The sequence below is a fragment of the Ambystoma mexicanum genome, chromosome 6q, assembly GCF_040938575.1.
Source record: "Ambystoma mexicanum isolate Mex_15411 chromosome 6q, UKY_AmexF1_1, whole genome shotgun sequence".
Classification (NCBI taxonomy): domain Eukaryota; kingdom Metazoa; phylum Chordata; class Amphibia; order Caudata; family Ambystomatidae; genus Ambystoma; species Ambystoma mexicanum.
The window spans coordinates 967097013-967169101 of record NC_090937.1 but is presented as its reverse complement, the minus strand read 5'-3'; positions in this window follow the sequence as shown (position 1 = coordinate 967169101).

Below are 72089 nucleotides of genomic sequence, written 5' to 3'. Positions count from 1 at the left end.
CAAAACAAGCATCCATCTCTAGCAGAATTTGTAAAAAAAAAGTTCAAACAAAACAGCTAATACAGTCATTTAGCGAAACAAAACATGCTTCAAGTACAGAAACTTTGCCTCCTCTATCAAAATGTAAAACAAACCACAAAACAATTAACAAAAAATCAGCTACCACTACAGTTAAAACTGCTCCTATAAATCTTGATATAGTGCAAACTAAACATACCAAAAAAAGTATTTGAGCAAAAATGTTCCATCACAGAGTCCTTCAAAATCTTATAAAAACAGGAGAGAAATCAAACTCAACCCTTAAAACCTATCGTAGGAAATTAATCTTAGAAGCGTTGATAGACAATGCAATCCTTCTCAAATGAAAATTATTTATTTTAGTGTTAAACAAAATGAAACCACTAACAAAACGAATGACTAAATTACAAAAAAGACTTCTCAATAAACGAAATGTCAACAGAAATAACTTCTTAAGTATCTTTGGAGGTGAATGGAGTCACACTACGAGCACAGAACCATACTTTAATGAAGAAGCATACAAACAAAAGCAAACAAATACAATTGCCATACATAGCAATGGACGAGGTTATGAAAAAGTTAATAATACCATAATGCAACAATTAATACTGCTTACAAAAATATCCCCAGAAAACTTAGAATTACCTCTCCATTTAACTGAATCAGAACGTCTAGTATACAAACGGCCATGCACGTCAATGTGTAACATTCCCAAAGAATCTTCAAGTCTTTACGCCAATTCCTTAATCAATAGGTGAAAGGCAAAGACAAAATCAAAATTAAACTACTGCAAAATATGGTGCGCAAGTACACAGGACTACAAGGACATTCATTGGTCTGCATTTCAGGACCTACTTGCAAAACCACCTTCCATTATATCAAAATGATATCAACACATCATTCAACTATAAGAAATCTAGTCTATAAACTGTACTATGCTAAAAGTCCTGCTTTAGCACTAGCCAATTTAAAGAACATTCTTCTACATGGTACAGCAAAAGACCTATTTGAAGAAATCGACTATATCCAGAAAAGATATTTTGGAAGTGAAAGCCACTTACAGAATGAAATAGCTTTACAACAAATTAGCAACAATTCTATGCATGGCAACCTTCTACTACACACATACAAAAAAGAAATACTGAAATTTAAAAGTACATCTGCTGAAATACCAAACTATAGTCCTCACTACGACCCTGGCGTTAAGGGATTACCAGTACCGGTAAGGCTACCGGTACCGGTAATCCCTTAACGCCTGATTATGAGGTCCCTTTGTGGGTCCCGACCTTAACGGCTGGTCTGTACCAGCCGTTAAGGTAAGGACCCGCAAAGGGACCTTGAAGGAGATTACGGTACCGCATTTTGCGGTACCGTAATTACCGCCTTCCCCATTCCCATTGAGCCCTATGGGGCAAAAATGGGAATGGGGAAGGGCCAATGGTAAATGGGGAATTACCGCCCCGCCAACCTTGGAATGGTGCGGTAATTCCCCACGTCACCATGGTGGATCCAGTAACTTACCGGCATTAACCATGGCGCTAATAGCGCCTTGGTTAATGCCAGGGTCGTAATGAGGGCCCATATATGTGTATGTTGTCGTAGAACTTTTTATAAAAGTAACACAAAAACTGTAGACCTAACATACAAAATAGAAGACAATGAAGATTCTAAATGGTTTGAATTAGCTCTCTATTTTATAGCAGAAAACAAATACGAAATGACTGACCCCTTAATACTTTGCAGTTACTGCACTACAAAACTTGACAACAACCAAACGCCTTCACGTGTTATCACAAATAATTTGGAATTATTTCCACTACCAAAACCCCTACAACAACTGAATTTATATGAAAGCATCATAATTCAAACAGTGCACCCATTTCAAGCAATACTACGCCTTCAACCAAAAACATCAAAATTACCCCCCTCAGAATTAGTGAAAGGTATTCAGGGAAAAGTAGTGTATTTGCCATTAGATCTAAAAGAAAATGTGCACCCTCTAGGAGTGCAACGTCCAATGGAGCAATCTTTAATTATCTTAGTAAATGGTGTACCTACAAAAGACAAAAAATGTTGGCAACAACTGGTAGATTTCCATAAAGTTAGACAAGCCTTGCAATATCTAAAAGACAATAATGAATACTACAAAGAAATTTATATTGAAGAAAACTTGAAGGATACCACTGAAATAATTCAAGAGACACAAGAAGCTGATCAATTTGAGCTCCTAGATCCTGCTACAATATCCAATACTTTAGACCATTATACAATTCACCCATTACACTCTAATGACACCGTAGAAGATGCATTAGAAACGTACCAAATGCGTCAAACAAAAGGATCACCAATCAGCATATGGGAAAAAAGTATAGAAGCACGTGCTTTTCCTCTACTCTTTCCTACTGGCAAAGGAGGAAGGTACGATGATAGACCTATTCAAATAACAGCATCAGAATATCGCTCATTACAGATGTATTCTGAAGATCCCAGATTTAGACAAAATGTGGAATACATATTCCACCTACTCTTTGAAAGTGAACTAGCAACTTTATGTTACGGAGTTGCACACACATTAAAATCAGGATCCCACTTTCAAAATATGTCAGCTAGACAATTATTACAAAAAGTGCAACAAAAAGATGAGGTTTTACAATCAAATATTACAAATCTATTAGCAAATATGCGTGGTACTTAAGAATACTGGTTTCAACGTCATGGAGATGTACGTTGTATGATAAGAAACCTTGGCCCACCCACTTGGTTTGTTACATTAAGTTGTGCAGAATATGCATGGGAAGATTTACATGATTTCCTACGCATATCAAACAAAAACAAAACAAACATAGATATACTAACACCTGGAGAACTTTGTTCTCTAGATCCTGTTAATGTTTCAAGATATTTTCACCATCGCTTCATCGCTATGCTACACTTTATTAGTAATAAAACTGCTCCTCCCCTCGGAGAAGTGCAACACTTCTTTTGGAGAAAAGAATACCAAGCCAGAGTAGCACCACATATCTATATGCTTTTATGGATTAAAGATGCTCCTAAATTTGGTCAAGACAGTGATGCCACTGTTTTAAAGTTTATTGAAATATATGTCACTTGTCAAATTCCATCCGAAGCAACAAATAGTGATCTTCATGCACACATTTTACAATTTCAAAGACACAAATGTGGCAGATAGTGTCGTCACAAATACAAAAACAAAGGGAAATACTACACCAAATGCCGCTTTGGTTTCCCTAGACCGGTTACAAAAACAGGTCAAGTGAACAACTTCATGTCTTCAGTTAGACATAGTGTTAAAGATAAATCACCTAAAAATACATATTACATAAAAAGAACAGAAGAAGAAAAATATATCAATGATTACAATGCAATCATTGCCCACTTATGGAACGCAAACATAGATGTGCAGTACATTGCAGACAATTCCAATGCAGTTGCACGATATGTTACAGCATACTTAACCAAAGCAGAAAAAACAGAGCTCCAAGACCTCTGGAATGACCTGTCATCAGACAAAACACTGTCTCAGAAATTATACAGCTTGGGCATACAAATTCTCTCCCATAGAGAATGTGGCTCCTATGAAGCAGCAGATCATTTAACTGGTACTGCTTTGTATGGAAAATCTGAAAATATAGTATGGCTAAGGCTTGGTCCTGCTAAATCTAGAAAAAGAGTTCTAAAATCATACGAAGATATAGAAACAATAGCTAAACATGATCCCAACAGCCAAGACATTTTAAAAAACAATTTGCTGGACACATACTACCCAAAAGGAAGTACCACTTTGGAAACCATGTGTCTATACCACATAGCCCAAAACTTCACATACAAAAATAATATAAAACCCAATGAAAGAAAGGTAGATGCAGAATGACAAATTGTGAAGGCAGCTTAGTAAAACTCACCAAACCAAGTTTAATTAATCATTTCAAATTGTCATTAAAGACTTCTCAACATAAAGAACTATATTACATGTCCCTGCTACAACTCTTTAAACCATGGAGAAAAGAAGAAGAAATACTAGATAACTATGACTCCTTTCAAAGCAAATGAAAGCACTATAACTAATGTAAACTTTACACAGTACAAAACAATGTTGTACAATGAACAGCAACACAAAGAAGAACTGCAGGCCCAACTAGATAAGGACACTCCTGACAGTAGTCAACCTTCTGTAACAGGAAGCCAATAAACACTGGGAGAGCCACTAATAACAAATGAGGCAGAATTAGCAAGGACAGAAGTAGAAAACACGTCAGTATGAAGATAAAGAAGACTTAACTATACTACAATCAAAACTAAACAATGAGCAACATAGCATTTTTGAAGAAGTAACAAAAGAAATTGCACATGGTGTACAACATAAAAACAATGAATGCACCTGCCAAAATTACAAACCTATACTACTGTACGTCAGTGGTGAAGCGGGTTCTGGCAAAACATTCTTAATCAAAATCATCAGTAAATTCCTTCAACAATTGAAAAACAACAAACTGTCAGCTGTTATCACTGCCCCCACAGGTTTAGCTGCCTACAACATAGGCAGTGTCACTTTACACCGATTACTACTCCTGCCAGTAGAACACCAAAACAAATAAGACTATTACAAACTTTCTACAGAAGCTGCAATGGAACTACACAGAGTATTAAAACAAATGAAAATGCTACTAATAGATGAAGTGAGCATGGTCTCCAACCTAATGTTGGCCTTGATTCACCTCAGATTACAAGAAGTACTCAAAACAAACTACGAAGAGCTCTTTGGAGGAAAACACATTATTGTTTTCGGAGATCTTCTTTAATTGACACCAGTGAAAGGTGAGCCTATTTTTAAAACCTTAGGACACAAACTCTGCCGTAAAACTGTTGGCAGCATTGGAAATGTCAACCTTTGGCCACATTTCCAATACAGAGAATTACCAGAAAACATGCGGCAATCTGCAGATCTCACTTATGCCAACATCCTAAAAAGTATTATAGTTGGTATATTATCTCAAGAAGCACAAGCAATATTGAAAACCCGGCACATTCATGCACTTTATGGTGATAATGCATGTGCTACGGATGTTATGGAACAATTAGCCCCCAAAAATGTCAATTGTATGGCCTTAATGCCAACTCTTGCAAACTGTTTCAAATTCAATGAAACAATGTTAAAAAAAGAAATGCAACCAATAATTGAAATTAGCGCGACAGACAAACTAGACTTACATGGTATGACACTACCCATGTGTGGACAAGCCACAACAAGACTAAATAGTTTAGAAAATTCGATCTCCAACACAGCTGGATTGGAAAAAATATTAAAATTATCCTTAAATTGCAGAGTAATGCTTAAATGTAACCTTGACGTGGATCAAGGACTAGTTAATGGAGCACTGGGTACAGTTGTTGGCTTTCAAACATACCCATGTGACAACAATATTCAGTTTGTCAATATTCTCTTTGACAAACTTTCAGAAGTGAAAAGGATAGGACACGCAACAGCTCGGTTCCTTCTCTTCAAAGACATGTATGTACGAAGAGAAACATTTTCTCTAACTCTTGCATACGCAGTCACCATTCAGTAATCACAAGGTCCTACACTAGACAAAATTGATAGACATTGGTAACACAGTCTTTAAAGAAGGCATGAGCTACGTAGCTCTATCATGCTTCCGTACACTTGACGGTCTATTTCTAATCAACTTTGATGCAAGTAAAGTAAACACTGATATTCCTTGCATTTCAGAATACAATAGAATTCGTTCACTATACACCCCCATCTAAAAAAAATCCTATTCCACAAAAAGTAAAATGTTCTAAAAGAAAACTAAATCAAACAGAAATGCAACAGGATGTCACTGCAAATCCTCCAAAGAGATTAAAAGAAACTAATACTTCATCAAGTACCACAATCAAAAAAGAACCTATTAGGGAAAGTAAACCAGGTACTTCTTCAAAGAAGGAAGACAAACTCCAAAAAATGCACTCAGATACAGAACTACCTGGTCCATTTAAACTTTCAAATGTAATTGATGTAAGTTGCTACGCAAATGTAGCAATGAATATTCTATTTCAATTACCACCAATAGTTGACAACATTTACTTACACAGTACAGACCAATTGTGTTTGCAAATGTTAGTACTTCATAGAAACACAACAAATAATCCTGACAACACGTATAGTGTTTATGGAATAAGACAACAATTGGAATACTGTGTATTGGAATGGTGAAATTCACTATAAACTCATATGAAGATCCACAAGAATTTCTAATGTACTTACTACAAGTACTGGAAAACAAAAACATACCTATAAATGAAATCTTCCAGATTTCATACATGTGGAAACATACATGCACTCTGTGCAACAATGTGACACAAGAACAAATCCCCAATGAGCGCTTTGTGTATGTATCAATACCTAATTGTGAATCCGTTCCATTTCAGCAACTTGTACAAAATGCAAACCATGGTAGATTTTGTACTACCTGCAATTCGGATAATCGCTCCACCTTACTAATACAAACACATAGTAAATATGTAATACTAATGCTTCTACGTTACAATGCAGATGGTACCAAAAACAACTGCAAGCTGACTGGATTCGCACATGGTCAAGTATCACTTGGTAAAAAAACCTTCACAACAATAGGTATAATCTACCACACAAGAGCCACAAACAATGCAGGTCACTATACTGCATATAAAAAAAAAATGTGGATGGTTTGAATGTAATGATAATACCACTACTCTAAAGCAGAGATTACCTGAAAATCTTACAAACGCTTATTTAATGTTCTTAAAACCAAAATGTATTAACTAAACTGTACTTAAACATTAACTAAACTTCTATTAGAAAACTATAAACTGTTACAATATGCCAACAGCTATATAACTGCCCCAAGATTCTACAACAACTAAACAGATAAATGAATACCACTAAATTATATAAAAAATAAACAGTTAGAATACGCCAACTGGTATCTAACTACCCCAAGATTTTCAATAACCAAACAGATAAATGGTGTCTAGTCAAAGGATCGAATCAAAAGGGTCGACAGGACAAAGGATCGACACCAACAGGTCGACAGGACAAAGGATCGAATTTTTTTTTTAATTATATTTTTTTTTTAGGTTTTCGTTTTGGGAAAAAAGTGGTTTTTAGCAAAAAAAAGGGGGTTGGGGGACCCCCCAAAAATAAAAACAAAATTTGTGAAAAAAAAATAATTCGATCCTTTGTCCTGTCGACCCTTTGGTGTCGATCCTTTGACCTGTCGACTCTTTCACTGTCGATCCTTTGACTGGCAACCCAGATAAATCAATACCACTACATTATAACAAAAAATAGACAGTTAGAATACGCCAACTGGTATTTAACTGCTCCAAAAATCTGCAACAAGCCAATATATAGAACATTAGACAGAAACAACAAGTGAACACTGAAAACAAACAAACAAATAGACTGTAGCATAACAAAAAAAGGTTTTTTTTTAATCCAACATGGATTTTTTTTCTCCCACAGACCCAATGATTTTAGCAACAAACACAGAAACTGAGCAAATTGCACAGTACACTGTTTTGTAATCTACTAAATATGAGGGTAAAAAAAAAATGTTGATTATTCAATGTTATAAGTTGTTACAAAATACCAATACTAACATGATCTTTTCTTTTATCACAGAAATAAACAAGAAATACATGTACTCCAGTTACTAAACCAAACAGTAAGTAAATTACATTAAGTACAACCATCACAGCAAATCACACCCATAGGGATTTATAACTTTGCTGCCTATAAATTTGATCTTGTCCATGCACCCAAGACTATAGGCCCTGCCCACAACCACCACAGCATATCACACCCATAGTGGCTTATAACTTCGTTGCTTATTAATTTGTTCTTGGATCCCAAAGTTATAAGCCACTATGGGTGTGATATGCTGCAGTGGTTGTGGCCAGGGCATAGAGTCTTGGGTGCATGGCCTGGCCACAACCACCGCAGCATCTCACACCCATAGAGTCAAACATTTTAACTATGCCATATTGACACTTTTAATGTCCGCAGACATCATGAGTGTTCTTAGAACAGTTTCAACTTGCCGACGAACAGTACGGACAGACATAGCGTCCTCAGGACACCCCCATTTTATTTATTGACAAACATCCCAGGACACATGATGTGTTCTTAGAACAGATTCAACTTGCCTGCGAACAAAACAAACAGGCTTACCGTCCTCAGAACACACCCATTATGTTTATTTTCGAACATTTCAGTACACCGCCAGTGTTCTTAGAACACTTTCAGCTTGCGAACAATACGTACAGGCGTAGTCTCCTCAGAAGCCCCCATTTCGTTTATTTAGAACATTTCAGAACATCCACGTTGTCCGCGGACAAAGCAAACACAACAGGTGGGTCTACCACCTAAATAAATACAACATTTAACCCATCTCTTACTCCCCCACCCTCCCCAAACACTTTTACACACCAACACACGCTACTAAATAGTATTTTTCCACCAAGTTTCACTGCACTCTCCGCGGACGTCTGCGAATCCAAGATTGCAGGCGTTCCCGAAAATCTGATGCGCTTCACGCTCTTCATCGTCCAATCAACGAACACGTTGCATGTCCGCGGACATGACACAAGCCGGTTGGCCAATCAGGACACTGTCCGCGGAGCGAACAGGGAAATGTGTCCGCGGACCGAACATAGATATCACTAATTTTTTGTGACCTACTTTTTGGTCATTTTACAAAAAACTACTGAACGGATTTTCACCAAATTTGAAAAGGCACGCTTTCGGGACCAAGCCGCTGCTCCTGGTCCAAATGTGGTGAAAATCCGTCCAGCGGTTTGGCCTGTAGGCGTGAGCAACGTTTTTCCCCATTCAGTCTATGGGAAAAAAGAAGTTTTGGGATCCTCCCCCCTATAACTTTGCGCCCCCTGGACCAAACCTCACCAAACTGCAGACAAATTCAGAGTGACCCATATACTTTATTTGCAAAGTTTGGTGAGGATTCGTCCAGGGAGAGCGAAGTTATAAGCCGCCCAAAATGGGCTCTTCCTACGGAAACAGCAACTTAACCATAACTACACAGCCACTAGTGTGGCTGTGTAATACATATATTAGAGGGCGGCGGCCGCCGCCCTATAGTTAAGGTGAGATGGAGACACATAGGAACCCCTCAAAATTCTATTGTTAATTACCTTTGATTCAAGTAAAGGATTGGGCCGAAATTTTGTAAGTGATTAGAAGTCCTCAGGCCCCCCCAGCCTGCAAAGTTTCATAAAGATTTGTTAAAAAATAAAAAAACTATTTAGCATCGACATGATTTCTTTTTCCAAAGGTGCAGCCTACTTCCCATTCATTTTCCCATAGACAGAAAGGGACAATTTTTGCCAGAGCGCACAGCCCAAACCACTGGACAAATTTGGACCAGGTCTGAAACAACTTGGGCACGAAACATTGACTCGCTATCCATGCATGGTTTGGTGCCCTCTTCTCCAAAAATTATAGTTATATCTCCCATTGTGCATTGCATGATCAAGGTTTTCAGAAAGGAAACAACCACCATCATGTTTTTCTCTCGATGCAAGGGATATTTGCATCTACAGCCAAGGTTATGGGAAAATGAAATGCAGTAAAAAGCTATTTGCAGGTCAAAAAACATACAAATGCCATCAGGGTAGAGGTGGGGGATGGCTTGAGGGCACTGAGTGAAATTTGGGAGTTGGAGGGGGTACAGGGACCGAGATTACAACACAAAGATTTCCGTAGCCTTGGCTATAGCCGCGAATAGCCGACATCTCATAGCAAACTGCATCATAGAGCAGCATGTGTTGTGGGGAGAAAGAGAGAGGGCAGGGGAGGTGTGGAGGCCATCTGGGGAGTGGTGGGAGCAGGCACAGATTAGGGTGGCACTTCGTGAGGTATAAGGGACAGGAAAGCATTTGTTTTCCTGGCCGTTTTGTCGAAATTCGCAGCTATATCTGAGGCTACCAAGGACTATGGATAGCCGAGGGTATTTGTAGTTTGGGATCTGCGGCAATATAGTTTGGGGTGTCAGTGTTTTATATTTTCTGGAAAGTTCTTTGTTTGGGTATAGTGACGTTGGGGGTGAAAAAATTACTGCCCATGGCCAAAGGCCATGGTCAGTGACCTGGTAGGTATTAGAGAGTCTTTTTTATTTTGGATGTGTGTTTTCAGACTTTTGAGCAAAGATAGAAGACGATAGTTTAGCAAAATTAATATAAAAAGGAGCAATTGTAGTCTAGTTTTAGATGCGCCATACAATGTATTTTAGGTTGTGTATTCTCACTTATGGTATTATGTTGTGTGGGTGTGCAATGTTTGCTTATCTAGTTTACTGTTATGTATTTTTCTATGGTTTCTTATTTTCCAGTTACTTTACATAAGTACATGAATAGTGTTGTTCTGTATTGATCATTTAAGTTGGATTGTAGTATAAAACTTGAAGTCAGTCCCTTGTCAACTGACTTTTCATAACCGCGGTTATGATAAATGTCAATGAACTGTAGTTGCGGTTATAATAAAAACATTTTTTGTTGTTATTTATTATATTTGTGTATTTTTATATGAGAAGTATTCCTTAAAAGAACTGTTTTGCGGGGTTTAGGTCGATTTGACCGAAAACAAATGGTCGAAACGACCAAATGTTCTAAAAATGCTACCACCAAAGGATCGAACACCAAAAGTTCGATCCTTTGGTGGTAGCATTGGAAAAAAAACAGGGGCTGCGGGGGTGTCCCCCGCATTCCCCCGCTCACTATACTTTATGGTATAGTGAGCGGGGGATGCGGGGGACACCCCTGCAGCCGTCCGTGGTAAAAAAAAAATTAAAAAATGAAACGGGTGCTGCGGGGGTGTCCCCCGCTTTGCCCCGCTCACTATACTTTATGGTATAGTGAGCGGGGGCTGTGGGGGACACCCCCGCAGCCTTCCGTGTTAAAAAAAAAAAAGAAAAGGATCCTGCTGCGCTGGTTCCCTTTCACAGAAGTGAAAGGGAACTGGCGCTGCATGAACCCAGCATGAAGACAAGGTAAGTGGGGTTTGTGTATGTTGGGTGTGTGGGTGGGGGTGTGCTGAGGGTGTGGGTGGGGGGTTGTTATGGGTGTGTGTTGTGTGTGTGTGTGTGAATGTGTGTTTTTTCAAATTATCGGGCCTGAAATGACCGAAAACAAAGTGTTCGAACTTTTGGTCATTCGAACACTTTGTTTTCGGTCATTTCATTTTTGATAATTTGACATTCGGTCAAATCACTTGGATTCGTTTTGCGGTACACTGAGTGTAGAACTTTAGCATATTAGGAGTACTGTTTTGATGTTATGAAGGAACACTGCATTTCCTTCATCCGTTAGGTGTACTCCATCATGTCTATAGAAATTGGCCATTTAGAACTGTATTTTGTTGTTCACAATCCATAATTGGTTGTGGTCAGCCATGAATGCTGAAACTGATTCATGAAAATCTTTCCGGGATTTCTCAATTTTATCATTAAATCTTGTGGTCCATCTCCATTATTGCCTCTGAGTGACATTGGAAAAGATAAAGATGGTGTGAGGAAAGAGTTTCATTAATTTTCCCATGTCTTGTTTCATAATTAAAGTAAGGGATACCCCTCGTGCATTCCCCAAATCATTGCCGTCACAATGAATTAGTATGACGCCTAGGTGCCCCGTACTTCTCAGCCCTAACAATTTTGGAAATACTTGGAACCAGCGCATTCCCAGCAATCCAAACCATTTAATTGTAAAATCTCTCAAACATAGGTCCATGTTAATATTTAGTTTCTCAGAAAAAGCAGGTAACCAAAACAGCCATCTGTCTCCAATCAGCCACACAGTTTTCAAACCAGCCATGATATCTGCAGTATTACTTTGTTTCCAGGAAAATTATTTGTAGTTTGAATTTGTAGTATTTTGTATGAGCAGGGTATTTATCATGTGTGTTGTACTTTCTAATTGGTCGATGGTGCTGTTGTTAGCATTGGCAGATACACAACAGCGGTCCAGCGTGCAGCATTGTTAGATCCTCACCCCACCCCGCCCCTCGCATTGCAGCCGCGGCTATATTCGAGCAAGTGACACATTGTGTGTTTGTGGATGTGTGGAAGCCACGGCTATCTGGAATTTTGGGTGGGGTGGCATCTTATATGCATTGAGTGTTTTGGGGTATTGGAAGAGACTACAGGAGTGGAGGAGCACTATGAGGAGTGGAGCGGGGCTGGTAGGCATGTTGGGGACAGCTTTTGGAGTTTGGTGGAGTGGAAATGCAATGTTTAATTCATAGTGTTTGCGACTAGACACAGGTATCAAAAGTCTACGAGAGGCTCTCATATAGCCACATCTATAAAAAGCATGTGCATAGGCGTGTCAATACTATTCTGCGTTTCATTCATTATGGCTGGAACCGTAGGTATATTTTAAAGTCACATCTACAAATATGCATTTTCTGTGCAATAATCATTTGTTCATGTGGATGATACAGTACAGAATTGTATGTGTGTGTGTTATTTTATGTACTTGGTTGTTCACTTATTAGATTTGAAGGTTTGAAGGCCAATTTAGATTGATTTGGGCATTGCAGAAAAATGTGTATGTAGCCGCGAATACAAATCAATATCTGTAGCCGCATTGAATAGCCGCAGCTATGAAAGCTGCTAGATGGGGTAAAAATGGGTTTGTGTCAGTTTCATTATTTGTTATTGGTTGTTGTTACTTTTGCATTTGTGTAGGGCTTAGTGATAGGTTGTGATGAAAATGTGTCAGCCATCTTAGTAGTTTTATTGGTATATAGTCCTCTTTTTTTGGTGTTTATTTTGGAAAGTATAAAAGCCAACATTTTCTGCAGTTTTATCCGTTTGATTCCTGAACTCTGTCTGTGCACATGGCAGGAGTGTGGCTGATGTGAAAGTAAGTGTTTGTCTTTATTTACGCATATGAAAGTGTATTTGCAGTGGTGTGTGTGTTAGTTGTAGTGACCATTGCTATCAGATGGTGTTCATTATTATTTTCTTCATTTGCTGTTCTTGTACTTTTAATGTATCTTTAGGTATGCAGTACTTGTAGGTGTTTGGAGTGTTCTGTGAGGTAGTTCAATTGGAGGTGTTGTGCAAGTTCATTTTTGTGATGTGCTTATTTTTGTATTTTCTTGTAGCTGCATTGTTATCATCATCCCAGTGGATTTGCACTAGATTTAGTGCTGTTATTACCCGTGAAAGGTCTGCCTATATTCAAAAGATAGTGATACTGCAGTTGGAGTTGTTTATGCAGTGGTGGATGGAGGTTATGTAGCTGGTGCTGATTGCCTTCTATGCAAGGATGAGCCCCATGCATTTTCTTTTGTGATTTTCATGTGCTTTATGATAGTCATCATTGACATCCTGCCAATGGATTCGCTCCAGATGGTTAATCATAACTAAGCCTTCCAGTTTTTAATGATTTACAGACGGAAATCAATCTGCCTTCTGTCTGTATTTATTAATAAAAATTGAAAAAATGGAAAAACATGTCTTTCTGTCTGGTTCTCTATGATGTCACTCGTATATTGCAGGCCAATCACATTGCAGATTGGCAGCATGAAGAGTGTAAAAGTTGTATAAAAATAGCATTGAAGTTCTTCAAGTTGCTGACAGTGTGTAACGCTCACCTGATTCCCGTAGAGGCGCCGGTCTTGACTGGGCGTATACCGTATCTTCAAAGGTGATGTGTAACACACGGCTGGCTCTTTGGGCTGGACCTCTGTGCACTGTATGTCTGACTCGAAGGGTAAGATGTCTGCAGATAGAAAATATGGGATTAATGAACTGGGTTATTGAATGTCTCTCTCTTCTTCCCTTTCTCTTCTCCTGTAGAGCCCCAAAGGTTAACGCTCTCACCTTAGGTAAGTGAACGCCGTGCTCTCCATCTGCCTCGGGTCAGGGTGCTGTAACCAGTTTCTTCACTGGATAAGGGGAGCAGGCCTCCTGACTTCAGAGGACTGCTGTCCGTCGTTTACTGCACGAACGGTAAGTTTCGAGTAATTCTAATGTCTTTAAAGTCTTTAGTAATGATGTCTCTTGTTTTGCAGGGTTCCGGCGATGGCGGATGACGGGCTGAAGTGAGTTGAAGATGGAGCCAGTGTGATGAATAGAAGCGCCTGGAAGCACGTAAGTAAGCGCTTGTTGCCTGCTTCACGATGCGCTCTAACTGTCTTTTTATTTTGCAGGTACAAGTTCGGAGCGGCTGCAGGGTGCCGGAATACCCACTGGGTTAGATGTGGAAAGGAGTAATGGCACGTGAGTATTAGAGTTCCCCAATGTCTTTAAACGCACCTTGTTTTGTCTTTCAGATGCGGGATGCAGCGCCGAAGGCCTCCGGAGCGTGCAAAGAGTTGGTAAGCTTTTGTCTTTCAGATGCCGGAATGCAGTGCGAAGACCTCCGGAGCGCACGAAGAGTAGGTAAGCCTTTGTCTTTCAGATGCCGGAATGCAGCGCGAGGCGTTGGTGACAGCCGATGAACCTGGTAAGTGAAGCGCTGTCACTGAAGACCGTAATGCTAACCTGTTCTTTCTTGTCTTTATAGGTGTTGCTGAAGACTGGATTCAGGATGGTAAGCCTTTTTCCTTAGGCCCAGGATCAGATGCAGAAGACACAATGAGCGTTCTGATGCAGAGGATGCAGAATAACGCAAAGCAAGATTCATCCATCGGGTGTGGTTTAAATAGCCTCCTGTAGTGCTTAGGTGTCTCCTTCCACAGCCACGCCTAGGTAAGAAAAGAGTTCCTGCTTTCCAGAAGAGTTCCAGTGTTCTGAACCTAGGGAGTGGCTCCTGCCCCACCCAACAGGAAAAGTAGTTCCAAACAGAAGAGGATCAGAGGCTCAACTGGCAGGCAAGTAAGCAGCATGGTCTGCTGCAGGTAAGTCCACCCAAGCATTATGAGCCCGGCGCTTCCAGCGCTGGGACTGGGCATATTTATGAGCCTGGTGCCACTGGCGCCAGGACTGGGTCCAAAAGGTCCCAATTGGGACTGGTTGGCACTCGGAACCTGGGTTATGGATCTGCTTCCAAGGGAGTTGGGAAAACCCTGACCTTTTGGAAGCAGAGATCATGACAGTACCCCCCCTCAAGGCCCCTCCCAAACCGGGCTTCTCCGGGGGTTTTGGCTTGTCAGGAAATGTTCGGTGAAATCTTTTGATTAGGCGAGGAGCGTGGACATATTCAGCAGGTTCCCAGGATCTCTCTTGGGGGCCGTAGCCTTTCCAGTCAATTAGGTAAAATAGTTTAGATTTGGAGATCTTGGAGTCCAGAATGCTTTTGACTTCAAACTCGAGTTCTCCATCAACTAGGATGGGTTTTGGAGATTTAGTTAGTCGGGTTTGAGGTTGCACGGGTTTTAATAGAGAGACGTGGAAGACCGGATGTATCTTCATGTGCGGGGGCAAGTCCAACTTGACCGCTACTGGGTTTACTATGGTAGTGATGGAATAGGGACCAAGGTATCTTGTGTTGAATGTGCGTGGCCCTTTTAGAGGTAGATATTTGGTGGATAACCAGACTTGATCCCCTACTTGATATTGAGGGGCTTCCTTCCGATGTTGATCTGCTCCTTTCTTGTATTGTTCTTTAGCCCTTTGAAGGTGAGAAACAGCTTCCTTAAAGGCTTGGGTGATTGTAGAATGCAGGTAGTCTACTGCTGGTGTTTCAAGATCTTGGAGGGGATCCAACTCTGAGGTTCGAGGGTGACTGCCGTATAAAAGAAAAAACGGGGTTTTCCCAGTTCCCGAATGGACAGAGTTATTGTAGGCATATTCGGCTATCCAAAGGATGTCTTTCCAAGTTTTTTCAGTTTGTTGCAGCATGCAGCCTAAATACTGTTCCAGAGTTTGATTGGTCCTCTCGGTTTGTCTGTCGGTCTGAGGGTGGTGACTGGTCGATAGTCTCACATCAATTTGAGCCGACCGACAGCAACTTCGCCAAAAATGAGAAATAAATTGACTACCTCGATCCGAAATTAGAACCGAAGGAAAACCGTGCAGTCGGACGATGTTTTCGAGAAATTCTCGGGCCAGAGTTGCTGCTGTTGGCAAGCCTTTGAGCGGAATGAAATGCGCCATCTTGGAGAATACGTCCACGATTACTAGAATCGTATTGTATCCGGAGCATGGAGGTAGATCGGTGATGAAGTCCATAGAAAGCGTATGCCAAGGGCGAGGTGGGATGTCAATAGGGCGTAAGAGGCCTGCTGGTCTTTCCTTTTGACTCTTGTTTTGGGCGCATACTCCACAGGACATTATAAAGTCTCTGATATCTTTTTTCCAAGACGGCCACCAGAAGTAGCGCTTGATCTTTTCTGAGGTCTTGGCCATACCGGGATGTCGTTCCATTAAAGAATCGTGATAACAAGAGATTACTTTTTTCTGTAAATCTGTGCTGGGCAGGTATAATCGTTCTTGGAAATACAATAAGTTGTCCTTTACTGCAAAGTCCTTTCCCTGCAGATGCCAATTCTGTATGTCTGCTGGAGTTACAAGTTGCCTGGCTTTATCCTTAATTTCCTCTATGGGTTGTGTGGCGATTACACCCAGAATTCTTTGTTCGGGAATGATTGGTACAGGTTTAGGGTTGATCAAGTGTTCTTCCACTCCCATCCGAGAAAGGGCATCAGCTTTACCGTTTTTTGTACCAGGTCGATAGGTAATTATGAAGTCAAACTCGGCAAAGAATAATGCCCAACGGATTTGTCTAGAGGATTGGGCTTTTGCGGTTTTCAAATATTGCAGGTTTCGGTGATCCGTAATCACAGTAACGGTGTGTCGGGCCCCCAGCAGATAATGCCGCCAAGCCTTAAAGGCAGACTTGATAGCCAGAAGTTCCTTGTCAGTAATCGTGTAATTGATTTCAGGAGGCGAGAATTTGCGGGACCAAAATGCCACGGGATGCAACTGATTGGGTACCGGGTCCTTTTGTGATAGAACTGCCCCCATGGCAAGGCTTGAAGCATCAGTTTCCACGATGTAGGGGAGTTCGGGGCGAGGGTGTTTTAAGATTGGTGCAGAGATAAATTTAGTCTTCAAATCCTGGAAAGCTTGTTCCGCCTCGGTAGACCATTCAAAACGTTTGTTTTTCTTTAACAAGGCAGTGATGGGCTGGACTATTCGAGAAAATTCGGGGATGAACCTCCGGTAAAAGTTAGCGAAGCCTAACATGCTTTGCACACCTTTTACGGAGGATGGTGATGGCCATTTGAGAACTGCATCGACCTTCTTTGAATCCATACGCACTCCGCTAGGTGATAATACGAATCCCAAGAATTCAACTTCAGTCACGTTGAAAAAACATTTTTCCAACTTAGCGAAAAGTTTGTGTTGACGCAATCTTTCGAGGACCATTTTCACATGTTTCCGATGTTCAGATTCCGATGAAGAATAAACGAGGATGTCGTCAATGTAAACAACAACACACACGTCTATGAGCTCTCTGAGGACATCGTTCATAAAATATTGAAAGGCGGCCGGGGCATTGCAAAGTCCGAAGGGCATGACCTGATATTCAAATAGCCCATATTTGGTGCGGAAGGCCGTCTTCCATTCATCGCCCTCTTTTACTCGTACCAAGTGGTAGGCTCCTCTAAGATCCAGCTTTGTATATATGCATGTTTTTCTGACCTGGTCCAGGAGTTCAGGGATCAAAGGTAACGGATATCTATTCTTGACGGTGATCTGGTTCAGGGAGCGATAATCTATACAAGTTCTAAGGTCTCCTTCCTTTTTTGGAACGAAGAACAAAGCTGAAGAAGCAGGGGACTTGGAAGGACGAATAAACCCATTTGCCAGGTATTGATCCAGGTATTGTCGAAGGTGAAGGTTCTCAGGCTCGGTGAGGGCATAAATTCTACTACAAGGAGGAGTAGATCCAGGTATCAGGTCTATCTGGCAGTCATAAGACCTATGAGGAGGTAGAGAGTTAGCCTGATCCTTCCGGAAAACATCTTGGTATTCTAGGTATTCGGGAGGTAACTGGGGAGTCTCTGAAGAAATTGCTGCCAGTGCAACACCAGGTGGAGGGTGACAAGTAGAGACACATTCTGGAAACTGGACCGTTCTTGCTCGCCAATCGATCAGAGGATTGTGTTTCTCTAACCAAGGTATTCCTAGAATAATCTGAAACTGAGGAGCCTTGATCACATCGAACACGATCTTCTCATGGTGTCCATCTTGACTTACTAGCGTCACTTCTTGAGTGGTATGCGTTACTGGTCCGGAGGCTATCTCCGTTCCATCCACCGTAGTAATGACGTCCTTTACAGCCTTGGGACAAAGAGTTAGATTCATCCTCAAAACCATTTCATGATCCACATAATTGCCGATGGCACCGCTGTCGACGTAAGCTTCAATTGCATGTAATCGATCCGGATTATCAGGGCTAATGAGGACCATAGGTATCACGAAATGTGAGGTCACGGAACTGGTTTTCACGCTCGGCAAGAGGACCTCTATTCTTGTCGGGCGAGGTCGTTTCCCTGCTCAGAGTTCGTAACTTTGGTAACTGCAGCTCCTACTGCCTTCTTGGCAGGTTTCACCGGACAGTCTCGAAGAAAGTGCCCTGAGTTTCCGCAATAGAGGCATAATTGCAACTGTTTTCTCCTTTCCCGCTCCTTTTGTGTTAGAGGACCTTTCAGGCCCCCTATTTGCATGGGTTCCCCGGAGTCTACTCCTTTGGAAGGAGTTGGCGGTTTGGAAAATACTCGAGCATCAAACTTGGAACGATCGGCCTTCCTGTTCTGCAGTCTGTGATCTATTTGAACGACTAAGTCTATATAGTCCGAACAATCTTGTGGGGGATTCACTACTTGGGCTAACACATCTTTGAGCTCTCCACGTAGACCTCTATAAAACAGCGTAATCCTTTTATCCTCAGGCCATTGAGTTTCCACTATCAGTCTGTTGAAAGACGCAATATAAGCCAAAAGGTCTTGATTACCTTGTCTCAACGAAAGAAGCTCATTGTCCAAGGCCTGCCCCTGTGAATGTCTTGCGAACAGTTTTTCCATACTGAGCTGAAAAGCTTGAAAATCATGGAGGACCGGATCATCTTGATTTACTAGAGGGATCGACCAGTCTGCCGCATTGCCACTAAGGCACGAAAGCACGAAAGCTACTTTAGCTTGATCAGTTGGAAAGGCTGCTGGCCGGCATAAGAAATGCAACCGGCACTGATTGATAAATACTGCAAACCTCTTTGGGTCACCAGAAAATCGTTCGGGCGGAGCCAGAGGTACATTCCCAGGTAGGTTGATCTGCAATGGATTCATAGAGGATGTAGAAGGAAGATTTCCCCCAGATGCGGGTAACGGGGTCTGTCCGGCTTGTGACTGTAGCAATTGTCTAGCGAGATCATCTGTTCGCTCCTTGGAAATAATCAGTTCCCTTCTTAGAGCGTTCGTTTCCTGACGGGCTGCATGCACTTCTGCCCTTAGTTCCCCAAGTAACTGGGCTAGCTGGTCGGTATCCGAGGTTTCCATAGCGCCTGGACGGGAGTTTTGCGGTAGGCTTTGCGTTCTGTAACGCTCACCTGATTCCCGTAGAGGCGCCGGTCTTGACTGGGCGTATACCGTATGTTCAAAGGTGATGTGTAACACACGGCTGGCTCTTTGGGCTGGACCTCTGTGCACTGTATGTCTGACTCGAAGGGTAAGATGTCTGCAGATAGAAAATATGGGATTATTGAACTGGGTTATTGAATGTCTCTCTCTTCTTCCCTTTCTCTTCTCCTGTAGAGCCCCAAAGGTTAACGCTCTCACCTTAGGTAAGTGAACGCCGTGCTCTCCATCTGCCTCGGGGCAGGGTGCTGTAACCAGTTTCTTCACTGGATAAGGGGAGCAGGCCTCTTGACTTCAGAGGACTGCTGTCCGTCGTTTACTGCACGAACGGTAAGTTTCGAGTAATTCTAATGTCTTTAAAAGTCTTTAGTAATGATGTCTCTTGTTTTGCAGGGTTCCGGCGATGGCGGATGACGGGCTGAAGTGAGTTGAAGATGGAGCCCGTGTGATGAATAGAAGCGCCTGGAAGCACGTAAGTAAGCGCTTGTTGCCTGCTTCACGATGCGCTCTAACTGTCTTTTTATTTTGCAGGTACAAGTTCGGAGCGGCTGCAGGGTGCCGGAATACCCACTGGGTTAGATGTGGAAAGGAGTAATGGCACGTGAGTATTAGAGTTCCCCAATGTCTTTAAACGCACCTTGTTTTGTCTTTCAGATGCGGGATGCAGCGCCGAAGGCCTCCGGAGCGTGCGAAGAGTTGGAAAGCTTTTGTCTTTCAGATGCCGGAATGCAGTGCGAAGACCTCCGGAGCGCACGAAGAGTAGGTAAGCCTTTGTCTTTCAGATGCCGGAATGCAGCGCGAGGCGTTGGTGACAGCCGATGAACCTGGTAAGTGAAGCGCTGTCACTGAAGACCGTAATGCTAACCTGTTCTTTCTTGTCTTTATAGGTGTTGCTGAAGACTGGATTCAGGATGGTAAGGCTTTTTCCTTAGGCCCAGGATCAGATGCAGAAGACACGATGAGCGTTCTGCTGCAGAGGATGCAGAATAACGCAAAGCAAGATTCATCCATCGGGTGTGGTTTAAATAGCCTCCTGTAGTGCTTAGGTGTCTCCTTCCACAGCCACGCCTACGTAAGAAAAGAGTTCCTGCTTTCCAGAAGAGTTCCAGTGTTCTGAACCTAGGGAGTGGCTCCTGCCGCACCCAACAGGAAAAGTAGTTCCAAACAGAAGAGGATCAGAGGCTCAACTGGCAGGCAAGTAAGCAGCATGGTCTGCTGCAGGTAAGTCCACCCAAGCATTATGAGCCCGGCGCTTCCAGCGCTGGGACTGGGCATATTTATGAGCCTGGTGCCACTGGCGCCAGGACTGGGTCCAAAAGGTCCCAATTGGGACTGGTTGGCACTCGGAACCTGGGTTATGGATCTGCTTCCAAGGGAGTTGGGAAAACCCTGACCTTTTGGAAGCAGAGATCATGACACAGTGTATAACTTAAGGCAGCAGCAGTCACAGGAACAACTATTTGGTGTTACGGAAAAAATTGAGCTAGCATTTCCTTCCTATATGGCTGCATGTGTGCTATAATAAATGCATTTTCTTATTAGAAAAGATGTAGAAAAAGTCTGGTTTTGAATTATCTTTTTATATGACAAAAAAGGCAAAGAATTAAATATGGATAAATACAGATGAAAATGGCATGAAAATAAATACCATAAAACTGGAAGCCTTAATCATAACTCTTTCTCATCCAAGTGGTACTGGTGGAGATAGAGCAGCACTTCTGTAGACACTCCATGAAAAACCTCCTTTCCAAATGAAGAAAAAAGCTGCAAACAATGGAAAGGTGGAAAAGTTTAAAAAAAAAAAAGAAAACATACTTTGATAAACTATATCTGCTTGTTGACTTGTTAATCAAGTTTACTTATCCTACCCTATTTTCTCTTGTTCTCCAATTTTCCCTAACCTTCCCATCCTTTGTCCTGCATGCAACTAGTATAATGTTTGTTGTTTATTTTCACCCAGTTTATATATCCTTGTTTGTTTTTTGTAGTGGTATTTTCTTATCATTTTGTTATATTGTTGTATGGGTTTTTTAATCCAGTTTTTTTTTTCTCCCAATGACCCAATTAATAGTTTGTACAAAGAGAACAGCAGTGTACTATGCACTAATGTTGTATCTTTTATATCGTGCATGTGATGCACTGCATATAAAATATGAGGGTCATAAAATGTGTATATTAAATTGTTTATTAAAATGTATGTATCATTGAACTGATTCTGTTTTCTTTTTTTCAGACAGAAGGATATTATTCTTTTTTTAAACATAGATGTATAAGCACGGCTATGGTTTAGCCCAATGTGCCATGTCATTTGGAGACACAGGTAACCGCAGCAACGACTGGGGGTGTCCTATAATCGATTTCGATGACACATACACGCGGCTATAGCCTTAATGTGTGAAAAGTGCATTCTATACATACTCCTTTTTTACTGTGGCTTTTGTTATTAATATTTTGCATTAAATTTATGAAAAGAAAGACACACAATCACATAGCCGTGGATATAAAATTTGGGGCGTAATTGAATTTTTGGTAACCGTGGCTATTCATCATTTCTGAAAAAAATGAATTAAATGTGGAACATTTTTTTTATATGTATTGACTGTAGTGTTTGTAAACAGTTATTGTAACACATATCAAATACTTTGTAATCATCAATAATGCATATAAATGTACATACTTGAAAAGGATAAATAAATATTTAAACACAGTTTGTTGAAAACAGGTTTATTTGGAGGGGATGTGGTTGTGGGTTTTCTTTTTCTTTTTGTTAGAACAGATGATATATCGTCTTCTTTAGTCCAATTATCTGGATGTTTAATGTCCATGATGAGTCTTAACTTTTCAATGTCCTTTTTCATTGATTGTATGTCCTTTTGAATATTCATTCATATTTATTTTAATTCTGTCAAGGAATACATAATTAGATTTGTGGGTCCTTATTGTGGCACTTCTTTTTTTAAATCTTCTTGAGACTTGAATCTGATTGAAAATATTTGAAATATTTTTAAATAATTAAAGATATAATACACTTTCAAAATGTGCTGTAACATAACAAGCAACAGCTGTGGAATTATCAGCAATAAACTGTACATCAGTATTTGCATTCCATAGCTGAGCAATGACAGGATTGTAATCATTAATTAATTGGCATTCCTTATTTCATTTTAAATGATAGATATTTCTTGGTGACTTACCAGTAATATGGTGTTGAACAGATGATATTAAACTATTCACTTGATCAACTGATGTCACAGGCCTTGGAAAGCTAAATCTGCACTGGGTGTAGTACTTGAATTTACTTTTGCATTTCTTTTGACAGTACTTTACACATGAATGCTTTTGAAACCTTTCCACCTTGGTCCGTAGATCAGCATTCACGTGCTGAGCTGGAATAAAACAAGTAGCATATTTTTCATTGAACTCCATCACACAGCCATCACTTTCCTTACCAAACTGAGGAGCATCTTTAATCCACAACAGCATATGTATATGTGGAGCCCCACGCGCCTGGTACTCTTTCCTCCAAAACAAATGTTCCACAGGGCCTAGTGGACCATTTTCTTTATCACATATAAAGTGTAACATGGCTAAAGATATGTGATTAATAAACCGTAATACACTTACAGGGTCCATAGAACACAATTCTCCTGGTGTCATGTGTTCTATGTTGTCTTTCTCTGGATTAGTTTCCCGAAATCCACTATGCAAGATCACCCTAACCATACTCTGTGCAACTTAAAGTCTCAAACCAGTTTGGAGATCCCAAGTTTCTGATCATGCATCTAACCTCGGAGTGTCTCCTATACCAATATTATTTAGTTCCTCTCATTGTAGAAAGAATATATGTAAGTTTGCCCTCTAAAACTTCATTTTTTTTCTTTCATCTGTTGCAGCATTGAAACATTTTGAAATCTAGTTCAGGTCTGAAGTGTATGAGCAACAGCATAACATAATGTTGAAAATTCACTTTCATACAATAAGTGAAAAATATATTCAACATTGGTGCTGAATCGTGAATCTTCTGAATACATTCTTGTACAACGATATTCTGAAGCAGAGATTCGCCCTTTCTGATCATCCAATCTCCCTCCAGTACCAGATGGAAAAATCGTTGGGAAAGGACAGGCTCTTAATGTCTCTTCTCAGACACTAATTGGTGTACCTTTCATTGCTTTCATTTGATACAGTTCTAAACTGTTGTGCATGACTTCAGATGAGTGTAGAAGATGAATAGTGTAATGTTCATACAAACTATTCCCTTCTGCAACAGATAGACACTGAAACTGACCACTGCTTTTGTTTGTTGACTCAACATCAAGCATAGACAAGTCTTGTACAGTCAGACTGCTTTTGTATAAATCATTGTGTTCCAATAGAAACGCCAATGCATTTTTCACTTTTCACTTTTCCAATATCGACAAGCTGTTGTTAAATGCTCTTATCTTTAGTGCAACACCATTTACTAAAACAAACAAAGAATCTGCAATGTCATGCTTCACATTTTCTTCCAAATTCAGTGGTAAATACACAACTTTGCCTCTCACACCTTGAACTAATGACTTGTTAGACAGATTTGACACTGTTGTTTGCAATCTAAAAATAACTTGGAAAGGATGAACAGTTTGCAATGCAATCACTTCAAACATGTTCAATTTCCGAAGCACAACAGGAATATCAGGCACTACCATATCGTTCAAGACACTTCTTGGTGAAATACGTGTTTGATTATAAAATCCAACACAGTGGGGGTCATTACAAGTTTGCTGGTCTGGGAACTATGGTACCGGTAAGCTTGCTGGTACCGTAGTTCCCGGACCGCCAAACTATGAGTTGTGCTCACGGGTGCCATTGCTGCCACCAGGTCTGACCTGGCAGCCGGACCGGCACCTGCGAGCAGAGCATGTAGGATGCACTGGCACCATTGTTAATGGTGCCAGTGCATCCGGCTTCCCCATTCCCAATGAGCCCTATGCGGCTCAAATGGGAATGGGGAAGATTTTTTTCCGGGATCCCTGGAATGGGCAATTACCGGATCCGCTGGGTAATTGCCCAGCCGGCTGTCCACCAGGGTCGTAATGAGGGCCAGAGTCTACAAACATAAAGTGCCTCACTTGCGTCAAATCGTTCTTCTACAAACACAGAAAAAGTTATTTCCAAACATCTTCTACAGTGTGTTTAATTTTGTTCTCAACATACACTAGTTGCACTTGAGACTTATAAAAAGTGCATTGACAAGATACACAAACAATGTCAGGTCTTTCAGTAGAAGACAACTCAAACATGGCAATATTTCTTTTATACTGTTGAAAAATGTGATCCTTTGAAAGCATAGAATCATCATTTCCACTTCCTGTAAGTGTTTCATCTACGTACACATACTATGAAATGCATCATATTTATCATATGCATTGCAGAAACTAAACTTTCTACAGTTCCAGTCAAAAGTATTTAATTTAAAACTGCAAGAGACATACTTGGTGTTTTGCACACATACAGTTTAACTAGAAGGTATCTCATTTTAGTATGATCTGCAGCCAGTATATGATGAAACTGACTCTTACATCAACTTTTATCAAGATAAGCTAGAGAGTGACCAAAAAGTCCTGTTTTTTCACGAACTTCACTGTCATCTATTCTTCGTAGCATCTTGATGTGTCTTTGAACATTATGATTTTTGTGTAAACCTTGCATAAATTGCTTTAAAACTTTACAAGAATAGTTATCAATATTGCACAAAATATTGTGAGGCCATACCTCACAATCCTTCTTTTGTTTCATTTTTGACTGACCTACAGTTTCCATTTCAGTATTATTACACTGTATAATTTCTTATTTTTTAGAAATCACACCATTTCGGATTTTATAGCTACATTCACTCTCATCAATAGCTAGGGAACACTCTTTCCTTGAATGTAACTCTCCTCATAAAAAAATCTTTCAGTATGAGAAGTGTGTTTCCACTATCCACCAAAGAAGTCACAAAAGTTGTTAAGTGTAAGCACATTTAACTGTTTTTATATTTGTATAGCATTTCTTAAGTTTATTTAATATGAAAATGAAAAATGTTCTCTTCATATCAAAAGCTTTCTTAATGATTACTTCTACTTTCTTCTTTTGCAAACATTTTTTTACCACATAATTAGACTTTGGTTTCTCCAAAGATTTGCAAAATCTCAGGAGTGATACATTTTCCTATATATATCTTTATTCCTCTGTTTCAAATTGAATGCACATTCGCTACCTTTTTTCTAAAAAAAATCTTTTGTGACAAGCTAGTAACACATTTAAAACATTTTTTCTTTTTTTCTTTTCAATAAAAACATTATCGGTTCCAGCAAAACTTTGTGTTGGCATATCTCTTATTTCAACTTCAACATTTCTAAAACTATCCACAACACTAGAAATTGTTGCATTATCTACAGGATTTGTATCTGCAGATTTAAAAACAGTACATTTTGAAAAATGATACAGTTTAAGTCTACTTTCGTGCAGACGATCCGGTCTTATATCTCAATGTTGTTTTCTTGATGGCATCTTACAAAATAAGCTGTAAAAAAAAAAAATTGAAATGATTAAGTTCACGCATTGTGTTTCTTTATAGTTTCAATATAAAATATAACTTTCAAGCCCAAGCTGAGAGGTGGAGATGAAGTTTAATGGCCCACCGACCGAGACCAGTCACTCAAAGCTGCAGAACATGTGTCTGCCCGTCAGCCCTAAGGTAATAGTTATTCATACCCTGGGATTTTCCTGGGTGCAGATAATTTTCTTTTTTTAAATTCCTGTCAAGATATATACTGAAGTGGAGTACACCTTCCATCAGAAAAAGAATATACCACCACGACTTAAATCAAAAAGAGACTTGTTCCCTTTTCTGATGACAGCCAACATTAAAAAAAACTTTTTGAAATTGTCCACCATAAATCAAAAAGGAACATTTAAACTAAGATTACGACTACTACTCATCAAAACCTATCAGCATGTCCATCCTCCCTCCACTACCCATCCCCGCTATCAGTACAGTTTGAATGGCTAAGTCTGCTGGCGACGCCATAAAACCACCCTACCAAACCTAATCAATACCGCCGTAATCCCCAGACCACTATACACTTCTTAAATAATACCTCACATACTCTACACATAACTTCTGAATACAATTCCCAAACAAATTCTAAATAGAAGAAACATTCAATAGAAACAACATGACATTTCTTCATTCACATTCATAAAGGTGTTCCAAAATAATATGTAACCATCTTTGCTGTTATATACCAACCAACTATGAATTCATCTATGTTATGTTCTCAATTCAGAAATAACGTGATAAGAAAACATAGCACCAAAATAATGCACTGCCACTTAGTCGGTCCACCCAGCTCCAGTTTTCACACCACACAAGCCTCTACTTAACAGCTAAAAGACAACTCCAAGCACACGGCATCAAGTATATAAGTGTTCACATGACTAGGCCCTACCACACCCTTGCTTCTCCCAGCACCCATTTAAATACTCCTCCTTAGCCATCCTCAACAAATCGCATGCAGAATTAACTACCTAGCCTGATTCCACCCATTTCAGCATAACACAATAGCCTAATCCACTATCCTACCTTTCACCTACAAACTAATAACTACTACTGCTAATCAACAAAAAGATATCAGCATGTATGTCCTCCCTTCACTGTCCATCCCCACTCTACTAATGTTTCTATGGCCATGTGCCCTAAGCAGCCCCAGAAAACTTTCTTAACAATCCTCATCAATAATAATGTTTCCCCCAACCCACTATGCAACCCCATTAATTTGACATCATATACAGCACATTACCCATTTCTTATATACCATAATAATTCGACATCCACACCACACAACCAAAAGTGGGTGTTATATGTCGAAACCCAATACATGCCATAACAGAGAAAACAAGATTTTGAAAAAAGTGGCTGTAGATAACCTGACACAACAGATGCTGCAACATCAGCCATTTGGTCTACCTGCAATGCCAAATATAGCACATTAAACCACCAAAATACCCTCCACCACAAAGGAGGTGGGTGTGACGGTCACATGCTCTGAAAGGAAGCAGAGGTGCATCCACTTGACCCGCTATGGACATGACAAGCCAACCTGCACCTCAGGCAAGACTCAGAGTACCATGCAACCTGGTGGAACCCTCCTGCTGTATCTTGTGGAGCTGTCCCTACTGATTTGAGGCATGAAAGCATTCATGCAACATATGGCCCTGCAAGTAAAGAGGAGAACATGATGGCACACATACCCAGGGTCTGACTTTCCCCATATGTCCAAACAGAGTAAAAAATCAGGAGACCGTATTAGCTGCACCAGCCCACAATCATCTACATAGTCCAGCTCACTGAGAGAGACCTTTAATGCAAAAGAAACATTCAAATGCCATGCCATTTGAAGTGGTAGCCATTGTTTTGAAACATGCTCCTCCCAATGCACTGTTGGCATGGTTCATGACCTGATACAGCCAACATTTCCACATATACTCACAAAGGTGCTAATAGCTCTCCTACACCATGCAGCAGCACACATGGCTACCCAAAATTCCAGGAGCAACAGATGATATAAAAAGATGATTTTACATTATTGACCAGTTCCCAAACACCAATGCTTTCCTGAACTGCATGCATGTGCGATATGCCATGTGTGTCACCCATTGTGAGGAAGCATGTCTTCCACAACTGTAAACAACCGCAAACCCCAAATGTACAGGTTACATGTGATACAGACATGACCTTCACACCCTGTTTCACCAGGATCCCTAGGTCCACACAGGACCTCATCGTACTGTGAAACACCCTGGATGCATTCATCGCCATACACATGGGACAACTGACATGTCTCCTTGGTAAGTGAAACATGTAAAGTGACAACAGAGTGACTGTGGGGTTCAAGGGTGAGTGCCTGCTTGAGGTGGAGGGCTGAAGTGGGAGTGCCTGTGAGAGTGGGGGTGATGGGGCAAGTCTGATTGAAGGTGGAGAGTTATCATATGACCTACAATTATGAAATATATCCCCAAGAACATCCCAAATGATATGATATGATATGATATGATAAGACATTTATAACGTGCCTGTACACAAGTGTTTCTAGGCGTGACAAGACAAGGGACGGAAGACAGGAGGACAAAACAAACAATCTTACTAGGCCTTGTGTCTTTCAGATCATGCAAGTGCAAGAACGAGAAGTGCAAAGGGGAAGGGAAGGAGGAAGTGCAAGGGAGAGGGTAGGGGAAAATGGGGCACAAATGCTCTGAATAACTGTGGCCAGGGCAGCACAGCTCTGGGTTGTGCAAGGAGTCTACTGACTGCATATCCTCTTTCAACTACGGTGGTATTATTCTCATGAATTTTGTCACCTGTTCATGAAGAGAGGCAAAAATAATGTAGTCAGTGCTTTATTTAAATATAATGGTGATAAAATGTCTGGAGAAAACCAATCCGGTAAATACTAATAACATATGTGGTAAAGAGAGTTGTACTGAATAATTAGACTTTTGCTGCCTCACATGCAGTAACAGTAATTACTGGATGTGAAAGCACAATAAAATTGCATCTGGGAAAACCAGTAATATATCATTGCTTCCAATAATGGTTGTACCAGAATCAGCAACACCACATATACTGAAGTAAACACCTCAGAGGGCAGCCCATCAATAATAACAGCCAGGGAAAGGCATGCATTTATTAGGATGCTCTGCTTAGATGCCTGTGACTATCAAGTGTACATTTAACAAGAACTCTTTAGGATGGCATTTATGGTTAAAGCATCTATGACCATCGTACGTACCCATGTTCCACATTGAAAAATACAGTTTAAAGAAGAAATACAGTTTACAGAATGTTTGTTTGTACAACATATTGTACAACATATTAGTAAAAACTAAATGTAGTACGACTTGCTTTAAAATACTCTATTACATCAAAAACCAAATGCTCTTAGGGCACTGCTTTTATGAAGCTATGCTGCAAATTACCCACATTAGACCCCATCATTCTACACTGTTCTCCTGTAGAGAACCTTCCAACCTCATTGTGGAGGATGTACAAACTCACAAATTCAGTGATCCCCCATTTAAGTCCCATGCCTTTACAAAGTCATCAGCCATTACTCCTACCAAAAATCCTGTAGTACCAAGTAATGCCCCAAGTACACCTCACCTTCAACTGCTTAACTAATGTGGAATACAATTGAACAGTGTATATACCATACATAACTTACAGAAAGTAGAATGTCATTAACTGGCCATTAAGTTTGCCAACTTCTATATATGTGCTTGGGACCATACATTTTTCAATGATATACCTAAATGAAAAGGGAGCTCATCATATAAATCACACTACCCATTTCTTACATAACATAACAATTCTTAATAAAGGATATACATAATACAAGTAATATATACCTAAACCGTTCATGATAAAGGTATCAAGAGAAAAAGTTGCATAATAATGCACTGGCACTGAGTTCATTCGCCCCAGCTCCAGTTTTCACACCTCACAACCCTCTCCTTAAGGACTGTAGGTCAACTCCAGAGAGACAACATTCAGTCTACTGCTACTCGCATAACTGTGCTCTGTCACAACCTTAATCCTCCTAACACCCATTTAATCAGCCCTTTTTAGTCATCCTTATCCAATAACATGTAAAGTCAAACATCTCACCTCTTTCTATCTATTCACCTATCATTGGGCCAACAGCCAGCCTCACTATTCTACATTTCACCTACAAACTAATCACTACTAGTACTAAATCAACAAAACATATCAATATGTATGTCCTACCTTCACTGCCTATCACCACTCCACTAAACTTGCAATGGCCATGTGACCTAAGCAGACCAAGAAAGCCATGATAGCAAACCTCAGCTCTCCTTCTCATTTTCTCATCTCTGTCTATATGCTATCCAGGAGAGGTGTGCCGCCAACGATCTCTGCCTTAATGCCAATAAGACAGAGATTCTCCTCATCAGCACACCTGCACCCTCCTTTCCTGTCACTCTCTGTCTAGCCTCCCTTGGCCCTCTTCCTGCTCCCACCTGTGAGGGTAAGAACCTCTGGGTCATCTTCAACGCCACACTCTCCTTTTCTCCTCACATCTCTGACATCATTAAGAAGTCAAACTACCAACTGCACCTCAAGATCTTCCTCTTTGCTTCTGCCTTCTCTCTTCCTCTCCCCTACTGATTTCCTGTCTGATACTGACTGGTCACCTGGCTACCCTCTTATTTGGGGCCCAGGTCCCTACCCGCCCAGTTCCACACCCGCACTGCCTCCCGGAAACCCTTGAACTTCAGTCTGTATCTGTAACCCTAGAGTCCCCCTATTTACACTATTGGACAACTGCTGTCTGCACTTACCCTTGCACCTGCCATCTGCTGGCCGCACTTATTGTTATTGTTTTGATCCCATGTACAGCACTGCCCCCTCCCCTTCCCCTGGCACATTCCCCCTCCCCCTACCCTGCACTTGCTCGATCTCAATGTCACTTGGCCTAGTAAGATCGTTGACTCTGTACTCCCTCTGTTGCCCCTTCCTTGCCATATTACACCTTGAAACACTTGTGTATAGGTGCGTTACAAATGCCATATCATATCATATAAACCATAGTACTGTTTCCCCAAACCCACTATGCACCCCCATTCATTTTACATCTCTCTATGTCAGTGCATTGCATAACAACATATTGCATTATATGGCATGGACCCAAATAGATTCCTGTCTTTCCAAAGCGCACTGTTTGCAAGCAAATTGAAAAAATGCCAACTATGATTGTTCATTATTATTTCTAAATTACTACCAACAATTACATGATAGTTGAAATCCTGTAGTATAAAGAAATGTCCCATATACTGCTTACCCACTCAGCCACTATACATTCACCTTCTTCACTGCATAATTTCACACTTCCATAATTCTAACACAGTACAAAATCACCAATATAGGGTCACACAAAACAGCTTAATATCGAACTACAAAGCACACACACAGCCACAATATTTGTCAAGGGTAGAGTTATACTGCTTGGTTCACACTAGGGTTTCTTAAGCACCCTCATTCATATCCCTTCTTCCAATGTCACTGAAAAACAACCTTTATTTGCAAATATATTTTCTATCAAACATAAGCATTGCATGCAGGGTCATACTGCTTCATCACTCTCCAAAAACACTGAAGTCAAGTATAGAAACCCTATTTTGCAAACATTACTTATAAACTTGACCAAATGAGACCCCTAAACATACTTCACTTATCATACAAATACAATAATTCAAACTGTACATAAAATATATTAAAACACACTATCAGAGATCTTCACTATAGCCAAATACAGAACATGTGCACACTCCGAGTTCTCGAATCAGACCGTCAAAAGTTCACACAAATGTCACTTTCATAGCTTTCACAATTCAATTGCACAAGAAGTGGACTGTAGAAAGCAAACAAGTAAAATAGCAAACACCTTTTTATTATAAGCTATTATCAGTCAATAAACCCCAACACAATCCTTCAAAGAATAATTTATACAATGTGTACGGACTACATTAAAAACAAATCTTTTATTTTTTTCCTAATTTTTCCAAATAACATAGCCGCGGCTATAACCCTGGTTACACGATGAAAACCCACCTAGAGACGCAGTCACATGTACATTTTTCCAATGCGCTCATAAACACATATTACAAAGATTTCAAAATCAATACACATTATCCTTCAGGTGAGAACATCCAAACAGAAACCATGTACAAATCTGAGCTAAAACATCCATAATATAATATGATCACTGCAGCAAAATACAACCAGCTATAGCCGTGGGTACATCGGTCGGATTCATACTCATGGCTATCAAAGACCGTCAAAAACTACGGCGTACGATTGGAGATTTCATACCCACGGATCGAGTCACCCCCCAGTAGTCGTGGCTACCCGTTAAATTTTTACAGATTCAAAAAGACATATTGACAAGCTGTAACAATTCAAACAACATAAAGGTACACATGAGGGCATGGAATCAGAAACACATGTGAAATTGTGTGGTGTATAATCAATGGAGCAACATGAGCAAAGAATAGAAATTGGAATAGTTATACCTGTGGCTAAGGCAAGGCGATGTTATAGCCGCGTCTACACCCACCAAAAATACACAACGTGCCATTTGCCTGCTTGTACCCACGGCTATGACCCGTCTTGCGGTTGGTACCTGCGACTATCAAAGACTGGGGAAAAAAAGCATGATGTGCGATTGGTGCATTCATACCCACGGTTAAGGCGATAGTTATGGCCACAGCTACACCCACCAAAATACATGACATGTCATTTGCCTGCTCATACCCGTGGCTATCAAAGAGCACCAAAAAGCACGGCATGCGATTGGAGCTTTCATACCCACGGCTAAGTCGATAGCAATGGCCATGACTACACCCACCAAAAAAAACGATGTGTCATTTGCCTGCTTGTACCCGCGGCTATAATACATCTGACAGGACACAATGGGCCTCATTACAAGTCCGGCGGTAACCTGCCAGTTTTTCCAACTCGGTTAGCGCCAGACTCGTATTACCATTCCGCCTCCGTGATTCCCGGAATTACCAGGGCATTACAACCCGGGAATTCCAGAGGCGGAATTCGGTAAATCCCCATTCCCATTGAGTCCCATAGGTCCCATAGGACTCAATGGGAATGGGGACCATGGAAACACCGGCACCCTCTCGTGATGGTGCCGGTGTTTCCACATCTGCCTGCAGGCGGGTGGTGTTAAACCCACCAGGTCAAACCAGGCAGGAATGACACCTCCGCCTGCAGGACTCGAGATCACCCGGTATGGAAACAACGGTGGCAGCGGGTTTAACGCCACTGTTATTTCCATACCGGGTAACTCGTAATGAGGCCCAATGTTTCATTGGCTGCTACCGTAAACCCGGCTATTTTTTTTAAAAAGGCATCAAAGGTATTTGACTTTTCCAATATACTTTAAACGTTCTCTAAGTGGCTATTAAAAGAGCCTTAGGGTTATTTTACCAACATATCACCAAAAAATATATTTTCAATCAGTAAAATACTCGTCACCTCTATGATGATTCACCACATTTCAAGTAATGTGTATGTGCTCTTTTTTTAGATGATTAATTAATTTTCTTTTCTCAAAGAGAAAACAACCTGTTCTCCCTGTCAAAATTATTTTTCCACAATCGCAGCATATACCTCTCATTTCAAACACTCCATCTAAAAAAATATTATGAAACCAAAAAAAACTTGTAATCCAATGCATTAAGAACTCATCACCTATCTCCTCAACATCATTATTAACTCGATTCTCAAAGAAATGTTCACAGTCATCTGAACAAAGAGATTCCTCTCCTTCTGAAATTGGCTCCATGTTTCAAATATCAAATTAAACAATACATATACCCCAAAAACAGCACTATCTCCTAAAGGTATACCTCACCCTCCAACAATAAAAATGTACTATGTAGAAAAACTCTCAATATAATAATACAATAGTATTTACATTTTTATTGGCATATATAAACATCACTCACAAAAAATACATTCTCTCGAAGGCTCTATACAATTCAACCGCATCTGAGGTACTTGAAATCCTATTGGCAACCACCCACCACACAAACAATGAACAACCAATCACAAAGCAAACACAAACATTCCCCCTTCTCTCTTCATTTATCGTACTCCATTGCAAATTCTAACTCTTAACTCCAAAGAAGTGATTCTTTGTACCACTACTAAAATGGAACCGTACGTGGAATGTCTGGAGGACAATTACCCAACAGAGGAAGAAATTAAAAAAGATGACTCTGAAACAATGCACCAGAAGAAAATACACCACAATCAGGATTTTGTTGGTACATTCTATATATTTATGTAAAATTAGACTAACAATTATATTTAAAGGAACAAATATCAGTCACCAAACACATATAATTTATCTACCTATTATCAAACTATCAAATGTGTATACAATATAATATAGATCGTAGATAGGATTCCTAATCCCAATGGTGGGCATGGCGCAGCCATTGCTCAAACCATGGCCCTAACAGATATGGAAATCATGAGGTACAACTCACATATACAGCCAATTTCAGAGCAACTGCCTATAATCAAGGCTAGCGCACTGCAAAAGAAGAATAGGAAATCCAGAAAAGATGTGGTCAAGGTGAATATTAACACCCCAATAAATTACACACCCAAGCAGAAAGATATGACGGTCCTAAAAATATGTCTCTTGAATACCCGCTCTTTAAGTTAACATGCCTTGAATATACATGACCTCATCTTGGAGGAGGAGCTCGATATTTCATTTCTTACCTGGACCTGGCTCCAGGACCTCATATGCCCGGTATGCGATAAGGCAGTTCCAGAAGGGTTCGTAATACATAATAAGAACAGAGACAGCAGGGTTGGGGGTGGAGTCGCAGTAATAGCTAGAGACTCCATTAATCTGTTCAAGGCAACTGTTGTCTGTAGTGGATACGAATCACTACATCTTAAATTTACCCCCACACAGAATTAATCTATCAACTTTATTGTCATATACAGACCACTCTCACATATTTCAGATTTCTGCAATGAACTACCACAGCAGATAAACAACTTGAAGTCCATCAATACAGCTATGCTACTGGTAGGTGATTTTATCAGGTGGCGATGGAATCTGTTGGACAAGGAAGCTCTTCTCTAATATGGAGGTCAGAGTCATAAACAATGAACCAACGACTGCTAAGGGAAACCAGTTAGATTGGATTGTGACACAAAATCTCAATGCTTACAAGATAGTACATCGCCCTGTATGTGGTCCGACCATTTCATGGTCACTATCGAGTTGCATTTGAACCACACTTCTCAAAGAAATTCTAACCCCCATGAAAAGGTCCAAAGTAGAAATTTTAAGAACTTAGGGCATGTTGAATTGGAACAATGTCTAAAAAAGATTCAGGACAATTTCCAGGAGGGTGACTCCTGTGAGGACATGCTTCGGTAATACTCAGACCAAATTCCAGAACTTGTGGAACAGCTTGCTCCACTTAAATCGAAACTGGTCAGAAAAAACAGCAAACCATCATAATTGGTTCAATAGTGAGCTCACTAAGCTCAAAATAGAGAAAAGAAGCCTGGAAAGGAAGTGGCAAAAAATATGTCACCAGCCACCAAAGAAAATTGGAAATGTATTAATGCAAGATATAGAAAGGACATTAGAGAAGCTAAAACAGGTTGTTACAATGATTTGATAGCTGCTGCTCCCAACTCTACGAGTAAACTGTTCAGTATCCTCAAGTCCATAGAAACACCTAAGGCACTATCTCTTCCACATGCACCAACACAGGAGGACTGTGAACTGGTGCAAAGGGCTTTCGCAGCCAAAATTCAGAAAGCCAGAGACACTTAATTCTAGCTAGAGAATCATCTAATAAGGATACCTCCATATCTGTTGCAGAACCTAGACAGGGAGAAGTACCCAGTTTCAATTTCCACCCTATGTCGGAATAGGAGATGGTTAGAGTGTTGGCTAATATGAAACCCACCTCATGCTCAGAAAATATCATGCCTCCGAAAATCATATTAGAAAATAAGGAAATGTTCTCACCAGTCTTGATGAAAATCGTTAATGCCTCATTTCAAGAAGGCACAGTACCGAAGTGCATTAAGGAAGTTACCATCACTTCCCTTGTTAAGGATCCGGGTTTAGATCCCAAGGACCCAGGCAATTTGCGTCCTATTACAAATTGCAACTTCATCCTTAAAGTTATGGATAAAATAGCAACAACTCAGCTCTAGAAACATGTTGAAGCCAACTCCATCTTGCACAACCAGCAATCGGGTTTCCATGCTGCACACAGCACAGAGGCCGCTATGCTGAACTTGCAGACTTTTATGCTGGGCATTCTTGATAAGGGTAAGACAGGGCTACTGATGCTCTTGGACCTCTGTTCGACCTTTGATCTAGTTGAGCATCAACTTTTACATCAGGTCCTGGATAAAATGGCCAGCTGTTCCAAGGTAGCACTCTCATGGTTGACATCCTTTTTGGCCGACCGAGAGGCAAAAATTCACTTGGGTGGAACATTTTCAAAGGCAGCCCATATAAGCTATGGGGTTCCACAGTGAGCTAGTTTATCTTCCCTTCTTTTGAACCTATGCATGCATTGTCTGTGTGAATTAGTGGAAAGCGTTGGCTCTTTTTTTTTATTACAAATTACGCTGCCGACACCCAGCTGGTGATGGATCTGGATGGCAATTATATTACAGACTGTGCCAAGATTTCAACAGTATATAGCATTATAGAAGAACGGATGGTGGGTAACTGGATGTGTTTAAACAGCAAGAAGACAGAGTTGATGATCTTCGGTACCCGTCAAGCAAGAGCCAAATAAGGGGCAGATTATGAGTCATTTTATATTAAAGACACATGCATTCAAGTGTTTGCTCAGGTGAAATCTCTTGGGATGATTATGGAAGCATCCTTAGGTGTAGAGGCGCAGGTGAATTACCTACACAAGAACATTTCTTATTAGCGCCGTTTACTGAGAGCTTTTTGACCCTTTCTGAGCAAGAAGAATACTGCTACCATCGCTAGAGCTACCATGTTGTCTCGTTTGGACTATGGCAATTCCCTCATGCTGGGGGCCACGAAGAAATGCTTAGAAAGATGTCAGACCATGGAAAAAAATTGCTTTCGCATTATCAAACGTATTAAGAAAAGAGAACACATTTCAGAGGGAAGGAAAGCACTACATTGGCTCAAGATCGAAGATAGGATCCAGTTTAAATCCCTGACACTAGTGCATAGGTGTCTGCATGGTTCTGCACCAGCATACCTCAAGAAAATGATCCTACAATATACCCCAAATCGGTCACTGAGGTCTGAAGCACAAGGTAGGATCTCAGTGCCCCTCTTTAGCCGAGTAACTGGATTGCTCAGAGCTTTTCCCGTGTGGGCAGCTCAGCATTTGAATACGCTGCCTCTAAACCTCTGACTCGAACCAAGCTACTGAGCTTTTAGAAAGCATCTTAAAACATACCTGTTTAAATAACTAAGTCCAGACTTTAGGATAGCACGTTAACTCAGGTAGATCATCTTAGTATTGTCTGCACGTCATGTTTTGTGTCCTGCGCCCTGATGCCCGCAGGCTTTCGGCGCTTTATAAGCATGTAAAATAAATAAATAAATAAATAAATAAATACAGCATACATGACAAATGCAGGAAAGAGCAATGCAGCTCAAGTATGGACAGATTTATCATCAGATAAAAGTCATTTATCATCAGATAAAAGTCTCAGTCAGAAATTTATAAGCTTTGGTTTGAAGATGCTTTTAAATAGAGAGTGTGGTGGCCATAAAGCTGCAGATCAGCTAACTATAATGCCTCTGTATGGACATAGCGTTGATATAGTTTGGTTAAGTCTTGGACCAGCTAGTACTAGAAATCGGGTATGGAAGCCTTTGACTGAAATTGAGCAGTTAGCAGAAGCAGCACCTCACAGTACAGAGATTTTGAAAACCAACTGGATTGATACATGTTATCCAAATCATTCAGAAATGTTGGAGGATCTTTGTTTATATGAAGTAGCACAATGGTCCGAAATATTGAACCAAACAGTGACAGAGGATGGTTTAAAGTACATGGATGTATGATATGGTATGATAGGTTATTTATAACATGCTTAATACCTAGAGGTTTCTAAGCGTGGACCCGGGGATCGAACCTGTGGTGCTCCATGTCGTCTTGCTTCCAAGGCGAGCACGTTGCCCCTGAGCTATCCTACCAAGACTGTACTGGTTGTCTAGTGAGACATGAAAAGGCAAGCCTGATTAGCCACATGAAACTGTCTTGCCAAACTGCACAGAAAAAGGAAATCTTTTATTTTTGTCTTTTGCAGTTGTTCTTCCCACGGCATGCAGAGGGTGATTAACTTGGAAGTTTTCAACTTTTGAAAAATAATTTTTTGCTCAAAAATGCTTACTTACATATCCAAATTTTAGCAGTACTTGGAGTTACTGGAGAAAGAACTACATCAAGAAGAACCTTTGGCAGGTGAATTGGCAAAAGAGACTCCTGAGGGCAGTCAAGATTCTGCAGCAGGAAGTCAAAATGTTCTTTGTGAGCCAATTATTCCAACTGATGTTGAGCTTGCTATGGAGGTAGTACAAATTGCAATGCAACAAAGTAAAGTTGGAGATGTGACTTGTGATGACATTTTTAGTAAACTTGTAGTAGTAAACAAGCGTTAATGCTCTTGTGTGCAATACAGACCTGTATTGTTGTATGTTAATGAACAAGCAGGAACAGGTAAATCTTTTTAAATTAATGTAACAAGACCTATGATCCAAAATGTAACAGGTTCAACTTTGTCATGTATTGTAACTGCTCCAACATGTTTGGCAGCATTTAATGTCAGAGGTGTTACTTTACATCGCCTGTGGAGCATGACAACAAGCTAGAGTATCAGAAACTTGTATCAAGTGCAGCACATGAAGTAGGAAACATTCTTAGAAAATTAAATGCCTTGATTGCAGATGAAGTAAGTATGGTGTCTAACTTGATGATAGCTTTCATTCACTTGCGAATGCAAGAGGTTTTGAAGACTGACAACAACATTTTGTTTGGAGGTAAACATGTACTTGTTTTTGGAGACTTGTTACAATTAACTCATGTGAAAGGTCAACCAGTTTTCAGAATACTGCAATCTAAGGATTCTCAAAAAAGTATAGGAAGTATTTGTCATTTTAACCTTTGGAATTGTTTTGAATTCCAGGAATTTACCATTGATATGAGGCAATCTGGAAACTAAGCGTATGCAGAAATGCTTAATAAGATTTGTATAGGTGTAAATGTGAAAGCAGTCTTAAAGAGAAGACTGATTTCTAACATGCAGATTGCAGTCAGTCTGATGTCATGTTAGCACTTAAGGAAAGGCATTTATTGTGGGCTGCTATGATTTGCACACTTGCAGAGTGTAACAAGTGTGACTATACAATTATTTTGTCATAGAAGCAAAATATTGTAGAGATAAAATTGTGTGATCTTTTAGATGGTCATGTTATGCCTTTAGAGTTGGATAAGGAGCAAAAGCTCGGGTAGGTCAACTAAAGAAATCAATTTCTAAAATAGCAGGTCTAGAAGGAGTTTTAAAACTGTTTATCAATGGACAAGTAATGTTAAAGAGGAATTTGAGTGCAGAAATTGGTCTGGTCATTGCAGTGATGAGAAGAGTGATTGCATTTCCCACTTTTCCTCACAGTACAAATATTGAACATGTTGAAGTTAAGTTTGATTGTGTAGAAGGTACTCACTTGATTTCTCTGTGCTCTGCATGTGTCATGCTTTTTAAGGATACCTTTGTGAAAAGAGCACAGTTTTCATTGTGCTCTGCTTATGCAAGAACTATTCATAAATCACAAGGGTTGACTTTAGAAGCAGCACTTATTGGCATTGGTCATACAGTGTTTAAAGAAAGAATGTCATATGTAGCTTTGTCACATGTGAAAAATATAGGTTTATTTTTTAATAAACTTTGATTAAAGTGACAGCTGACATTTCTTGCATTGAAGAATATAATAGGTTGCATGCATTGTATGCTCCTTACCTGAACCTAATACCTGTACTTGCAAAGCACTCATCCAGAAAACGTAAGGAGTCAGTGAAAGCACATTCAAATGAAATCAGTCCTTATCAGACTAAAAAATTAAGAATTTAATGGAGTTGGAGAGTCGTTCAACTATAACATACTCTCACTGCAGCCTTAGTAATGAAACAGGAGTTGAATGCTATTGTAATGCAGATTTGTGTATGTTGTTCTAAATGACTCCATTGATGTGTATGTTGTTCCAAATTACTTCATCTCTTCAACCTTGCATACATTGACCCTTTTCTCCATGTTCTTCTTCTGATCCAGCTTTGTTTTGTGTGCGCCCTGAGACCTACGGGTGTGTGGCGCATTATATACATTAAAATAAATAAATAAATACAGAAATAGCTTCTCTAGCAGAGAAGCAGCTATGTGTTGAACTTTCATTTCTTAAAATATCTGTAGATGAAAATCATCCACACAGTTTGCATTCAGCATGTCAATCTGAAATGTAGTAGCTGGTGCAAGTGGAAATCAACAATTTTCTCAAAATACACAGGAAGATAGTCAATCATTATTAATGGATGTCTTTGAGTTATTAGCGAAGGAAACTGTTAATGTACATAGGAATTAGTTTTGAGTGGAATCATATGTGTCCAACATGTAAGAAAGGTTATTCTAGTCCAGATCTCTGTGAACGATTTGTGTATCTGATTGTGCCTGATCAGAAAAGTGTAACATGTTCTGATCTTGTAACTAAAGCATTCCATTACATGCAATGCAGTGACTGTGGCTGTAATTTACAATCAAAACTGCAAAATCAAATTTTTAATAAGTATGTATTGATTATGTTTTAAAGATGCAGTGTAAATGGTAGGGAAATTAACACATCATTAATGAATTTTGTAAATAGTTAAGTTTCTGTTAGTAAGAAAACTTTTAAAACATGTGCAATTATCTTTCAAGAGGGGGAATCCATTGAATCTGGACATTTCATAACATGAGTGTGTACAGAAGTAGATTGGCTTCTTTGTGATGACTCTATAGTTACACCAAGCTAGATTGCCAAAGGGTTTAAAGAATGCTTGTTTAATATTGTTGGAACCAAAGTTTTACAATATATGTATAATATTCTTTGTGAATATGAACATGCAGAATAATAATTTGAAATACAAAAATAGGCTAAGTGTTTTATGTAAAGTAGGACATGGTTTGTTACAAAGATGTTTTAAAAAATACTAAATCAATGTCGAGGTAATATTGTGAAGATGATATAATTTAAAAGAGAAAATAGCATTCTGCAATCTTTTACTCCTGTTTTATTGTGTAAAACACTGTATATTTTAATATGTACAAGTGTTAACTATAAGTGTGAGGTTACAAAAATGGTTCCATGTACATTATTTTGAGTGTAAGGGAGTGTAGAAGCTCATGACTGTTTACATATGAAACAAGTAAACTGTAGGCTGTAGATACAAAAATATATAGTGCAATTAAAATACAAAATCAAAATAACTTACTGAGAAGGTTAGTTTGTTAAATGTATTAATATGTTTTATGTGCAGTGTGGAATTTTTAGAAAGGTCGGACAATCTATTCAGTTAAAAGACTGCATGTTCTTTCATTTTGTATGGTAGGTTTACGATAATTGTAATGAGCTTCTAAGGTGTGCATGTCCAGAAAAAGGCCACACACTAAATTATGATAGAAGTTATGAAATGTCAATGTAGATGTCATTTTTTATAATTTAGAATAAATGTTGATATAGTAAAACGAGGTATTCCACACTGTGTATCAGTATCAGTGCTAACAGAAGTTTATATAATAATGTGTAGTTTTACATTTATTTTTAAATATGATGCGTATAATATGAAATGTCATTATGAACTTCTCATGTGTGTAGGTGGCCAAACAAAGGACGCACACAGATTTTATAAGAAGTATGGAACTTGCATTTGTTATGTTATTAGTGCAGTTTTTGCTAAGTGTTAATATGTTTATTCACAAAAATGTTTATTGTCCTCCTATTATTTATAATATATGTTTGACTATAGTTTAAAAATATCAATTCTTGAAATAATGTTAAAGTCTTGGGACGTCTTCATTTATTTCTTTGTAAAACTGAAGACACAGTTATGTTATATGTCTTGGTTTCCTGGTGAAGTTTGCATCAAGTAATCTGTAAATTAGTCATCATGTAGCATAAAGTAACCTTTGTATAGTATTGTAACATCTGTGCATTGTAGTGAAATGCATTTATTGGTGTATGGACTATGGATGTTGTGGGTAATTCTTTCTAGAATTTGATGATGCAAAAACTAGTTTGAAATGACTTAAATGTTAAATATCTAAAATAACAGAACAGAGGGTTTTGTTCCAATAAGAAGTGTTTTTCCTCTATAGCATGATTAATGAACACAACTTGATAATGGTTGTGCACTTGGAATACAATCAGTATTCTTTAAGTATCATTAGGAGAAAAAACATAAATAATTCTGTATTTATTGTGTTATGATGAACACCATAGGACCACGCCAGTGGTATAGTGTGAGGTATAAATGGCCTTTACCATTAATATTAAGTTCATTTTTTTCAGATTTCATATATGGAAGAAAGAGGCAAGCATGTACAAAGGTACTTGGTAAGACTTTGGATACATATATATGTGTAATGTATATATGCACATACAAATAATTGTTCTAGCTGCGGTTATGGTATCAGCCAATGAATAGCAAGATTTATTTTCCATGGCTACGGTGAGCAATGACTGGAGTGCTTTTATTTGCAGCTTATCGCCTCTGTTAACTAAGGCTACAGGCAACAACTGGGAATTTTGAGTACTGAAACAGCATAAAATAAACTACAATAGATATTGTAAAATATTGTTGCAGTCTGTGTTCAATTTGATCTATTTTTGTAACATAAAAGGTGGCCCTTAAAAGGGCTGTTTTGGGGGATGGAAAGAGGGGGTTGGAATAGGAGAGGAAAATACATAAGGATGAAACATATAACAAAGGGAATGAAAATAAAATCCAACATATTTCTTCTTTATTTTGTTGTTTTTTTTTAAAGGGGGGGGATTTCCACTTAAAAACAAATACTAAGCATGGCAGGTAATCTGTTGTTCAGCGATTAACTTCAGCCATTGCTTAATTGTGGCATCTCCCTTGACTACCCATTTGCAGCATCATTTACGCATGATTTGCATCCTGGAAAGGTCAGGTTTCGGTAACAGAGGCGTCAGTGTAGTGGATACCACTGCTGATGTAGAGGCTTCATTTCCACTTGGCGTTGTTGATGCACTGGTGGATGGAGGTTCTGCAGGTGGTGGTAATCTTCGTCTATCCAAGGAACGGAACCAATGCATTTTTCTTTTGTGATGTTCATGGGCTTTACCATATTCATCAGCAACATCATCCCAGTGGACTCTCACAAGACGGTTCACCAGTATTGATGTTCTTAGACTTTGAGACGGGATAACAGAAGGCCCCCGGTGTAGAGTCTTATTGTTGAAAGTGCAGAGTACCTCCTCTGCCTCTTTCCTGGAGTGGTGTACCTTCAATTTAAAGAAGTGCCAACTGTCTGCAGTATTTTTCATTCCTGTGTGCTTCTTCCTTGGTGGGCAAGGATTGTCGACCCAAATGATGACGTCATCCTCACTGCTCTTATTGTCATGGTCGGACATGTAGGAATGTCCAACCGGGGAGGAAAATATAAAAGAATAAAAATAACAACACGAAAAAAGACAATGCTGCAAGAAATTAAAATATATATATATAAAAAAAGAAAACATACAAGTAAAACAAAAAATAGGCAAACTAAAGAAATCACAAAACATAGGAAAATTGGATTTTGGGACAACTGGGTGAAAAGCATGAAGAGTTTAAGGGGTAAAGAGCCGAAAGGGCTTGCAGTTACTCAGAAACCCTTTCACCAGCAAGTACAGAATCAATGATTAATGTAAAGTTATTTTTTGTGGGCGTGTTGATTATTTGCGGCTACAAACTGCCACGCCATCTGATTGGACAGTCTTGTATGCATGGATGTCATCAAATGGCGTGGCTATAGCTGCATTGATAGAGTGCAATGTGTGAGTGGATGGTTCACTGGTGCGTATAAAAGTCACATGTAGGCATGGAGCCACAGCGCATGTTATGATTGGCTGATGCATTTTGCGAGAAGAGGCATACAGGGGTTCGATGTCCCATTGGCTTATTTCATACGTACAGGTTACGTCAAATGGCATGGGCGTACTCGTGTCAATGCTTCGCAATGTGTGATTGGATCATTTGTTGCCACGTATAACATGTAGGCGCGGAACCGCAGCATGTGATACCATTGGTAGCGTATTTGGTGCAAAGATGTGCCGCCACGTTGAAGGATGTCGATGTTCTATAAGCTCAATTCGCACACGCCGGTTACCCCCTCCAACCAGTCATTGTTGTATGTAGCCGTGCATGTGTCCTTGGTAGTTGAGGTTATAAAACTATTCTTTTTAAAATTATATAAATATATCAACACATATATGGGCAGTAGTCTTGTCAATATTTATTTTAAAATATACATACAGTTACTGTAACAATTTAATAACTATTCATGAACAGTACATATACATCTAAATACTTTAAAAAGTTAAGTACATATGCAAACTCTTTTTTTGTAACAACATGTTTATTTGGGGGGAATGTGGTTGTCCACTTGCTTTTTATTTTACTTTCTAGACATAATACAATGTTTTGATTAGCTGAATTGTCTGTATTATTAATGTTAATTATGTATGGAATAACAAAACCCTTGAAATTCAAGGAAAAACCTTTAGTTGAAGGGACGTTAAGGTGAGAACTTAATGCAAAAAAAAAAAACTGGAAATTCAGCCAATGCCCCTTTACCTTTGCATCCCCTGTTGCACATACTAAGACCACACTAATGATATCACAGATCACATCACTGATGACATCACTAATTACATGTTGTATGAGAACAATGACGACATTCCAAATCACATCACTGATGCCATCACTGGTGACAACAGTAATTGCATTCTATATAACTGTATATATAAAATGGCTGTAGGCTGTAGGTCATATACCCAAGAACCACGGCAGTATACTACGGCCATGCACTCAAGAATGTGACACTGACATATGGATTGCACAAATATGTGTATAGAAATGCAATTTGCTGATCACAAAGAAGCATGACACCAATAATCGTATACTCACTGTATATATTGTTGAGGCACTGCACACCTTTTTTTAACTCAGTGATACAATACTGTTGAAGTGGCAATAGCAGATTTTAATATTGTGGCACTGTGGGCACATATTGGGCCTCATTACGAGTTGGGCGCAAAGGGATACCGGGCACCGGTAAGAACACCGGTGCCTGTAATCCCTTTGCGCCCTATTCCGAGTTCCCTTAGCGGGTCCCTTCCTTAACGCCTGGTTTTACCAGGCCTTAAGGACGGATCCCGTTAAGGGACTTTAGAGCTAATAACGGTACCGGGATTTGGGGTACCGTTATTAGCGCCTTCCCCCTTCCCATTGAGCCCTATGGGGGCTCAAATGGGAATGGGGAATGGCTTTTTCAATGGGGCTTACCGGTCCCGCAAAGGTCGGAATAGACCGGTAAGTCCCCATTGAACGAGGGCGGACTTGGTACCGGCATTGGAGGTAGTCATGGCGCTAATTGCTCCATGATTACCTCCAAACTTGGAATGAGGCCCATTGTCTTTGTTGCATGTGGAAATGCAGGAGAAATCTTTGTTTCATTGTTTGTGATAATAAAACATAACATGTTAGGGACGGTACTTCATAATGTCGTACTGTATTCAATTTCAGACATTTATGTACTTTGTGGACCCTCATAATTAGTACATTACAAGTACTGTGCTTCAAACAAGTCTACTGTGTAATATGCTCAGTTCCTGTGTTTCTTTGCATAATCACTGGGTTTGTGGGTAAATAAACCAATGCAGGATTAAAAAAAAAACTTCTACATTCATTTGATGTTATCTGGCACACTCTTTTTCATTGACGTGTGCAGTACTTACAGGAATGTTTAAGGTGCTCATCTATGTGGTCTTGCTGTTATGAGCACTGTTGCAGTAGGAGGAATTGAAATAGTGTATGTTTTTCTTTTTGGAAGGGGTGGTTCTATGGTTGCATTTGGATACCAGTTGGCATATTCTAGCTGTTTATCTGTTTCCGTGTTTTAGCAGTATCCGTTTTGCTGTTTGATTGCTGTTGGTGTTTTCTAGGTACTGTACTATTGCAAACTGATATTTCAGGATTGTGGGGGCAGTTAGATACCTGTTGGCATATTCTAACTGTTGGTAGTTTGAAAGTTGTTGAGGGTATGTTTGCAGCACTTTGATTGCTGAAGGTTAATTTTGGCAGTTTGACCGCTGGAACTAACGTTATAGTACTGCGGGTGTAGTAAGATACCAGTTGGTGGATTCTGGTTGTTTATACCTAATGAGTGTTGAAGTGTTTCCTCAGAGGAACTTTCATTTTGCTGGTGGATTTTAAATTGTGTAGTAATGGGAAGTAATATTGCAGTATTATGGTTGCAGTGTATACCAGTTGGCGTATTCTAACTGTTTACAGTTTCACAGTTTTACAGGGTTTGTCTTCGAGCACCTTCATTCTTGTTGGCAGATTTCCTTTTTCCACTATTGTGAAGTGCCTTTGCAGTATTATGGGTGTAGTGACATGCAATTGCGTATTTATTGCAGTAGTATGGGCATTGTTAGACAGCTGGTGCCTTATTCTAACAGTTGGTCATTTCACGGGTCGTTGCGGACAGTTTGTAGACCCTCATACTCAGTACTTTAATTTTTAAGTACTATAGATGAAACAATATTAGTGTGCCTTTTCCACAGTTGTTTCTGTGACTGCAAGCATTGGGTCATTGGGGAAAAAACTGCATAGCAGCGCAACTGATCTCCTCATGGGCCAGTTGGTGTATGCTAAGTTATTCCAATTTCACAGGGCAGAAGGTTATTTTTCGTTTGCAGTTACATATCTGTTGGCGGGTATTGGTCAGTAGGCTATGCTACCTGTGTAGATCAGTGAGTACATTTTGGTTTCAAGAATATTAAGTAGGAATTTGCAAGATTTGCTGGTAATCTCTGCTTCAGAGTAATGGAAGTATCATTGCATTCAAACCACACACATTTCTTTTTAATGTATGCAGTATAGTGACCTGCAGTGGTTGTGGGACCCGTGTGGTAGATTATTCCTACTGTTGTGAAGGAGTTCTTGCCAAGTGATACTTCCCTGTGTGTGAAGCTAGTAAGCTTGCAGTTGTTTTTGGTACCATCTTCATTGTATCGTAAAAGCATTACTATTACATATTGGCTATGTGACTATTTGTAAGGTGTAATGATTGTCTGGACTGCAAGTAGTATATACTAGGCCATAATTTTCATTTTGTACCAGCTGCTAAAATGGAATAGATTCACAGGTAGGAATAGATACATATACAAAGCATTCATTAGGGACTTGTTCCTGCGCCACATGGCTGCAGGGAGTGCATGTATGTTTCCACACGTATGAAATCAGGAAGATTTAATGTATAGGTATGTTTTTGCTTTCCAGTACTTGCAGTAAGTACATTAGAAATTCTTGCAGATCTTCTTGTGTGTTTACACTGAATCTCACCATTCCTGCACAGAAGTCCAATTCCTGCCTTATTCCTGAGACACTGTAAGTGTTGTCAGGATTGTTTGTTGCATTTCTATGAAGGAGTAGCATTTGCAAACACAACTGGTCTGCGCCGTTTAAGTACATGTTGTCAACAATTGGTGGCAATTTGAATAGAACATTGATTGCTACATTTGCATAGCAGTTTACACCAGTTGCGTTGGACAATTTGAATGGACCAGACAGTTCTGTGTCTGAGTCATTTGAAGACGTCTATGTGCTTTTTTTTGAAGAGGTACTTCTCTTTGTTTGTGCAGTTGGGTATGCATTTGCCTTTTCAGTTCATACTTCTGTGGTTGTGGTCATTGATGGAGGAGCAGCTGCTTTCAACTTCTTTGGTGGTACTGTTGGGAGACCACGTATAAGCTGTGTTTGCACTAGTTTTCTTTTACAAAGTTTGCCTTTTTGAGATACAGGGTACATTTTGAGATGGGGTGTGTAGAGTGCATGTAGTCTGTTGTACTTTATGATGCAAAGAATGTCAGCCTTGACTTTGCTTGCATCAAAATTGACTCGAAATAGTCCTTCAAGTGTACGTAGGTGTGACAATGCTATGTAACTCATGCCTTCTTTAAAGACTGGGCTGCAAATATCAATCAATGCTTGATCTAAGGTTAGACCTTGTGATTTATGAATTGTGACTGTGTATGCAAGAGACATAGAAAACTGTTCTCTGCGTACATACATGGCCTTGAAAAGAAAGAATCTGGCTGTTGAGTGCCCTATCCTTTTAACTTCTGAAAGCTTGTCAAAGTGTATGTTGACAAACTGAATGCTGTTGTCACGTAGGTATGTCTGGAAGCCAACAACTGTACCAAGAGCTCCATTAATTAAACCTTGCTCCATGTTAAGGTTATGCTTTAGCATTACTATACAGAGTCATGAGTCTTTATTAAGTATGAGCCTGGCGCCGCGCCAGGACTGGCCCCAAGAGGGCCTAGGCAAAGGATGCTACGTTTGTTGGAGACCCGAGCCAAGAACCCTCCTGGCCATGGGCTTGCCAGGGGGGTTTCTGGATGTGGGTCATGACAGCACTCCCCCCAAGGCCCCTCTCAAGGTGTTCCTTCTGTCCGTCCCAGGTTTCGTTGGAAAGTTTTGATGATATTTTTTGATCAGACGTGGTGCATGAATGTTTTCATAGGGTTACCAGGATCTATCTTGGGGTCCAAATCCTTTCCAATCAACTAGATAGTATAGCTTGCCCCTTGAGTACTTGGAATCCAGGATGCCTCTGACTTCGAATTCTGGTTCTCCGTCAATAAGTATGGGTTTTGGTGGTGTCCCAATCTGTGTACCGGGCTGCATTGGTTTTAAAAGGGACACATGAAATACCGGGTGGATTTGTAGGTTAGGTGGTAAATCTAGTTTGTTGGCCGCTGGATTAATAATTGCCTTGATGGTGTAAGGCCCTAAGTATCTGCGTTGAAAGGTCCGGGTTCCTTTGATGGGTACAAATCTGGCCGCCATCCAAACCTTGTCTCCTACCTGATAGTCAGGGGCTTTTTTCCGGTGTTGGTCGGCAAATTGCTTTTGCTTTTCTTTGGCGAGAATAAGATGTTCTTTGGCCTTTTTGAAAGCCTGAGTGATGTTGGTGTGAAGCGTTTTTACTGCTGGCATTTCCAAACTGGTTGGGAGATCCAGTTCTGAGGTACGTGGGTGTCTACCATAAAGGGTATAAAAGAGTGTTTGTCCGGTACTGGAATGCAAGGAATTGTTATATGCGTACTCAGCTATCCATAGTAAGTCTTTCCAGTCTCTTAGTTCATGGTGCAACATGCACCGTAGGTATTGCTCGAGGGTCTGATTGGTCCTCTCGGTCTGACCGTCCGTTTGGGGGTGATGGCTAGTGGATAGCCGAACGTCAATTTGCGCCATTGCACAACACTTTCGTCAGAAGTTGGAGACGAACTGGCTACCTCGATCGGAGATCAGGACTGATGGGAAGCCATGTAGTTTAACAATACCATCCAGGAACACTTTGGCTAAAGTGGATGCGTCAGGGAAGCCTTTGAGTGGAATAAAGTGTGCCATCTTTGAGAATAAATCCACAACTACAAGAATGGTGTTAAACCCTTGACTGGGAGGTAGGTCAGTGATGAAGTCGAGGGAAAGAGTGTGCCATGGAGTGGGAGGAATGTCCAAAGGTTGCAGAAGACCAGATGGTTTTTGTTTTTGCGACTTATTTTGTGCGCAGACTCCACAGGACTGAATATATTGGGTGACGTCTTTACGCCAGGCAGGCCACCAGAAGTTCTGTTTTACCTTGGCTAGAGTCTTGGTGATTCCAGGGTGCCCTTCAATCAGAGAATCGTGATAACCTGAAATGATTTGTTGTTGTAAGTCCTTTGTGGGTACGTACAGACGATCCTTAAAAAAGGGTAAGTGATCTTTGATGGAATATTGTTCCCCCTGCGCTTGCCATGCAAGGAAAGAATCTGGATTCATAGTTCGTTGAACCTCGTTTCTCAGTTCTACTTGGGCTAAGGCCGTAGTGAGGCCCAAGAGTTTTTCTTCCGGTATGATGGGAACTGGGTCTGGGGTCGTATATACTATGTCATCAGTGCCTGTACGAGAGAGTGCGTCAGCTTTTCCATTCTTGACCCCTGGTCGAAATGTGATGACATAATCATATTCGGTGAAGAAAAGGGCCCACCGCAATTGGCGTGAAGACTGGGATTTAGCTGTTTTAAGATATTGCAGTTTTCGGTGGTTCGTGATAACTGTAATGGTGTGTCTGGCCCCCAGAAGGTAGTGCCGCCAGGCTTTAAAGGCGGATTTGATCGCCAAGAGTTCTTTGTCCGTGATGGCATAATTAATCTCCGGAGGCGAGAATTTTTTCGACCAGAATGCCACTGGATGTAGCTGGCCGGTTTCTGGATCTCTTTGTGAGAGGACAGCTCTCATTGCTATACTGGAAGCGTCCTTTTCCACAATACAAGGAAGATCTGGGCGAGGATGTCGCAGGATTGGCGCGGAGGTGAACCTTTTCTTAAGTTTCTGAAAAGCTTTTTCTGCTTCTTCGGTCCAGGCAACATTTTTGTTGTTGTTTCGTAGCAATACAGTGATCGGGTGTACGACCTGAGAGAAGTCTGGTATGAACCGGCGATAGAAGTTCGCAAAGCCCAACATGCTTTGTACCCCTTTTACTGACGTTGGTGATGGCCATTTCAAAACGGCGTCTGATTTGTGCAGGTCCATTCTGATGCCTCCTGGAGTAAGAATAAAACCCAGAAACTGAACTTCGGTGACGTGAAAAAAACACTTTTCAAGCTTTGCATATAAACGATGTTCATAGAGCTTGTTGAGGACTGAACGGACGTGCTTGATATGATCCTGTTTTGAGGTTGAGTACACTAGGATATCATCTATGTACACTAGGGCGCAGACATCAATTAACTCTCTCAAGACGTCATTCATGAAATATTGAAATGCTGCGGGAGCGTTGCATAACCCAAAGGGCATGACTTGATATTCGTACAAACCGTATTTGGTACGGAAAGCAGTTTTCCATTCGTCTCCGCTTCTGACCTGGACCAGGTGGTACGCTCCTCAAAGATCCAATTTGGTGTAAATCTGGGCATCTTTGACCTGGTCCAGCATTTCAGGGATAAGTGGCAAGGGGTAACGGTTCTTCACGGTGATCTGGTTCAATGCGCGGTAGTCAATACAGGTTCTTAAGTCTCCTTCTTTTTTCGGTACGAAGAACAAAGGACTAGCTGCAGGGGACTTTGATGGACGGATGAATCCGTTTGCACGGTACTGGTCTAAATAAGACTTCAGATGAAGGTTTTCAGGTTCTGTAAGAGCATAGATTCTACCGCAAGGGACTTGAGCGCCTGGAACAAGGTCGATCTGACAGTCATAGGGCCTGTGCGGTGGCAGCATGTTTGCTTGGTCCTTCTGGAATACATCCTGGAAATCGTGGTATTCCTCAGGCAAGGTATTAGTTACACCCAGGGTTGATGCTGTCGCTCCGGGAGTCGTAGAGATACTGAAAGCAGGTTTCTGTTCTTGACAATAACAGGCTGGGGAGCAGTCGCTGGGGAAGGTTAATTTCCTTGCCCGCCAGTCAATCAAAGGGTTGTGAGCGACTAACCATGGCATCCCTAGTATGAGCCGGAATTGAGGTGCCTTGATGAGATCGAACAAAATAAGTTCCCGATATCCGTCCTGGCACAGCAAGGTTATCTTGGCTGTGCATTGGGTTACGGGTCTGGAAGCGATTTCTGTCCCATCCACCGTAGTTACCTTGTCTGTAGTCGGCTTGGAACATAGGGGAAGCCCCATCTCTGCAGCCAGGTCTTGATCTATATAATTCCCAACTGCTCCGCTGTCGATGTATGCTTCAACGGCATGCATTCTTGACGACCGTTGGTTATTAATTAAGATCACCGGTATTGCAAAGTGTGAGGTCGGTGGCTCTTTTCTCTCACTCGACAAACTGACCTCTACGTTTGCCGAGCTGGGTAGTTTTCCGACTTAGATTCCTTCTCTTCATCTTTTTCCATGGCCCCGACGATCTACCTTGGAGGTTTCACTGGGCAGTCCTTCAGGAAATGCCCTGGTTTTCCACAATACAGACATAGTTGTTGTTGTCTGCTTTTATCTCACTCTTGTTTTGTTAGTGGAGGTCGTACCCCTCCGATTTGCATGGGCTCCACAGTATTTTCTTGCACTCGAGTTACATTGTCTCTAGATCGAACATACTCAGCCCGAGGGTCCATTTTGGAACGGTCTGCTTTACGGTCTTGCAACCGGTGGTCTAGTTGTACGACCAAATCTATGAATTCAGAACAGTCTCTAGGAGGATCAACCACTTGAGCTAGAACGTCTTTTAATTCGCCTCGTAAGGCCCGATGAAACAACGTGGTTCTTTTGTTTTCAGGCCACCTAGCTTCAGCAACCAATCTGTTGAAAGTAGCAATGTACGTTAACAAGTCCTGATTCCCCTGTCCGAGGGAAAAGAGTTCATTGTCCACTGCTTGCTCTCGGCTATGGTGAGCAAAAAGTTTTTCCATTTCCCTCTGAAATCCCCCAAAGTCATGTAATAAAATATCATCATGGGTCAACAATGGTACCGACCAATCTGCTGCGCTACCACTCAGGTATGATAAAACAAAGGCTACCCGAGCTTGGTCATTTGGGAATGCTCCAGGTCTGCAAAGAAAGTGAAGGCGACACTGATTCATGAAAGCTGCGTATTTCCGTGGATCACCTGCAAACCTCTCCGGTGGTGCCAAAGGAACTGTTCCCGGTAACATGATTTGTACCGGAGTAGAGGTAGTGGATGGCATGGTAGGATTTTGCATCGTTGGGTTGTTTCCAGGTTGTTTCCAGATAGAGGTGTCTGTCCTGCTTGTGATAGCAAGTATTCCCTGCTAATTTCTTCAGTGCGCTCTTTAGTCACTAATAAGTCTCTCCGGAGAGCATTAGTCTCTTGTCGGGCAGAATGAACCTCGGCACAAAGTTCTCCTAACAATTGTTCTCCTAAGAATTGGGCCAATTGGTCCAATTCTGATGTCTCCATGGCGCCCAGGTGGATTGGTTTGGCAGGCTTTGCGTTCTGTTATGCTCACCTGGTATCCACGGGGATGTCACCCAGCCGTAGGGACTCTGGTATCCTTCTCTGGGGTATGCCCGCAGCCCCTCTGGACCTCTCCTCACCTTGTTGTTAATTCAGTTGTGCTCTCTGTCCTGCCTTCTTGGCAGAGGCGCGTTGTCCTTTGTGGGCGAATGCGATCTAGTTACTTCACTGATGCCGGCCTGCTTTGAGTCTTTCAGGTAGGTCTTATTGCTGTTGTTTATTGTTTTTATTCTTGCATGCCTTTCTTGGTTTAATAAATGTCTCTTTCTCTTCCTTAGGTGAGCGGAAGTCCAATGTGATGCATTGGCTGAATTGGGTCTCACTGGTACATGATGCCGTATAAAGAGCGCTATGATGCGGTAAGTAGGCGCTATGCGCAGCGCTATGATGCCTTGCCTTTGCTAACCTGTTGTCTTTTCTTTCCCATAGATCGCGGTGCTCACCCGGTGTATGAAATCCCGAGGCGATGCTGGTCGAGGGGCTACTTGCGAGGTAAGCTTTTCGGCACAGTTTGTTATGTTGTAAATGTGTCTAATGTCTTGTTTCTTCCTTTTTTGCAGATCTGTCTGTCCGGGAGATGCGCTGATCCTAGGATGCTGTTCACAGGAGCTGTGGGCAGCTAACGATGAAAATTACAGGTAAGCTGCTGCTGCTAACGATGTCCTTTTGTCTCTTTACAGATGCTGTTCTTCCGAGGTTCGCGGGTACAGCTGAACACGATGAGCGTCACGTTGCAGGATTTCAAAGTAACGTGAAGCGTGTTATTCAAGTCGGGTGTGGTTTAAATAGCTTCAAGAAAGTAGTCCAGGTAAAGTAGTTCCTAGGGTACCACACCCAAAACACTATACCGCATAGCTTGGTTCCAAGGAGCCAAGCTATGTGGATGCCTCCATGTTGGCTGGCACTTGAAATAAAGTAGTTCCATACACACAAGTCTTTATTAAGTATGAGCCTGGCACCAAAGGCGCCAGGACTGGCCCCAAGAGGGCCTAGGCAAAGGATGCCTAAGTTTGTTGGAGACCCGAGCCAAGACCCCTCCTGGCCCATGGGCTTGCCAGGGGGGTTTCTGGATGTGGGTTGTGACAGCAGCAAGACCAAGGCTTAGCCAGACTATGTTTTCAGATTTCCCATACAAGGCTGTGCCAGTTAAATGGTCTGCGGCTTCGTAGAAACCACATTCTCTATGGAGAACATTTTTATGCCAAACTGTATAATTTTTGTGAACGTGTTTTGTCAGATGATATGTCATCCCGAGGTCTTTCAGCTCTGTTTTCTCAGCTTTCGTGAAGTAGGCTGTGACATATCGTGCAACTGCAGTGGAATTGTCTGTAATGTACTACACATCTATGTTTGCATACCAAAGGAGGGCAATAATTACATTTTAATCAATGATGTACTTTGATGCTTTGGTTCTTTTAATGCACTATGTGTTTTTAGGTGATTTGCCATTCACACTGTGTCTAACAGAAGACATGAAGCTGTTTACTTGTCCTTTTGCTGAAACTGGTCTAGGGAAACCAAAGCGGCATTTGGTGTAGTATTTGCCTTTGTTTTTATATCTGCGCCAACAATACTTGCCGCATTTATGTCTTTGAAACCGCAAAATGTGTGCATGTAGGTCACAATGTGCTCTATCTGAAGGGATTTCACAAGTGACATATTTGTGAATAAACTGCAAAACAGTGGCATCACCGTCCTGGCCAAATTTGGTGGCATCTTTAATCAACAAAAGCATGTAGATGTGCGGTGCTCCTCCGGATTGATATTCTTTTCTCCAAAAGAAGTGTTGTAGTTCTCTGCGGGGAGGAATTGTTTTATTACAGATGAAGTGCAGCATGGCAATACAGCGGTGATGGAAGTACCTTGACAAATGTACAGGGTCAAAAGAGCAGAGTTCTCCTGGTGTTTTCATGTTTATCCCTGCTTTGTTTTCATTTGCTATGAGTAGGAAATCGTGCAAGTCTTTCCATGCTTACTCTGCACAACTTAAAGTGATAAACCATGTGAGTGGGCCAAGGTTGCAAAGTGTACACCGTACATCTGTGTGACATCGGAACCAGTATTCTTTCGTACCACGCATGTTTGCAAAGAGATTTGTAATACTTGATTGTAAAACTTCATCTTTCTCTTGCACCTTTTGAAGTAGTTGCTTAGCAGACTTGTTTAAAAAATTGGAACCTGTTTTCAATGAGTGTGCAACTCCGTAACATAGAGTTGCTAATTCACTTTCAAACAGGAGGTGGAATAAGTATTCAATGTTTTGTCTGAATCTGGGGTCTTCAGAATACATTCCTAAAGAGCGGTATCTTGATGCTATTTGTGTGCATTTTTCATCATACCGTCCACCTTCTCCAGTAGGAAAGAGAAGAGGAAAGGCTTGTGCTTCTACACTTTTTTCCCATATACTAATTGGAGAACTTTTGGCTTGCCGCATTTGATATGTTTCTACTGCATTGTCTATGGTGTCTTTGGAGTGCAGTGGGTGTATTGTATACTGGAGGCTGTAGTAGGATCTAGAAGTTCACATTGGCCAGTTGATGAGGAATCCAGAACTATTTTGGTGCTTTCTCTCAGCAATAGCTCACTATTCTTTGAGAGGCAAAGCTCCACCCTACTGATGAGGTCCAACCAGACCGAAACACGTGTCTGGGGTTGCTGTTGGTACTCTTGTTCAGAGGAGAATTGCCTGGCATTTTGGTGCTGGACTGCCCCAGGGCAGGACAAAGTCTGATATGTTTGGGATATTTCTTCTCTGTGAAAGATAGTGAGCTAAAGACTCTGGGTCAGTCTCACTTAACAAGGATTAATGTCTGGCAGAGAGACTCCCAGGACCCCCCTTGTTAATTTGCATATTTAAGTAACTTTGGGTCTCACCCTAAGTTACTAGGGGAATCCAGGCGTGGACCCCTTGCTCACTATTCCTAGAGAGGCACAGCTCCACCCTACTGATGAGGTCCAACCAGACCGAAACATGTGTCTGGGGTTGCTGTTGGTACTCTTGTTCAGAGGAGAATTGCCTGGCATTTTGGTGCTGGACTGCCCCAGGGCAGGACAAAGTCTGATATGTTTGGGATATTTCTTCTCTGTGAAAGATAGTGAACTAAAGACTCTGGGTCAGTCTCTCTTAACAAGGATTAATGTCTGGCAGAGAGACTCCCAGGACCCCCCTGTTAATTTGCATATTTAAGTAACTTTGGGTCTCACCCTAAGTTACTAGGGGAATCCAGGCGTGGACCCCTTGCTCACTATTCTTAGAGAGGCACAGCTCCACCCTACTGATGAGGTCCAACCAGACCGAAACATGTGTCTGGGGTTGCTGTTGGTACTCTTGTTCAGAGGAGAATTGCCTAGCATTTCGGTGCTGGACTGCCCCAGGGCAGGACAAAGACTGATATGTTTGGGATATTTCTTCTCTGTGAAAGATAGTGAGCTAAAGACTCTGGGTCAGTCTCTCATAACCAGGACTAATGTCTGGCAGAGAGACACCCTGGACCCCCCTTGTTAATTTAAATAAACTACTTTGCCACAAATGCCTTTCAGTAATTCAGAAGGAGGCAGCTTGGCTGTTTTAGGTTGATGGTGTATTATTGCTTGAAATGAGTGCACTGTTTGGATTACAATGCTCTCATACAAATTAAGCTGCTGGAGTGGTTTTGGAAGTGGGAATATTTCCAAGTTATTAGTGATAGCTTGTGAAGGCATTTGGTTATTATCAAGTTTTCCAGTGCAATATGTGCAAAGTATTGAGGGGTTAGTAATTTCGTATTTGTTTTCTGCTATAAGATAGAGAGCTAATTGGAACCATTGGGATTCCTCATTGTCTTCTATTTTGTACACTATAGCTACAGTTTTGGTGCTCTTTGTATAGGAAGTTCTGTCACAACACACACATACTTGGTTTGGTACTTGAGCAGATGTGCTTTTAAGCTTTGCTATTTCTTTTTTGTACATGTGTAATAGAAGGTTGGTATCTGCAAGGTTGTTGCTACTCTTTTCTAAAGTTACTGGATTTTGTAAGTGCTCTTCACTTTCAGAATATTTGCTTTGGATGTGGTCTGTTTCTTCCAGGAGTTCTTTGGCTGTGCCATGTAGGAGAATGTGATTTAAATGCTCCAGTGCTAAAGTAGAACTTTTTGCATAGTAAAGTCTCTGAGCAAGATTTCATATAGTAGAATGATGTGTTGCTAACATTTTGATGTGGTGGAAGGTGATTTTGCAAGCAGGCCCAGAAATGCAGGCTAATGAATGTCCTCGTAGTCCTGTGTATTTGTGCACTGGACAGGAGTCCCTGGTTGGTAATATTGTAATTTTTAATTTGGCTTTCACATACTGATTGCGGAACTGCTGCAAAGATTTGAAGGATTGCCTTCGTATGTTACACATTGAGGCGTACGGCCATTTGTAGACGAGACAGATTGGTTCGGTGGAATGGAGAGTTGCTTGTAAATGTGTTGGGGATATTCTTGCAATCAGCGTTCATTCTGCCATAATGGTACTGTCTACTTTTTCATACCCTTGGCCAATGCTATGTAGGGCAATTTGGTTTGTTTGCTCTTGTTTGTATGCCTCTTCATTGAAATATGACTCTGTGCTAGTTGTATGAATCCACTCACCTGCACAGAAGTTTGCAAAGGTATCTATGTTGATATTGAATATTTTGCAAAGTACTTTTTGTAGTTTAATAATTAATTTTGTTAGTGGTTTCATTCTGTTTAAAATTAATATAAACAATTTCATTTTGAGGAGCATTGCACTGTCTATGAGAGCTTCCAGGATCAGTTTTCTGCTGTAGGTTTTAAAGGTTGAGCGTGATTTCTCCCATGTTTTTATAAGGTTCTCAAGGATTGTATGGTGGAAAATGTTCAGTAAAATTAATTTTTTGGAATGCTTACTTGTGGCTATGTTAACATTGGTAGATGTATTGTTAGCACTACTGGTAGTTGCATTATTCTTAATACATTTACTTTTAGTTTTGCATGTTGGAAGAGAAGTCACACCTTTTTTTTCCTGCTACCTGGTTCCGTTTTGCTCAGTGACTGTATTAGCTGTTTTGTTTGAACTATTCGTACACAGTCTGCTAGAGGTAGATGGCTATTCTGCATGGTTTGAGTTTTATCTGCTCTTTGGCTGCTTTGTTTTTACAAAGTTGCGTTTTGGTAGGCATTCTCTTGTGTCTGTTGGAGAAAAAAGGAAAGTGTGGGTTTGGAGGTTGTGCAATGTATTTGTGTGTACTGTGCATGAGTGTCGTACTATGAGGGTAGACATATTTAGAGAAGTGTGATTGTGCAAATGGCTGTTACTTTTGGTTGGGAAGGTTGTACTGGTATGTGTGTGTGTGTTCCTATGGGAAAGGTTTGCTTCAGTATGTATGACAGTGTAATGTGCTTGAAGAAGTATCGACAGTACAATGATCTTATAAAACTAGTGAGTACTACCATACTGGTGTTCTGATGACAATACAAAGAGTGGTCCTGACAAGGTTCAATGAGTAAGGGTGAAGCGAGAACTGTGGGTTTGGATAGAATTGTCTAGGCTGCAATACAACACCACTACACTGTCTGCGTAACAGGCAGAACGCTACTATAGTACTGCATTTACTTTGTTGGATGTGAAGAGTAGGTTTCTTCTGGGTTTTATCTTCCAGCAGAAACATCACTGGCTTTTAGGAGGTGATTCTTCACTGCAATTGCAAAGGAAGGAAGTTAGTGGGTATGTGTGTTAATGGTACAGTAATAGCACTGGGAGAACACAATATTTTAGATTGTAGGAGGATTTGTTGGCATGAAGAGTTAGTGTGTGTGTCCAATTGTACAGCACAGTATATGAGTGGGGACTTTGGAGTATCAGCATTGTTGGTATGGGGACAGTGCTGCAGTGATAACTGTGCCCTATGGGGCTGCACATTTGAAGTGTGTGAGATGTTGTTGCACTACTTGACTTGGGAATGGATTAGTGCATGTCCTAGTAGGGTGACAAAAAGGGCAGGAAGATGTACAGATTGGAAAGGAGAATGTTACCGCGTGTGGAATTTTGTTAGCTTTCTCACACATAGATGCTTGCTACATGAGTGCAGAAGTCCTTTCCTGTTGTTTCATTTATTTATCCAAATTTACAGGTAGCACTGTTTCCAATATACACATGCATTTCTTTGCTTCCTCCCAATGGTGCATTTTGTCAATTGTGCAATGTATGTTCTTGCCATGCTTTCCTAATATACATGCAGTTTCCCTTTTTGTGTGCATTCTGTGCATAGGATCTGGCACTTGAATGTGCTGTGCAAATGTTCCCAATGTGGTTTTTATCAAAAAGAATCACAGACAGTGGTGCTGAAATTCAAATATGTGGTTTGCAGCTATTATGCAAGTGGGCAGTACAAGAAATCTTTGAAATCAAACAGCATTGTAAGTAACTGTCAGTTCATGTGAGGAGATGGGACAAATGAGAGTATGATTATTGAGTAGGTTATGCAGGGAAAGTGGCAGGCACCCTGTTCATATGCATGCAATCTATGTAGTTGCTATGCTTTGGTAACGTCAATGCATTTTCCATTTTCTGTGTGCATTACAAAACATAGGTATACCTGTGTTAATGGATGTAGATGTGGATGAATATGGAAGTAGAAATCTTGGAGAGTTTTACAGTACTTTTGGATGCAGGTGCTTGGGAATCATAGGAGACCTGTGCCCTGAGTGTTGAACAGTGCGTCTACAGTGTTGTACTGAGTTGATAGAGTTAGATGTAGAGAACTTGGATGTGATTGGTGCATCGTTGTGGGACTGCTTACCAGTAGCCAATGAGAGAGTGCTGCAAAGAGTGAAGTGGAAAGGGAAGAAGGGTCAGCCTTCTGGTACGGGATCCGCGAACACCACAGTAGTTCGTGGATCACACATGCTAAATCCAGGGCTTCTCAGCATGCCTGGCATGGAAATGGGACTGAGGGGATTAGCCAATTAGGTGTTCAGGGTGTGCTTTACAGGAAAGGAGGGTAATACTTTGGCTGAAGATATTGTATGGATAGTGGGAGATACCTTTGTATATGATCTGGAGAGGTATGCAAAGACAAGAGGTGTTTCTGATGATCTTAGTTTTCCAGGCCTGGAGGCTTCATGGTACAGTGTGACTGGCCGCAATTAGCAGACACTGCTTGCTCTTTGCAGATACATGGCCACTTTTGGTAGTCCTGATGTTTTGGTGGTACACTGTGGAGGAGTGTGCATTTGGGCTACATCAGTGCTCCATGTTTGGTTCCTGTATTGAAGTTGTTGGTGGAAGAACTAATGCTGCTTTCCCCTACTGCAAAGGTGTTTTATTCTGAAATACCACCTAGAGCACAAGGGTACAACCCCAATGTCTTTAATCCCCAGCAAAATGTTGGAAGGTGCCTTGTTAATAGAGGCATGGGTATAGTTTTGCGATGTGCTTAGATGTCTGTTTTATCCAATGACAACATTGACTCCCTTAGTGTGCACTATTCTAGAGCAGACAGCGTTTCGTTGTCCATTCTTGGAAATGCTCGTTGTTTTCACAATCTAAGGGATGCTTTGCAGAGGTTGATATAAGGCAGTAAGGAGGAAAAGAAGAGAAAAAATCCCTCAAAAAATAGAAAACAAAAAGGTGTTTGTTCAGTAGCACCTAAAAAAAACCACTGTTTTCAGAGCCACCACAATAGAGGAAATCTGCTACCCTAGGTTAAACTTCTCTCCCCACCCCCTTGAATTGGCTGATTTATCCGCAAACTCCACAGTAGTTCGCAGATCGCACATGCCACATCCGGGACTTTTAAGGATGGCAGATGCCTGGAAATGGGACTGTGGAAGCCAGGGGATTGGTCAATAAGGTTCCCTAGGTGTGGTGTGCAAGGAGATGCTCTGTTTTCTGAGAGGAGTACAGATGGATGTGGCTATGGCTGTGTGTTTCAGGAGGCAGAGTGTCTGGATTTTGGGTGACTCTTGGATACATTGGTTGCAGGTGTATGCAGAGCACTGTGGAGTGGCTGCACATCGTGTATTCCCTCATGTGGATGTGCACTGGTATGGAGTGCGTGACATGAAGTGGCTGGATTTGCTTCCCCTTTGTACCACTTTGGTGACACAGCATCATCCAGCAATTATTGTTCATTGTGGAGGGAACCGTTTAAGCCACGTTACTGGAATCTCTCTGCAGTTTGCGATGAAGGAGGCATTTGGGAAAGTGATGGACATGTTTCAAAACTCTTGAATACTTTTTTTGCGCATTTCCCAGAGACAAATGTGGCTGCACTGTTCATCATTTGGTCCGCAAATGGAGAAAGCCATGCGCAATGTCAACAAGGCTGTTTGCGCATTTTTACGAGATGTTGGTATGTCTTCCTTCCACAATGAAAACATTATATTTCGTAGCACCAACTTTTTCTGAAGAGATGGTGTCCATCTTACTGATGCTGGCAATCACCTTTTTTTTCGCAATATCCAAAATGCTTTGCAGCCGTTCTTTCAAGCATAGCAAGCATTTGTGCAGCAGTTCTTGGCCATTCAAAACTTCCAAGAATTAAAAAAAAAACACGGCTCTTTTCAGAGCCACCACTTTCTCCCGGAAAGGAATGCAATGGTCGCTGCCACCCCCTGCATGCTTTCCAAGTCTGCAGACTACCCCGCTGTCTGTGGACTTCGCGAACTTCGCAGGACCCTGCACCATTTCATTGGCACTTCTATTTTAAACTGTGAAAGGTGTCTCTGAAAAGAGCTGTTTTTTATTTTTGTGTTTTCTGATTTCTTTGGATTTTTAAAACACGACACACAAGGGAAGGAAGGGAAGGGAGCGCATGGGAAGGGGCACCAAACACAGGGGTAAGAAAGGGCAGATGGAGAGAGGAAGATTTTGGATGGGCCTCATTGAAGTGGGGGTACTTTCCTTTGTGGTCTCGGACCGCAGCCTCAAAACCACTCCCGAACTTCCTAACCCTTGCAGAGTATTGCATCGCAGTACACACACAAAACAGTGACCTTTGAAAGGTAAGGATCTACTGCAATGCGTACGGCCTGCGAGGCTGAGTCAGGCATCCGGCTACCCCACAGGAGTGTTCCTTGTGATGACAGGAGCAGATGTCGAGGATGCTGCAGTGAACCACAACCTACTAACCTGTTCGAAGAGGATGACCCTCCGAACTGCTGCTTTGTGGTTGGATCTCAGGTGTCACCACATGGAGGTGGTGCCATAACTGTATAGCCCAGGTTTGCTGCAACTGAGTACCACTCATTACAGCGAATCTTGGCTGCTTGAGCCTTGGCTACCACCCAAACGGTGGTAAAAAGCCTCCACACCCAAGACTCATGTCGGCAGCTGGTCGTGGGAACTTCCACTAACACATCCTCTTTTTCCTCTTCTGCATCATCATGCCTGTTTCCCTCTCCAGGCCTTTGGGAAGGTGGTGGTGGTAGTGATGGTGGTGGGGATGGTGCTGGGGTAGAAGCAGCAGATGTAACAACAGTGGATAGATGAAACAACAGTGGATGCCATTATTCAGGAAGCAACTCAGCAGCTCAGCAATGCAGCAATCAGCAATGTGGAGCAGTACTGCAGCAATCCAGCAATGTGGAGCAGTAAGGCAGAAATCCAGCAATCTGGCAGAGTGCTCTGTTCAGGAAATCCAAAAATAGAATAAGGAGCAGCACTGGGGTGTGGCCTTTCATAGGGGTGCCAGGGAGCACTTCACAGACAGTTGCGCACTTCACGGACTCTTCGAACCCCAAGCTTGGCTCGAAATGTTCCAAGGGGGCTTGGTCTAGGACCTCTGCAAGGGTGACGTTTCATAGTAAAACACCTTGGATTGGCCCAAAAAGTACTTTTTTGGTGTTCGGGGGCCCGGACCCTGTTCGCGAATAAGGGCTGATGCTCAGCATGGGTGTGGTCACATTGTGACGTCGCGAACTTTCGCAAATGTTCGAGAATGGGACGGCTGTCCATAGGACACCTATTGCACGTGATCCATTGTGAGCATGCGCCTAGGTGTCCTAAGGACAGGGTTAGAGTCCCTGAACTAATTAAAAGTGCGACACATGTGTGGCAGACAGTCCCAAACAGGTGCAGTATTCGTATGACCCAGGGGGTGCGATGCGCATATGCCCGGGTGTCCATCTGACATGAGTGGGCTACCCAAACTAATATTAAAGTATGTCACTGCTTTGCGGAAATGCCGGACAGGCCCGTTGTTCGTAGGACCCGGGGGATGAGATGCGTATGTGCCAGGTGTCCGTCTGACATGAGTGGGCGCCCCAAACTAATTAAAGTACGTCACTGCTTTACAGACATGCCGGACAGGCCCGTTGTTCGTAGGACCCAGGGGACGAGATGTGCATGCCCCCAGGTGTCCGGCAGACAGGGCTGGGCTCCCTGAACTAATTAAAAGTATGCCACATCTTTGCGGATATGCCAGACAGGGGCGTTGTCCGTAGGACACAGGGAGTGTGATGTGCATGCACCTAGGTGTCCGCAGGACAGCGGTGGAGTCCACAAACTAATTAAAGGAATGTCACACCTTTGCGGACATGCCAGACAGGCGCAGAGTCCTACGGACACCTCCATTTTTATTGCAGACAGCGCAGACATGCTCGGTGTCCTTAGGACACTTTCATTTTGATTACGGACAGGCCGGACAGTTGCGCAAACACACAGCAACAGTATACACATAGAACTTTATTAAGACACACAAATACACACAATTAGGAAAGGGAAGGGGGAGCGGAAATGGAAACATATCAGGGGAATTGGGGTTTTGTATAGGCTGGTCATCAGGGGAGGAAGGAATTGAATTCTCATCGTAACGTCTTTGCTCACAGAGGATTTGTGGGTATAATAGGCTGGGACAGGGGTACAGGTGCAAGTAGGGCAGTGGCACATTATATTTTCTATTATATGCCTTTGAACAAGTAGCTTTAAATCATCTGCAAAACTGTCATTCAATTGGTGCATTTTTGCCCCCAGGCTGACTAGTTCATTGGCCTTATTGCCAGTTTGGGTTTCTATGTGCTCATGCACTTGTGTAGTAGCTGGTGCGTCCAGGCCATTCCCTTCATTTCCCGTATGTACTGTTAAACAAAAAAACATGTTTCGGTTGCATTTGAAGCAATGTGTATTAATTTTCTTACTTTTCAAACTGCACTGTGTACCATTGGAGGTACTATCCTCACTCTTTTCATCAAGAGGGAAATTATGTTCAAGCCACTCCAGGGTGGTTGACATTTCTTTGTAAAAAAAAAAACAAAATCATTTTTACTACTCATTTACTCAGAACAAATTGCACAGTTATAGGAAAAAAATATAGTGTACTTAGCACTTTCTAGTACGGTTGTGTTGTCACTAATTTGCACCTCTCCCGCTGACAGTTGCTTGTCAGTTTATGTGAAAAGCAGCACTGAGGTAATATTGATGGAAGCACAGGTTATTTTTCTTCTTGGTGCATTCCATTATGTTGCATACCCCATGCAAATGCACTGCTGCTTCTATAAGTACAGAGCTTGTAGGCATACATAATTCTTCTTTATAATTCACTTATGTGTTGACCTTTAAACATGTTCAGTGTCTTTTCTGCACGCTACAACAATGGAAGACAACCCCTGAACTTTTGGGCAGTGTGGGTGCTGCCTGAGTTCTGCGAACAGTCGCACAGTCATTGGACCCTGTGGCTATCAGCATGGGGGCAGTGGGTTTAGTGTGTTGTATGGTACATCTATACAAATTAAGGGTATCCTGGTAAAAACCTATGAAATTCAGAGAAAAAAAGTTGTTAAAGGGACGTTATGGTTCAATTGCGCTAATGAAAGTCTATCAAATTCAGTGCAAAAACTTTTTTAAAGGGACGTTATAGTTACTTTGCACTAATAAACACCTATCCAGATTATGATTACAAGTAAAATGAAGAATACAAAAATAAATTCGCCAGTTATGGTAAGCTAAGCAACATAACTCGCGCCATCACTTACTGCACACTTGTACTGCTACAAACAAAACATAAAGAGACCACAATGTTCAGAGTCGTTAACTGACCACTGCAATTGTGTTGTGCCTTATGGTCGTTAACTGACCACTGCAATTGTGTTGTGCCTTATGGTCGTTAACTGACCACTGCAATTGTGTTGTGCCTTATGGTCGCTAACTGACCACTGCAATTGTGTTGTGCCTTATGGTCGCTAACTGACCACTGCAATTGTGCTGTGCCTTATGGTCACTAACTGACCACTGCAATTGTGTTGTCCCTTATGGTCGCTAACTGACCACTGCAATTGTGTCGTGCCTTATGGTCGCTAACTGACCACTGCAATTGTGTTGTGCCTTATGGTCGCTAACTGACCACTGCAATTGTGTTGTGCCTTATGGTCGTTAACTGACCACTGCAACTGTGTTGTGCCCCTGGTCACTAACAGACTAGTGCTACTGTGTAAATGTCATATGGTCGCCTTCGCATTCCTTACCAGACTACGCGCGCTTAGACTCTACCAGGTCAACATGCCCCCCACCAACAGTCTAACTACTGCAAACTCACCACTGTACTCTTTCAGTACCCTACTTACCAGACTGCTGCCTACCCTTCTCATCCTTATACTGCACCCTGGCTGCACTGCACTATACCATACCACCACCTCTATCTACCACTCTTACTTGCATCATACCTCAACTATGCCATCCCACGCTCACCACACCAACCCTTATCTTAACAACCCAGCCCTCTGGATCCAGCACTTCGCCACCAGACCTTTACCTAACCTACCCTGCTCTATCTCCTTGAGAAATGCTAGACTTGGCTCGCGTCTCACCCACGCTTCCCATCATTTAGCTCACCGCATCAAACTGCCTCTCCCTCTGTCACCACCTACACTTTCACCTAATCTACCACCATCTTCCAACTCCCCTAACTTAAACAACATCAAAGGCGCGCTAATCAACGCCAGATCACTCCCGGCTCACGCCCTAGAAGTAGCTGACTTGATCCTCAACCTTGACCTCGACTTTATAGCAATCACTGAAACCTGGCTCCACCCAGCTTCAGGTCCTCTTCTCTCCCTCGCTATCCCTCCTGACTACAACATTATCAGACATGACCGTAATTCCATCCAATCTAAAGGAGGTGGCATCGCCATCATCCACAAAAACGCTCTGAACTTCCACCTCTCAGCCACACATCACTCCTCCACTCTGGAAGCACTGACAGCTAAACTAGCTCTCACACCCAACCATTCTATCACCTTTCATCTACTCTACCGGCCACCCGGCCCACTATCTACCTTCGCGGAGGACCTCTCCAACATCTTCACACACAACACCAAAGCTACCTCCCAGGTCATGATACTGGGGGATTTCAATTTAGGCCTCCACGACCCCAAGGACACCGCTGCTTCGTCTATTGACAACATCCTCACTAATGCTGGATTCACTCAGTTCCTAAACCAACCTACCCACAACAAGGGCAGAACCCTTGACTGGCTAGCCGCCCTCAACTGTCCCATCAACATCACCTCTAACCAACAGTGCGCCTGGACAGACCACAACTTAATTACATTCAATATTGAGTCCAAACCTATCAGCCTCCCTCACAACATTGCCCCGGCTATGGCCACCCGTAAAAAAACGCAACATTACCTGTGATAGACTCCTCCCCCTCCCCCTTCCAGCTCTTAATGTTCAGGATCCATCATGTTCTGACCCTACGGCCCTGGTCGACACTTTCAACCGGGCCATGCTTACAGCCTTAGACACCATTGCACCCTCGAAACTGAGAAAATCTAAACCTCGAGCCCACCTAAACTCCTGGTTTACACCCCATCTCAGAGCACTACGCAAAGAAAAACGAATTGCAGAATCCCACTGGAGAAGCAATCACTCTCTAGCTAACAAATCACGCGTACTCCTGGCCACCCTTAACTACAAGGAAGCTATATTCCAGGCAAAAAAAGACACATATAACAAACGCATCGAGCAAGCCAAATCTAACACCAAAGAATTGTTTAAATCCTAAAAGAACTTGAAACTCCTGTTACCCCACCTGACACATGTACCAAAGATAGCACCTGGTGCTCCAAAATCCAAGAAGCTCTCCTAGGTAAGATTGCCACTCTCCAAATTAAAATCAACAACAAACAATCTAGCCTTCAATCCAACCCTCTACAGATCCCTATACCTACCATAAACCCCTCTATCACAGACTCTCTGACTCCTTTTAGCTTCTCTCCACTCTCCATTCTCGAAGTGGAAAAGATTATCACTAGCCTTAAACCGTCCAATTGTCAGGGTGACCTTTGTCCTGCACCTATTATTAAGGAAGCTGCTCACGACCTAGCACCTTTCATCACTACGCTCATCAACTCCTCCTTTAGCTCTGGGATTGTACCGGACAATCTTAAGGATGCATGGGTCATCCCGCTTCTGAAAAAACCTACCCTGGATCCCAGTATACCCACAAACTACAGACCAATTACCACTGTACCTTTTTTACTAAAAATCCTTGACCGCGCGGCCTACCTACAAATTCAGGAATACCTTGAATCAAATAAACTTCTGGGACTCAGGCAATCAGGCTTCCGGCCTCGCCATGGCACTGAGACCGCCCTTATTGACTTAAAAACGCAGATCGAAGATCTCAAAGACAAAGGCAAACTGGCGTTATTACTTCTCCTGGACCTCTCTGCTGCTTTTGATCTTGTCAATCACAAAATTCTCTGCCATCACCTCAAATCAGCCGCACACTTCTCAGAAAATGCCGCCACTTGGATCAGATCCTTCCTGGATAATAGATCTATGCGTGTGTTCTCCCCACTTGCGGCCGCACCACCCGCTCCGGTCTCTTGTGGTGTGCCTCAAGGGTCCTGTGTCTCGCCCACGTTATATAAGGTGTTTACCAAACCCCTTTTTGATATTTTGGACCATTTGGGCGTCACGTATACCAATTACGCTGACGACACACAGATACTAATCCCCATCACAGGAGGCTACACAACTGACTCCCTTGCCATCAACGCCATCTACCAGGTCATCCAAGCGTGGATGGCCCAGCACGGCCTCTGCCTAAATGATGAAAAGACAGAGCTCCTCATTCTTGGTTCACCACAAAAACTCACTAAACTTGACCCTGCCTTCAAGTCTTTCACCATTGATGGGAACACCATCCCGATTGCTAAGGACACGAAAACCCTAGGGATTTACATCGACTCAACCCTATCCTTGACTAGACAATCCAACGCAGTCTCATCTGCAGCAGCGCATACTTGCAAGCTCATCACCGCCTGTCGCCCGTTCCTAACCACTGACAACTGCGTAACCTTGGCCAGGACCCTTGTACTATCCAAGGTCGACTACTGTAATGCCCTCTATCTAGGTACTAATCTCCGCAACTTAAACAAGCTACAAATTGTCCAAAACAATGCGATCAGAGCGGCCCTTAACATTCCTAGGCGCCAGCATATATCTGACACCAGGCGCAACCTGCACTGGCTCTCTATCCCACAGCGCATCTCCTTGAAGTCCTTGGCTCTCACACACAAATGCCTCCACAACCAAGCCCCTCGCTACCTGGCAAACAGATTCTCTTTCCACAATTCCACCAGACCTCGCAGAGCGGCCCAAGCCAACTGCCTTGACATCCCGCGTTTTAATCTCCAAAGATCTGGTGGAACCAGCTTCCCCATCCTGGCAGCCAAACTTTGGAACTTACTCCCCAATGACCTTAGAGCAGAACCTTCCTTCCTGAAATTCAAATACCTTACCAAAGCATGGCTATCCGCCCAAGACTGCTAACACCAGCTTACTGCCCTACTTGCACTTTGACCTACTCTGCATCCCTTATTAACTATCCTGTAAATCACTGCCTTATCGATATTCATTTGAATGTATATTTTGTAAATTTTGTAAATCTTCCTGTAATAATCTTGTAATACTCTGTCACATTGCCTTGTCATGCTTTCATCTTGTTGTAACTAAGTTAAGCGCCCGGTTGCCCCTGGGCCTGGTGCGCTATAGAAATAAATAAAATACTAAAAATACTAAATACACAATGCATACAAATCTGTGACATAGAGAGGCAATATAAAGTAACCCGTAGAGAAGCAGTATCATCAGAAACTGTTCATAACCTAAATGGTTATCTTGATGTTCAGAAACTATAGCTGTGTTTCAGGCCTGCTTCTTCCCCTATGTCTATGCATCACAAGATGCGACTGAACTCTAAGGAAAGTACCTTAAGAACATATGAGAAGGGAACGTCTGCAAATACAGACCCTTTGAGGTTTTTTGTTTCTGACCGTCAGTGAAGAAAACCACTAACATTAACTTGCTAGAGATGCACCAGGCACAGAGCCTTGGTTTACGGCTTATACCAGGCCACTCCTGGCATACACTCTCTGTGTAGTCATTGTACGTTGAAGGGGGCTGCTTGCCTTCTTCCAGACCATTAGTTATTACATGTATTATCTTTTTTCAACATTCTGTCTCAGGAGGATAGCTCCGGGGCAGGGCGCTCGCCTTGGAAGCAAGACGACGTGGAGCAACACAGCTTGGGTCCGCACTTAGACTACCCTCTGGGTACTAAGCGGTTATAAATAACCAATTATAATTATCTCCCCTGCCCAGTCAATTCCTTGGACAGGGAGACCCTTCCATTGTATTTTCTCATGCGTCAACATTTGATCAGGCCCCAGGGAGGGGCTGGAGGGTTTAATCCATAACAATGATCAGGAACGTTTTTAGACTGAAAGTGAACCTTCAAAACAAACATAAGCAATACATGGAATACATCTACCCCATCATGGTGTATGAGTCTTTATGCTATCACTTTATCTCATAGGACAAGCAAGCCGTGCCTAACTACCCCATCATGGTGTATGAGTCTTTATGCTATCACTTTATCTCATAGGACAAGCAAGCCGTACCTAACTACCCCATCATGGTGTATGAGTCTTTATGCTATCACTTTATCTCATAGGACAAGCAAGCCGTGCCTAACTACCCCATCATGGTGTATGAGTCTTTATGCTATCACTTTATCTCATAGGACAAGCAAGCCGTGCCTAACTACCCCATCATGGTGTATGAGTCTTTATGATATCACTTTATCTCATAGGACAAGCAAGCCGTGCCTAACTACCCCATCATGGTGTATGAGTCTTTATGCTATCACTTTATCTCATAGGACAAGCAAGCCGTGCCTAACTACCCCATCATGGTGTATGAGTCTTTATGCTATCACTTTATCTCATAGGACAAGCAAGCCGTGCCTAACTACCCCATCATGGTGTATGAGTCTTTATGCTATCACTTTATCTCATAGGACAAGCAAGCCGTGCCTAACTACCCCATCATGGTGTATGAGTCTTTATGCTATCACTTTATCTCATAGGACAAGCAAGCCGTGCCTAACTACCCCATCATGGTGTATGAGTCTTTATGCTATCACTTTATCTCATAGGACAAGCAAGCCGTGCCTAACTACCCCATCATGGTGTATGAGTCTTTATGCTATCACTTTATCTCATAGGACAAGCAAGCCGTGCCCTAATTGGGGCAGTGGCTACAGTTGGGCCATCTGGAGGTTGGTGCATGGGTCATTGTGGAGGCTGCAGCATGGTGCAATATAAGGGCCTGGTGCAATCTGGGAGCATGGTATCACCTGAGTAGTGTGGCCTGATGCCCTTTGGGGCAATAGCGCAATTAGGGCTCCTAGTGCAGTGCGGGAGCGTGATACGATCTGGTGATTGATGCAATTTGAAGGCTAGTTAGAATAATCTGAGGAGCAGGGGCATGCTGTAATCGGAGGTGCTAGGGCATGGTGCTATGGGGGTGGGGGGCACAGGGGGGCTGGGTGAAAGCATGCTGCAATCTCGATTCTCCGGACCATTCTGAATAGGCGGTTGCAATATGGGGGTGGCGGAATTGTGCAGTCCATTGGGGAATTGTCTAATTGTGTGGCAGTAACAGTGTTTGAAGCTGCATGCCATGGAATTGTGTTGGTATACAGTACGGCAAATGGGCAGATTATGTCCCAGGTGGGCATGTGGTAAAGGGAAGCAAGATTATATGTGTTCTAAGATAGCAAATGCCCTTAGACTGTCGTGCTGCAAACTAGGCACTGGGCAATCAGTCTTCCGCCATGCATGCTTATCGGACCTGTAGTTTATATATCAACATTGCTGGGCACTTACGGGTTGGGCAGAATGGAGTTTAAGAATGATATCTCCTTGTGGTCACTTTAGGGCGCAAATGAGGGTACGTGCTTCTATCCGGTTACAGTAACCAGGCACGGGAAGTCCAACAGCTTGCTTGTTAGGTGGTATCCTGCCACTCGAGGTGACCTATGGGCAGAGTGAATGCACAGGATGGTGGCATATATGAGGCGGCAAGTGGCATTACATAAAAGACATTGCAGTTTTGTCAATTGTTGCCGCTTATCAGGGTTTGGCAGGGCACAAGCTTGGACTGGCTTAGAGGGCAATAAGGTATTGGCATAGTTGATCTAATGCCAACTTGACCTACTCCCATTTGACCACATCTTTTTGACCTAATTCGGTAGGTCAAATGGTACACTTTAATAAAAAAATAGTTGTG